Below are 71,350 nucleotides of genomic sequence, written 5' to 3' on the forward strand. Positions count from 1 at the left end.
AGTTTTTTTCTATAACCTCTCTTGGGTGGTGTTGTTCCATTTTCACCAATAGCAAGAACACTGAGGGTCAGTCCCTGCAGACATCACCAACAGCCACCATAGGCAGAAGCTTGGTGCCCCTGGGATCAGCATCAGCAAATGGCCAGATGATCCTCAGGGTTTGGATGGTGTCCTCACCATCGGTCTGACCAGCTGTGGCCCAGGGCTATTTTCTGTAGGCGTATCGAGAACCATGAGCAGCTTTACTAAGGAGAAGATTGATTGCCATATCCTCAATGAAGGCTTTACTGCCAAGGACATTCTACACCAAAAAAAAAAAAAAAAAAAAAAAAGAGGAACAGTCTTCCCCTGATAAGGATGCTTTCTATGTTGCAGACCTGGAAGACATTCAAAAGCAGCTTGTGAGGTGGCTAAAATCTCTTGCCCACTAACTCCCTTCCACAGACAAGTGGAATGACAGCAGAGCTCTAGCTGCAACTGGGAGAGTACTTGACTGTGCAAGCAAGAGTGACATTCTGTTGCTGGAGAGGCTTGGGGTGCCTCCAGAGAGCATTACCTATGCAAATCCCTGTAAACCAGTGTCTCAAATCAACTATACCGCCACTAATGGAGTCCACATTAGATTTTTAACAATGAAATCGAAGAAAGTCACCAGAGCACATCCAAAGGAAAATTTGGTTTTGCAGTTAGATGTTGACACTTCCAAAGCATTTTGTCACCTAAATGTTAAGTTTGGTGCCACACTCAAACCCTGCCAGCTTCTCATGGAACAAGCGAAAGCTCCAAAGATTGACATCATTGACCTCAGCTTCCATATTTTACCAATAATTTGTCAATTCCTATAAATTGCATCAAAACCTGAAGTGGCCAATCTGGATTCCAAGAATGTTGGGAAAGTATACTAGCATCAGCTCCTGTATCAACCAGCCTTTCTATGTCAACACACATATTTGGACAATCTGGGGTCTCTGATCAGAGACCTTTGTTTGCCAGAGCACACGTTTCCTAGTGCTCCCAAAAGCCCCTTTTCATTCCACAGGAGCACCCTTGCTCCTGATGTAGGGAAATAACTCAGCCATTCGATCTCCTTTCTCACCTTTAGCAGGTTTTATTTATTTCTTGCCATCCCCATCTACTAAACCGGGATAGACCATAAGTCATTGAGGAGTGAATCCACTTCTTCCCAAGATTATTCCCACTGTCCCTGAAGGTAAGGGACCATACATACCAGTGGTTAACTTACAATCTTCCTCTTTGGGGATAATGAAAGAGGGATCTGTGCCCAGATCCAAAGCTAACCTTTCTTCTGCAGCCATGTATAAGATCAGAAACACCTTATGCTTCATACGTACAGACTGAGCACAAGGAAAACTTCAACTGTTTGTTCTGGGACTCAGGCTGACAGGCCCTCAGCGTTCCCTATAGTTTTAAAATCACTACCACCTTAGCAGCCCAGGCCTAAGGCCAATGCTACCAGCCCCTCCTGCCTTTCCTTCTCTTCCATGATGCTTAGTTATGGGATTGTCCTCTGCCAACCCTAACCTGGCCTCTTTCTCTACACATCACTGCTCTGGGGGTTCCTGCCACCAGCTTGCCTCTGAGCCCTTTGAATCTGGGGACAAAAAACACAGGGCTGGAGGTATTGCACAGAGGTTAAGAGCACTGACTGCTCTTCCAGAGTTTGACTTTAAATCCCAGAAAACACATGGTGGCTCACAACCAGTTGTAATGGGATCTGAGGCCCTCTTCTGGTGTTGTCTGAAGACAGGGACAGTATACTCACATGAAAAAAATCTCAAAAAAAAAAAAAAAGACCTCATAATTTGCCTACTAAGCACAGTTGCTATGCAAAGATAAGGCAGGCCTTCCTGGTGGGAGTTACCAGTTCATTAACATTGGTGCTGTTCACTCGGATGTCCTGCGTGAGGATTTTGATTTTCCCCTTGCTCAGATGTCCTGATGCTCCCACCACCCTGCCACCAACTCAGGGGTAGAGGACAGGCCTTTCCCACTCCATGCCTCTGCTCCCCAAGGCAGTCCACAGCCTGCCCTGGGATGCCTAAGGCCAGGAACTCGGAGCATCAGTCGAGATGGATGGAACCATGCACTCCTGCCACATCGCCCCACTGCCCGCAGTCTACTCTGGGCCCAGGGCCCAGTCACACTTGCTTGCCATGGACTACTCACTCACACTGGCTGTGGCAGGAAAAATGGAGGTGTATGCTATTTCTGTGCACATAACCGGAGATTTCGAACGAGCATCCTGCGGATGGACACTGTCATTAAAACTTCTGTGGCTTCTGCAAGTATCAGAGGGATTCGATAAGAGCTGCTGCCACACCATCTATGCCAGCGGACCACCACCAGCACCTGCTGGCTGCTGTGGGCCTTCAGGATTTACACCACTCCTCAGGCTTCCCCATCGCCATGATGCCCTGTTCTTAGCAGTCCACACACGAGCGCGCCCTCTTCAAGCATGTGCTGGTGAGCAATCCTTACTCAACCTCTGTGCACTTTCTTTACCTCAGGGCTTGACTTTCCGTGATGAACACATGGTTTCAAGAGAGAGTGCTTGAGCTTGGAGAGGTACCTGTGCTGCTTCTGGGGATAGATCCTTTCATGGAGCCTCCACTTCTAGGACCTTTTCCCTTGGGTGAGAACTTCTTTCTCCTTTTGAGACAGTTTAATGCCAGACCGGGCTTGGATAGACTGCTCTCTGGCTCAGGAGCACTGGCTCTAAATTTAGACCCAGCACAAGTCAGGGCAATTAATCCCTATTCTCACCCATGGGTCTCTAGTTCTTCACTGCCTGTCCCCATGTCCTGGGAAGTAATTTACACTAAACAGAAAACAGTATCTCTGTCAGGCCCATACCCAGGCCTCCCTCTTCTCCCTTCTTTGTTGCTGTAGATCCTGGTTTGTGCCTGTGAAAATCCGGTCTGACCCCTTTCTGCAGGAACCCTGTGTGAGGCCTGTGTTCCCACAGGTGTCTGACCACTAAGACCCTTGTACAAGTAAGGTCTCTCTTGTTTCTGGGACTTTGCTACTTCGTGCTCACTCTGCCACCCAAGCACAGTGCCTCATCTGAGCACATCAGTGTCCTAGCTGTGTGTGCTTGCACACTCTTGCTTCTCCTTTGCTCTGCAGATCTCAAAGAAGGTAAACATAATCTACAGGAAACACTCAGACCTACCTCTTATGGACCAAATAGACTGCACTCGGATAAGTACGTCTCCCTGAAGATCCCACTTACTGCCTATTCCAAAGGGTGGGAGTCCTCTGGGTTTCAAATGTACATTTAAGAAAAAGTTTTCTCCCAAATGCGCTTAATCTTATTCTCTGCCTATAATAAATGTGTGTTTCAGCATCTTGCCAAGTCCAGGCAATTACTACACCCAGGACAGCTCCATAGAAAACACCTCCAGTTTTTCCTATGTCCTCTCACAGACACAGATGCCCCTATTGGACCTGTTCCTTCTGACCTATACTTGGATGGTTCCACAGACTATGGACAACATGGAGACAGAAAACTAGATTGAACAAATAAACCTAAAAAGATGGGGATGGGGTTAAGAGACACATCAGTGCAAAGCAAGCAGGAAGTAAGTCAGAGATCACAACCCAATTCCTGCTACACCATCGAGTCTACTCTTTTTTAATTAGAGCAAAATGGGAGAATGTTGGTGTTCTGTCTAAGCTCAAAGAGCACAGCTGCATGGGAACAGCCAGGTATGCACTACCCACAGTTGCCTGGCAATAGCCAGCTATGCCTGACACTAGAAAAGGGGCTGCTTGCCCTGTCTTACCCTCTCTTACTTCTCTTGTTCTTTGTTCTTTGCTGCTCTTGCCCCCTTCCCCATCCCTCCCCCCATATGCCCATGGCCAGTCGCCTTTCTGATCTTGTACTCTTCTCTCATTTAACCTCTTCACCTGGAACCATAGTGGCTTGGGGTGTTCTGTTAGGGCACAGGCCAAAATTCGAAAACCTAACAATTATTTCCTCCTTTGTCCGAAGAGACAGACAGGAAGAAGACACAGAGAAGATGAAGATGACTCAGATCCATGTGCATCCGGTTCCTTCCTCCATCTCCTATCTCTTCCTGGTCATCTATCTGTCCCCTCTCTCTGAAACTTTCAGCCCTGCCTTCTTTTCCCACTGCCCAATCACAGGCTCATGTAAGTAATTAAGATTTGGCCTTGCCTGCATACAGACAGCAATCCACAGGTCAGTTTGGTTCCCAATAGCAAGAGGTTTCCTTGTTATATAGACTCAGACTGGCAAATCCTTTGACCAATGTCAAAGGCTGCAGTAGCCTAGAAGCCTCTGTAGCTCACAATAACCAGAACCCGCTTGGCCTTAGCTACGATTACCGTATTCTCTAGAATCAATGCACCTGTCATTTGGAACTCTGGACCCTTTGGCCTTACAATTTCTTGGGAAGTGACCAAGTTGTGTACAGTTAAAACATCAAGCATTTTGATTGCTGATATCTCTAGCCACCATTTGCCCTATGATATTTCCATTATACTCCTGAGAAACTATACTAGTGGTCTCCCTTATACATTCATCTACAGGGCTCTACATGCTTTCAATGGTCTAACTGCTCTCTTACATTCTGTGTTTGCATCCCCAAAAGACAATATTTCTATCAGTGACTGTCTACTTTCTGAGTCTGATAGGGTTCTATAAACACCTGAACTTAACCTCTGTTAAGAATTCTCTAAAGGAATTCTCCAGAATCCTATTTTAGTAAAGAGGTAGAATTTTTCCCCTCAGGTTCTGCAACCAGACCCCAAGCTCTTAAAGTTGCAACTCACCATTGTTCATTTACACCTTCAGATCTGCTTTGCTCCTGTTGTCAGCATAATGCCCATCACCAAGCAGCTGCTCTTTAGTAACAGTTATTCCACTTGTTAAAAACAAGGGCTGGTACTGTAGTTTCATGCCTCTACCTGAACAACCACAGTAATTGTTGACCACCTGACACCAACCCCTTCCCATCTTGTGGGATCAACTCATGCTGTGGCCTAGTTCTTTAGCCTTTCATTAACATAGGAAGAGTATAAATGATACAAAAAAACAGACTGTTCAAAATGCTTTAAATCTAGCATTTCTATCAGTCACCAGGTCAACTCAGTGGCAGCAATAGCATCAGTACCAGGCACATGCTGCAGAGACACTGGGAAGGATGCAGGTGCCTCAAGAGGCCCAAGCAAAACCTGTGGTAATGCACTCACTCACACACTAACCCTTTGTACCTGTGCTACCTCCTGCTCTTCCCAGCCCCTTGTCTCCCTGAGGCATTTGTGTACCTGGTAGTGAAAGCTGGGGAGCAGGGCACGGCTGCACTTTCCCTTCCACTCTATTTCTTTCCCCTGTTCATCATGGGGTGCATTACCAGTCTCTTTCACCAAGCCTGAACCTTGTTCTCCCCTTGGCCTGTTTTTCTTTCCAATCATTTCAACTTCTAGTTCCAAACTCTCAGTGTATAGCCAAGACTGTAATCTTTTTTAGCAAAAGAGTATTGAGAGAACCTTTTTGGCCTTCCCTCCAAACTTTCAGTTGGTATGTGAACACTACAGAGCAAAACCACACACCCTCTCCAGGAACACTGTAGCAGACCACTCAGCCAATGTAGCTGCCATTTTACCTACTTCCTTCAGGAACATTGCTCACCCCTCAGAATCTAGTTTCCTCTACCACATTAGGAGCAGAGTTACCCATTATGCCTAAGGCACTTTGGGTGCCACCTGTAGGCATAAATGTTTAGAAACCTCCTCTTAATCTCTCCTCTAGCCCACCACAGAGTAGATGCAGTGGCAGCAAAAGTTATTAGGATGTGGGGAAGTGGACCTGCTCAGCAGTAGTTCTCTGAATTAAGCTCCCTCACCTTGGACAGTTGTTCAGTCCCAGAGCAAACACCAAACACGACTCAGCAGCTGCAGACCAGTCCTCTAGGCAGGCAGAAAAGAGGCAGAAGCCAGCAGCCACAGTCCAGTCCTGTCAGCAAGCAGACACCAGGCAGCTGTAGTTCAATCCTAAAACATCACGAGGCTGGCCACCCACCTAAGGTCAGGCCACAGAGGTGACAAGCTGCTGCAGGACCCTTACAAGCAGTTCTTGGGCGAGCTTCTCTTCATGGCAGCTTTATCACAGGTTGAGCTCAACCACACTATGTAAGGGGAACCAATACATGCAGTGTCCTTACTGAAGAATGGCCAGGTGGAGCAAACCAAAGCTCAGTGCTCATCTCCCACTGTCTGTAAGGTCAGATTTATACTCCTTCATCAGGAGCCTTTTCATGTGTCTGCTATATCCAAACATTCTTTCACCTGTGTCTGTTTCAGGAGAAGTCTATGACGTGTTTGCTTTACTAAGACATCCTTTCACCTCTGTGCCTGAGCAAATCATTTGGCAAAATTAACTTTTTAAAGACCTAGAAGTTTCCTCTTCATATACCCGTTTTTCTTTAAGAATTGTCCTTTTCCCTATCATGAGCAATCTACACACAATGGGAAATATTGTAAAAAACCATCACATTTTCAATAAATGCCACATGCATAGTATACTCAAGTACTTAACAAAACCTTACCTTTCTATCAATATACAATACTTAAAAAAAAACACCTCAGGTTTCTACAATATACAATACTTCAGAACAATTTAAATTTCCATCAAAATACAATGCAAACAAAAACTTCAATTGCTTTCCAAACGTAATGGTAAAACAAAAATTTGAAAATTCTAAAATCGTAATGAAAAAAACCTTCAAATTCTAATGTAACAAAATTCCAACAAAATGACTTTAAATGTCTATCAATCTCTGATTATAACTCATAATAACCTTCCATCCTAGATAACAATTGTATCACATCAAATGACCAAACCTATCCACCCCACCTTAAGGGACTAGGCGACGATCTTCAGAAAACTGCTTCCTGCTGAATTGGGGTGAAGAATTCCTATATGGGCCCCAAAGAGAAAAAGATGGTTAGTTTGAGAAAAGGCAGCTGAAGCATTTGTTGGCCAATCTGTCTTTCTAGTTTCTGTGCTAGCCCTTTTGAAGTTGATTTGCATGCACAGTTAGGAGAAACCAGTAACTGAGGCAGTCTGTGAATCACCTGGGATGTTTGCTGGGTGAAGACACTGTCTGAGCTCACAAGAGGATATGCCTAGTCAGATATAAAATTTATAAGGTTCTATTGGTAGCCATATTTTTCAATCCCTGTAGAAACGTAAGCATAACCACATCCCCTTAATACTATTACCAAGTTCACTTCTCCTGTCAACACACCCTTACATTGGTTGGTCTAGTTCCTCAGTTTCTCTTTTTTGACCTTGTACTCTGTCACCTGTATCAATATCTTCCCAAGGAGCAACTACCATATCATTTTCTCATTTGTTGCCCTGGAATTGCGGAAATATGAATTTGAGTACCCCATTTTTGTAAAAGATGCCTTCCCCATAAATTTATGGGTATGTCAGCCACATAATTTCTCAATTTCTCTGTTTTCCCTTCTGGGTCCACATAGGCACCATCTTATTCATGGTAATTAAGCAATTTCTATAAATTGTATCTAAAGTGGCCAATCTGGATCCCAAGACTTTTGGGAAAGTAAACTAACATCAGCTCCTGTATCTTCCACTCCTCCTATGTTGACACCTGCATTTGGACAATCTGGGTCTCTGATCATAGACCTGTATGCCAGAGCACATGTTTCCCAGTGCTTCCAAAGGCCCCAGTTCATGCCACAGGAGCAGCCTTGCTCCGGATGTAGGGAAATAACTCATCAATTCTATGCCCTTCCTCCCCTTTAGCAGGTTTTATTTCTTCCTTGGGATCCCCATCTACTACACCTGGATAGACCATGAGTCCTTGAACAGTGAATCCACTTCTTCCCAAGATTACTCCCACTGTCCCTGAGGGGAAGGAACCACACCCACCAGTCCTTAACTTAACAACATTCCTCTTTTGGGATAAAGAAAGAGGGATCTGTGGCCAGATCCTAAGCTACACTTTCTTCTGCAGACACGTCTAAGATCAGAAACACATAATGCTTCATATGCCCAGACCGACGAAAAGGAAAACGTTAATTGTTTGCTCTGGGGACTCAGCCTGACAGGCCCCTTGATGTTGCCTGTAGTTTTACAATCATTACCTCCTAAGCCCAGGCCTAAGGCCAATGCTACCAGCCCCTCCTGCCTTTCCTCTTCTTCCACCATTCTTAGTTATGGGATTGTCCTCTGCCAACCCTACCTGGCCTCTTTCTCTACACATCACTGCTCTGGGGGTTCTTGCCACCAGCTTGCCTCTGAGCCCTTTGACTCTGGGGACAAAAGACACCTTGCTGGAGGTATTGCACAGAGGTTAAGAGCACTGACTGCTCTTCCAGAGTTCCTGACTTTTAATTTCCAGCAACCACATGGCTGCTCACAACCAGCTGTAATGGGATGTGAGGCCCCCTCTTCTGGTATGTCTGGTGACAGGGACAGTGCATGCACTTGAAACAAATCTTAAAAAAAAATCTTCATAATTTGCCTACTAGGCACAATTGCTATGCAAAGATAAGTCAGGCTTTCCAGGTGGGATTGACCAGTTCATTACCTCTGTGTCTCCTCCTGCTCTAAACTTGAGGCTTGTTCCACCATTTCCTGCCGAATATCTTTGACGACCCGCCCAAGGCTGCAGACCTTAGCTTTCCCAGAGCCCTTCCATGATTATTGCTATTCGGTCTAAGCTCTACCCCCACAGCTACCTGGTAAAACCAGGTATGCTGTGTACCACAGTTGCCTGGCGATCGCCAGTTGTGCCCGACAGTAAAAATGTGGGCCGCTTGCCCTGTCTTACCCTCTCTTACTTCTCTTACTCTTTATTCTTCACTGCTCTTGCCCCCTTCCCCAGGAAACCATGCGAATGCCCGTGGCTGGCCGCCGTTCTGCTCTTCTACTCTTCTCTCACTAACATTCTGCACGTGGAATCATGGTGGGTGGGTGTGTTCTGTCCAGGAACCGGCCAAGATTCAAAATGCTAACATTAAACCGAATCATGGGAAAAGTTGGCTAGAATATCAGGAATCAAAATGCTTGATATTTTAATTGTGGTCCATTTGGTCATAACTGGAGAAAGTGTAAGGCTAAAGGGTGCAGTTTAAAAAGACTGCTGCATTGATTCTAGAGAATACGGTAATTGTAGCTAGGAAGGGGCAGGTTCTGGTACTGTGAGCTACAGAGGCTTTCAGGCTACTGCAGCCTCTGTGCAAAGGGTAGACATCAGTCACAGGATTGGCAGTCTAAGAGCCACGTGGATCTGCTTCATCTTCATCTTCTCTGAGTTTCTGTCTGTCTGTCTCTTTGGACAAAGGAGGACATAATAATTGTTATGGTTTCAAATCATGGCCTGCGCCCTGTCAGAACACTCCAAGCCACCATGGTTCCACCTGAAGTGGTTAAATGAGAGAAGAAGAGCAGAAAGGCAGTCAGCCATGGACACATGGAGGGGGAGTGATTTGTAAGGGGGGAAGAGCAGTGAAGAACAGAGTAAGATAAGTAAGAGAGGTTAAGACAGTGCAAGCAGCCCTTTTAGAGTGTCAGGCTGTTGCCAGGCATTTGAGGGGTAGAGCATACCTGGCTGTTCCCTTGTAGCTATGCTCTTTGAGCTTAGTGAGAATACAAACATTCCCCAGTTTGGTTTAATTAAAAAAAAAAATTCGTGGTGATGGTGAAGCAGGAATTGTGCTGTCGTAAACTCTTACTACTTCCTGCTTGCTCTGTGGTGACATGTCTCTAGGGAACCTAGAAAAATGGTATGCTGAAGATTGTACAGTCCTAGAGTTGGCTGTCTCCCTGTTGTCCATGGTCTGTGGAACCGTCTGAGGATAGGTCAGAAAGAACAGGTCAATATGAGTGTCTGTGTCTGTAAGAGGAGATTGTAACATCTAGAGGTCCCCTCTCTGGAGCTGTCCTGGGTGTAGTAAGTATCTGGACTTGAAAAGATGCTGTAACACACATATATGTTTATTACAGGCAGAGAATAAGATTAAGTGCGTTTGGGAGAAAAGAAAACTTTTTCTTAGATGTACACTTGAAACCCAGAGGACTCCCACCCTTTGGAATAGGTAGTAAGTGGGATCTTTAGGCAGATGAATTTCTCTGAGTGGAGTCTTTGGTTCATAAGAGGTAGGTCTGAGTATTTCCTGTAGCTTATAAAAGTTTACATTCTTTAAGATCTGCAGAGCAAGGGAGAAGCAAGTGTGTGCATTCACAGGGAGCTGGGAAACTGGTGTGCACAGCTGAGGCACTGTGCTTGGCTGGCAGTGTGAGCATGCTGGATCAAAGTCCTGGACAGAGAGAGGGAGAGCTTGCTTGTACAAGGTTGTTCGGGGCCACACATGCGTGGGAAAGCATTCTTCGCAGACAAGGTTCCTGAAGAATGGGGTTGGACCTGCTTTTCACAAACCAGGAACTACAGCAATAAAGAAGGGAGAAGAGGGAGGCCTGGGAATGGGGCAGAAAGAGATACTGTTTTCTGGTTAGTGTAAATTAGTCCAAAACATCCCAGGAAGTGGGGACAGGCAGCGAAGACCTAGAAACCCATGTGTGAGAATAGGGATTAATTGCCCCGACCAGTGCAGTGCTAGGGGTAGACTTAGAGCCAGTGCTCCTGGGCCAGTGAGCATTCTATAGAGGCCTGGCCTGGCATTAATCCGTCTCAAAAAGAGAAAGTCTCACCCAAGGGAAAATGTCCAGAAAGAGGCTCAGTGAAAGGCTCTATCCCCAGAGGCAGCATGGGTAGCTCCAAGCTCACGAACGCTCCCCTGAAACCCTGTGTACCCCATGGAAAGTCAAGCTCTGAGGTAAAGCTTACAGAGGTGGAGTAGGTACCTCTCACCAGCATGTGCTTGAAGAGGGCGCTCTGCTTGGTGGGCAGCTATACGCAGGGCTTCATGGCGATGCGGAGGCCTGCTGGAGATGTGTAAGTCCTGAGTCCCCCCGCAGTCAGCAGGTGTTAGTGGTCTGATGGCTAACATGGTGTGACAGCTGGTTTGATTTAATCCATGTGATGCCCACAGAAGAGGCAGCAGAAGTAAAGGTAGGACTCAACATTCGGACGCTCAGCAGCAGTCTTGGGGCATGCGCGCCGAAGAGGCTTGCACTGCAATTCTTTGGCAACGGGGCATTGTCTCAGGAGTCCATGGTTTCATCCATCTTCACCAAGGCTCCGTGCCCCGGGCCAGAGGTGGCCCAGGGTGGAATGGGGGCCCCTGCAGAAGCAGAGGCATGGGGTGAGGAAGAACTATACTCTGACTCATGGAAGGCAGCAGTGTGGCGGGGTGCCAGACCATATGGGCTCAGGGAGATGAAAATCCTCACGTGGTGCATCCGAGGCATGGCACCAATGTGAGGGTTCCTGATTCAATCCCGTGATTCGGTTTAATGTTAGCATTTTGAATCTTGGCCGGTTCCTGGACAGAACACACCCACCCACCATGATTCCACGTGCAGAATGTTAATGAGAGAAGAGTAGAAGAGCAGAACAGAGGCCAGCCACGGGCATTCGCATGGTGTCCTGAGGAAGGGGGCAAGAGCAGTGAAGAATAAAGGGTAAGAGAAGTAAGAGAGGCTAAGACAGGGCAAGCGTCCCACATTTTTACTGTCGGGCACAACTGGCTATCGCCAGGCAACTGTGGGACACAGCATACCTGGTTTTACCAGGTAGCTGTGGGGGTAGAGCTTAGACCGAATAGCAATAATCATGGAAGGGCTCTGGGAAAGCTAAGGTCTGCAGCCTTGGGCGGGTCGTCAAAGATATTTGGCAGGAAATGGTGGAACAAGCCTCAAGTTTAGAGCAGGAGGAGACACAGAGGTAATGAACTGGTAAATCCCACCTGGAAAGCCTGACTTATCTTTGCATAGCAATTGTGCCTAGTAGGCAAATTATTTAGTTTTGTTTTTTTCAGATTAGTTTCACGTGCATGCACTGTCCCTGTCACCAGACACACCAGAAATGGGCCTCACATCCCATTACAGCTGGTTGTGAGCAGCCATGTGGTTGCTGGAAATTAAAAGTCAGGAACTCTGGAAGAGCAGTCAGTGCTCTTAACCTCTGTGCAATACCTCCAGCAAGGTGTCTTTTGTCCCCAGAGTCAAAGGGCTCAGAGGCAAGCTGGTGGCAAGATCCCCCAGAGCAGTGATGTGTAGAGAAAGAGGCCAGGTTAGGGTTGGCAGAGGACAATCCCATAACTAAGAATGGTGGAAGAAGAGGAAAGGCAGGAGGGGCTGGTAGCATTGGCCTTAGGCCTGGGCTTAGGAGGTAATGATTGTAAAACTACAGGCAACATCAAGGGACCTGTCAGCCCGAGTCCCCAGAGGAAACAATTAACGTTTTCTTTTTGGTCAGTCTGGATGAATGAAGCATTATGTGTTTCTGATCTTAGATGTGGCTGCAGAAGGAAGTGTAGCTTAGGATCTGGCCACAGATCCCTCTTTCATTATCCCCAAAGAGGAATGTTGTTAAGGACTGGTGGGTGCGGTCATAGCTTATGGTAACAATTGGCTTGAAAGGTTGTTCTTCAAAATACCCTTGCATGAGAAAGACAGGGGAAGGTTTGCATTCTCCCTACCTAGTTCGAATAATAGTCATCCCCTAGAGAGAAAATTGCAAAGTTTGTCTAAAGGGAATGTTAAATAGTCCAACTTTGTCATATTTTTGTGTAACAACCATTCACAATTATTTGTAAGCAATTCCCTCCATCTCTCATTTACCATTTTACGGAAGACATTCTGTTGACTGATTCTGATAAAGATGGGTTAGGGAACATGGTAAAACAAAAGATTCTACTATACTTGGGATTACAGATTGCTCCAGAAAAAATAAAGGGGAGACCCACTAGTTATCTGGGTTATAAAGTCCAACAAACAATTCAACCACCAAAGATACAGATCTGTAGGGACCAGGTGGGTACCCTTCATGATTTTCCCCAGATGCTGGATGAGTAAATCTTCTGCCCTAGGCCTTCCTATGTGCATGATCATAAGGAATGCAGTTACATGATGCATACACTCTCCACCATTCACAGAATACATGAAGCCTTGCTCATTGACTCCTCTTCATCATCAGAAGAGGCTGCTCCTTCCACACTTTCACTGGGCAATGATGTCGACTGCAACTGTGAAAGCAGAGGAGACACAGTATCTGCCCGGCTCTGCTATGGTTCTCACTCCAGAGTTGGATGGCAAGTCCTCGTCCACAGCTGGGTGGATTACACTGTGTTCCCTTCAAATTTAAGCTTTGTATCTTCAGATCCAGGAGAGCCACCACCAATTTCAAGCAGATCCATGCTGAAACCAACTTCTCATTCCATGTCAAAGACACAGCGGGTGTCTGATGCTACCTGCATGAAAGTCTCAGGATCAGTACATCTACTGCCCTCATGGAAGCTGATGGTCTTTTGCCTGTTCCATGAGAAGCCTGTTTGTTTTAAGTGTGGCACCAAACTTGACATTGAGGTGACAAAAGGCTCTGGAAGTGTCAACGTCCATATGTAAAACCAACTTTGCCTTTGGATGTGCTCTGGTGACTTTGATTAATTCAATTTCACTGACAAGGTCCTAATGTGGACTCCATTAGTGGCGGCATACTTGACTTGAGACACTTGGTTACAAGGATTTGCATAGGTAATGCTCTCTGGGGGCACCCAAGCCTCTACACCAACTGAATGCCACTCTTGCTTGCACAGTCAAATCCTCTCCCACTTGCAGCTAGAGCTCTGCTGTCGTTCCACTTGTCTGTGGAAGGGAGTCACAAGGCAAGAGCTTTTATCCACCTCAGATGCTGCTTCAGAATCTCTTCGAGGTCTGATATATAGAAACCTTCCTTATTGTCAGGGAAGAGTTCTTTTTTTTTTTCTTTTTTTTCTTTTTTTCTTTTGCTGTAGAATGTCCTTGGCAGTAAAGCCTTCCTCAATAATATGGCAACCAAAGTTTTCCTTCGTAAAGCTGCTCATGGTTCTTGATATGCCTGCGGAAAACAGCACTGGGTCACTGTTGGACAGACCCAAGGTGAGGACTGCACCAGACCCTGAGGATCATGCAGCCATTTGCTGATGCTGATCCGAGGTGGCGCCGAGCTTCTGGCTAGGGTGGCTGTTGGTGATGTCTGCAGGGTCTGACCCTCAATATTCTTAATGTTGGTGAAAATGGAATAACATCTCGAAGAGGTTATTGAGAAACGTGAATAACTAGGCCAAGCAATGCAAGGATGTGTTGACATGGGAAGGGAACCCAGTAATAGTATCCAGGGGATGTGTTTATGCTTCTGTATATACAGAATTGAAGATATATGGGTACGAACAGAACCTTTTACAGTTTAGATCTGACTAATAGAAACCTCTTGTGAGCTGAGACAGTGTCTTCACCAAGCCCAGGTGATTCCCAGACTGTGTCAGTTAATGATTCTTCTACCTGTGCATGCAAATCAACTTCAAAAGGGCTAGCACAGAAACTAGAAAGACAGATTGGGCAACCAATGCTACAGCTACCTTTTCTCAAACTAACCATTTTTTTCTCCCTTGGGGCCCATACAGGAATTCCTCACCCCAATTTAGCAGGAAGCAGTTTTATGAAGATCGTCGCTCTAGTCACTTAATGTGGGGTGTATAGGTTTGGTCATTTAATGTGATATAATTGTTATCTAGGATGAAAGGTTATTATTGGTTATGACCAGGGATTGATAAACATTTAAAAATCATTTTATTTGAATTATTATATATTAGAAATTTAATGTATTTTTTAATTATGTTCTTAGAAATTTCAGATATTTGTCTTACCATTACATATGCAAAGCTATTTAAGTTTTTGTTTGCATTATATTTTGATGGAAATTTTAAATTGTTCTGAAGTACCGTATATTGATAGGAACCTAAGGTGGTTCTTTAAATACTGTATATTGATACAACCATGAGGTTTTGTTAAGTATTTATCTATTCTATACATGTGGCTTTTACTGAAAATATGATGGTTTTTACATTAATTCCCATTGCGTGTAGATCACTAATGATAGGAAAAAAGGGACAATTCTTAAAGAAACAGGGAGATACGAAGAGGAAACTTCTAGGTCATTTTGCCAAATGATTTGCTCAGGCACACAGGTAAAAGGATATCTTGCTAAGGAAACACGTCATAGACGTCTCCTGAAGCAGACACAGGTGAAAGGATGTTTGGATATAGCAGACAGGTAAAAGGGCTCCTGATGAAGGAGTATAAATCTGACCCCACAGACTGTGGGAGATGAGCACTGAGCTTTGGTTTGCTCCACCTGGCCATTCTTCAGTAAGGACACTTCATGCATTGGTTCCCCTTACATAGCGTGGTTGAGCTCAACCTGTGATAAAGCTGCCATGGAGAGAAGCTCGCCCAAGAACTGCTCCTGAGGGTCCTGCAGCAGCTTGTCACCTCTGTGGCCTGACCTCAGGTTGGTGGCCAGCCTGGTGGTTTCTTCAGGATTTAGGTACAGCTGCCTGGTGTCTGCTTGCTGGCAGGACTGGACTGTGGCTGCTGGTTCGATCCTGTTTTCTGCCTGCCTAGAGGACTGGACTGTGGCTGCTGAGTTGTATTTGGTGTTTGCTCTGGGATTGAACAGCTGCCCAAGGAGATGGAGCTCAATCCAGAGAAAGACTGCTGAGCAGGTCCACTTCCCCACATCCTAATAACTTTTCTCTGCCACTGCATCTGCTCTGTGGTGGGCTAGAGGAGAGCTTAAGAGGAGGTTTCTAAACATTTATGCCTACAGGTGGCACCCAAAGTGCCTTAGGCATAATGGGTAACTCTGCTCCTAATGTGGTAGAGGGAACTGTAGATTCTCAGGGGTGAGCAATGTTACTGAAGGAAGTGGATAAAATGGCAGGTAGTGTTGCTGGGTGCTATCCTACTGTGTAACTGGAGGAGATTTTTGATTTTGCTTTGTATGTTCATAAACTATTCTGGAAGTTTGGAGTCAAAGCTGAAAACTCAAAGTTCACTCAATTCTCTTCTGCTAGCAAAGATGACAGACTTGACTATGCACGTAGAGTTTGTGACTAGAATTTGAAATGCTTGGAAAGAAGAGCCAAGCAGAGAACAATGTTCAGGCTCGGTGAATGAGACTGGGAATGTACCCATGATGAAAAGGGGGAAGGAAATAGACTGGAAGGGAAAGTGCTGCCCTGCCCTGCTCCCCGTGCTTTCACTACCAGGTGCCCAAATGCCTCAGGGAGACAAGGGGCTGGGAAGAGCAGGAGGCAGCACAGGCACAAAAGGATGATGTGTGAGTGAGTGCACTCCCACAAGATTTTCTTGGGCCTGCAGAAACGCAAGCATCCTTCCCAGTGTCTCTATAGCACGTGCCTGCTACTGATGCTATTCCTGACAGTGAGCTGACCTGGTGACTGGTGGAAATGCCAGATTTTGAAGCATTTTAAAAATCAACTATTTTCCATCATTACCATAATTGTTAGGAAGTAGTAACAACTCCAGAGGTATCGACTTTTTTATATGAGACACATTTACTATGGAACATTAAAAAATGATCCAGATGACTGTTTAAAATACATAAACCCCACAATTCTATACATAAAGACCTAAGAGCATGCAGATACTCTGGGCTGGAGAGCCATGTCTGTTCCTGGTCAATCACTTCTGAAAAGTTCTCAAATATTGAAATCCAAAGCAAATGAATTGGCTTGACATGATTCAAAAAGTAAAATATAAACGTAAGGGCATTAAAACCAAGGCAAGAATTAGTCTCCAATCCTGATTCCTGGAGAGTAACTGAGAGCAGGTGTCGGTGTGTGCCCTGTCTGTGTGTATACTCACACAGAATCAGGCCAAAAGTCAAGGGAGCGGCGTGTACCCACATATGTGAAGCCCCGAATGCCGTCAAAAGGATGTAGAACGTCTATCATCCTTCTGTCTCAAGAACAGCACATTTCCAACCCTAGGCATCCCTTAGAAGGGACCAGTACCGAGGACAGGAGGGTGAGTTCAGACCATGCTGTTCTCACAGCATCCACTGCATCAGAGGCGTCCATATTAGTCTTCGGGCTTTAAGAACATCTTAATTTTCATGGCTTTTATATTTCCATTTTCATCTTCTTCATCATTGGCTCAGTCCCTATTCTTGGCAAACATTTTCCCAATTGTTCCCTCCAAAGTCTCATATCTTCTTGCCATTTCTTCCTCCGACACGTCAGCCTCTACAGTCTCCTCCTCTTCTGCCGCCGCCACTCTGTTCTTGGAATTCATCTGAAGCAATAACTTCTCAACTTCAGGATTAAAGCCTCTGAAAGGCATCCTTCCATAGAGAATATCTTCACACAGGGAGAAGCTCTGCTCTTCTATGATGAAGCTCTCCTTCTCCTTCAACTCCGGCAAATCCAGGTACCAGTGCTCATCCCTGATCGTCTTCCGTTCCTCCTCTTCTAGCTGTTTCTGGTTTTCCGAGTCCAGGCCCCTCTGCATGAACTTCATGCGCAGCAGGTTTGTGGATAACTTCGTCTTCTGCTCTGACGCCATGTTGGATACATTTTCAGAGGCTTCCCCCTGTACTGCGCTTGCGCAGGGTCAAGAGGAGAGCAAGATGTTGTGTTCTGTGCTAACTTTTTATTCTGATGTAAACAAGATGGGTATGGCAGGATGTAAGTCAGATAAAATAAGCATGGTGGTCAAAAGTCCACATCAATTCAGAAGTCAGAATTGCATGCTATCCTTATGGTATTGGAATATCCTGAACCTCTTAACGTAATTACTGATTTGTTGAATGCTGGGTTATTTTGCCTATAGGGACTGTTGAATTTGTCCCTGATAACAATGAATTAACTTTATTCAAATGCAACAGGCCATCAGAATTAGAAATTATCCATTACATATTATACATATTTGGTTTTCTTTTTGTTTGTTTTGTAAAAAGTTTATTGGTGATGACTCAGAAAAGGGTGTGGGGTGGGAAGGCTGAAGTCGGGCTACGTGGGCCGCACCTCATCTTCCTGCTGCATCTGCGCCATCAGCTGCCGTCACTCAGTGGCCTGACGCATGCCCATCATGACCAGACTCTTATATTCCCTTTCTGACAACACTGAGCCCTTCGACAGTCCTGGGGGACTGGGGTCCACCGTGCCCTGGGGCTGTCCCTCCAACCAGGAAACCTTCAGAGGGTTGTCAGCCAGGCCCACTTCATTTCTGACGGCCAACTCCGCAGCTCTGACAGTTGCAATCTCCACTATGACATTGCCTGGCTTCCTTCCGGAAACTACCAAGTTGAGAACCTCCCCATACTTATGTAAAAGCCTCAGGAGGACATCTCTGGAGTAGCCCCCTTGGGACTCATCCTCCTTCTTGCACGTCCACTTAAGCTTTAGTTTGGGGTTTCTTTTGCCCTCTCTATTTTCTGTTCTTCCTCTCAGCCTCTGTTCTCGGTCCTGGCGGATCTGCTCCTGGATCAGCCACTGCTGCTCTTCCAACTGTCGGGAACCCTCTTCTCGTAATTGAGCCATCTCCTGCTGTAGTGTGGTGGTGTTCCTGCTCTCCTCCTCTTCCTCAGTACCCTGGGCCTGGGCCTCCCACTCCCTGGCCTCCAGGTGGAGGTTCAGTTTCTTCCTATTCTCGTCAAGTCTCTGGGTCCTCTCTGCAGCCTGCTTCCTGGCTTTACTCTCCTTGTCATAGGCAGCCCTGGCTGCAGCATCAGTCAGTACCTCCAAGGCCTGGGACAGCTGGTGGAAGAGTTCAGCTGCTCTGGGGTTATCTAGATTTTTATCTGGGTGGCAGGAGAGTGCATTTGTCTGTAGGCCTTCTTCACCTCTTTGTCTGTCGCCTTCTCTTCGACGCCCTGCAGCACATAGAGATCCATTTGTACTAGCTCTTTGATCACTGCCATGATTCTGAAAGAATAAAGATTTTAAACTATCCCCCACTGACCCTGCTGTGAGGAGAAGTGCACCTCACACTGAAGCACCTCACATAACATGTTTTGGGGATGTAGCCTGTCTATAGCCATCCCAAATCATCTGGCTTCGATAAGGCCTGACTCAACAGTCCTAAGAAAAAAGAGAATTAGGGTCAACTTGCCCCAGAAGCAGGGTGGCCTAGAGTTGAACTCAGCCCAAGTTACAAACCAATGAAATTGCTTTCTGTGACTGTTGCCAACTACCTATGTAATTTTCCCTATAAATACCTTCCCCTAATAGGGCTTAGGGTTGACTCCTCTGTCTCCTGTGTAAGATATGTGTTGTTCCCAGAGCTCTAGTTCCTCAAATATACCTCTTGTTTATTACATCAAGACTCGGTTCTCATGAGTTCTTGGGGGGTTGCGTCGTCTCGAGATTTGAGTGGGGGTCTTCCCCACCCCATGGTCTTTCATTTAGGGGCTCGTCCGGGATCTCACAACCACCCACAACTTCAAAGACCTTCTTGGAGGTAAGGGGGTCCCCAATTGTGTCTGAGTGTGCGGCCGCTGTCTGTGTCTCTGTTCTGGTTCTGGTTAGTATCTGAAAAGTGCTTTGGTTTCGCAGTCGCTTTCTGGAGCTGTAAAGCTCAGAAGCTGTGGTCAACAGACGTGTCGGGAGGACCACAAGCTGCACCCTGAGGGATGCTTCAGGGCAACAGGAGAGCCAGGGACGCCTGGTGGTCTCCTATTGGGTAGAAGAGGTTCTGTGTTCCTCTTGGAAGAGAAACTTCAAAGACCACTTCATCTGAAACTGCTTTTGGCTGGTGCCTGTGGACTAGGCACAGCAGTTGTTGTCTGGATATTGTGGTTTCTTTGTGTTGTCTGTTGTTTGTTTGTTTAGTGTTTTTTTGTGATGATAGGACAGACAGTAATGACTCCCGTAAGCCTGATGTTAGATTATTGGACAAGTTAGGGACAGAGCACATAATATGTCAGTTGAAGTTAAGAAGGGAAAGTGGCAGACTTTGTGCACCTCTGAGTGGCCAACTTTCAGTGTGCGCTGGCCCCCTGAGGGCTCTTTTGACCTGACTATGATTCTTTGTTAAAGCTATTGTTTTTCAGGAAAAACTGGGAGCACACCTAGACCAGAAACCTTACATCTAGGTCTGGCAAAACCCGGTTCAAAATCCTCAGTACCCTCTGCTCCTCCTAAGATCTATCCTGAGGTGGGGGAGCCTCCTGAATGGCCAGCTCCTCCCCCGTATTTATGCCCCATTTCCTCCCCAGCAGCCTTATGACCTCTGCTCCACAGGAAGAAGAAGCGGGGAGTGGGTTTTCGGCTACAGGTACCCGAAGCTGCAGGGCTAATAGCCCCACAGAGCCTGACTCAACAGTAGCCTCGCCTTTGTGCACTTATGCTGTCCAACCTTCTGAATCCTCTGCCCCTCTGGAGGTCCGGCCCAGGGGATGCAAAGTTGGCTAGCACTCACCCCTGACTCCTCTACTGGCCAGATTCTTGTTTTTCCCTTGCGGGCTTATAGACCTCCCCCTGGTCCAGGCAATGGGATGCAGCCCCTTCAGTATTGGCCTTTCTCCTCCTCTGATCTTTATAACTGGAAACTTAATCACGGAACTATTTACTTTATTCGTCAAAGAGTTTTACTTGGTCCTCTTGGTGCTTAACTTAGAAGTTAAAAATAATTTGCTTGAGAAAAATGGTTTTCTGCCAGGGAGTTTTATCTTTCTCTCTTGAGCCTCCTTCCCAAGGAGAGATTCTCCTCCCTTTGCTCCACTTGTCCAGTCTAGCTGCTGTTAACAGTTGTGTATGAAGGACTCCAGGTTAGCGAGTGACCCTGTCTGAAGCAGGCATTATCAGAACCTAAAAGCTTTATCTTAGATCCTGAAGAAAAATTCTCCTGTTGCTTAAACATTCACAGCTTCTAAGGAAGGGACAGCGCAGAGTAGGGAAGTGTGGGGCTGAGGGTGGCAGGTTCATGGGCAAGCAAGCTGCAGGCTGTGCATGGGCAGGGGCCTGAGCCAGCTGGAAAAGAGTTTCAAGGTAAAGGGTCGGTTGGCCAGTGCTGATGCTTTGACAACAAAAAGAGTGCATTAAGAGAACTTTGAGAGAGCCTGCCTCCCTCCCCTTACCACTGGCCCTATTCTAAGAGAAGAGTCTGTCTACATGGACAGTGTCTTTGATCCTATCCCTTCAGCAGCCAGTTCCTTCCCCTGTGATCCAAATTCCCCAGGTTGGGGTGCAGGGAAGCCCCTAAAATGGTTTCAAAAAGAATCTACAACAAACTTTGAAGAAGTTTGTTTTGCCCATCAAAATTTAGAATTCAGGCTTTGGCTGTGGCCAAGGTCAGGATTAATCTTTTCTTTTCCATGGGCCTTTAACCCAGTGTGACAGTTTGGTAAAGGGTCCTGAGGTCCTGAAAGTCCTAGGTGAAGCGGTTACAATTCTTATGTCAGCCACTTGGCATCTAACACCCAGGTCCTAACCATCTCTCCATCCTTTTGTTATTAGTTCTTACTAGAGAAGAAGGGGAGACTGAGAGAGGTGAGAAGCCATGGCAGGTGATGTTAAGATTCTGCTCTGTGTATTTATAGGTTGTTGTTAATGTTCTCAAGGGATGGATGGTACCGGGCTTTGCATGTTTGAGTGGGCAATTATATCTTACCAATTGGATCTAAGATTATTGTGTTGTGTGTTCTTTTTTTTTTTTTTAATGATTCAATGAACATTTGTTCCTTTTATTCACAAAACATAAGATTTACCCCTTTGTTGAGTCCCTTTTCTTTATGATTTTACACAAAGAACCTTGAGATTTATCAAGTATAAAACATGTCAAAAAAATCTTTACAATTTACAAACAGGTACTTTATACAGAGTTCTCTATAAAATCCATCAATGTAAAAAGGACATTGGACTGAATGTAAGGCGAGTCCAGTTGTCATTAGAGTTATTTGTGTTTTGTTGGAGACTTTTCTCTCCTCCGGTCCTGACTTCTCTTTGATTCTCTAGAATTTTCAGCATATCTGCTAGGTTTTTCCCAGCGTCTCTCAGCACCGTTCTGATACCTGTCGTCATCATCTCCTTTATGACCAGCATGCTTCCTACTCCTCTCTCTTGACTTGGAGGGATCTTTTCTTCTAACATTATCACTGTCCTGATTTCGGGTTCTTTGCTTCTCATTTTCAGAAAAAGAATCTCTTCTCTCTCGCTGCTTCTTCTTTGGCTCGCCATGCCTGTCTCCTGGCTCTCTGTGCGAGCCTTGTTCTCGGCCATTGCCAACTCTGCTGTAACTATTCTCATGACTTCTGTCCTCCATGTGCTTTGCTGGGGGATCTCGCCAGTCTGCATCTCGTGAGTTCTGAGCTCTGTATCTTTCAGACCTTGCTCTCTCAGTCCTCCCTTCCTGATGCCTTTGGTCCTCTCTGCCTCCTTCTCGCTGCCTGTCACGTGCCTGGTGGCTCCTGGCTAACTTATCTACTTCTTCACCTCTGGCCTTTCCTTGTCTTTTCTTTCTTGTACCTTTAGCTGAGGCAGAGCTCTGACTGCTGGAGTAGGAGGAGGAGTTGCTCGCTTCACTGGAGGACTCTTAGCTGCTCTCGCTGCTGTCAGAATCTGAGTCAGAGGAATCAGACCCCGAGGAAGACTCTGAAGATGAAGATGTCAGGACCGGTTTCTTCTGCTCAGCGTCTGGTTTCTGGGCTACAATGACCTTGGGCGTATTTTTCAGATGTTCTCGAAGTTCATCCGTCAATCCTCCGAGACCTATGGAAGTGAAGAAGTTGATGGCAAACCGGGTGTTGCGTGGGTTGTCTCGGGGTAACAGTCCTTCAAAGAACGGTTGAAGAGTTTCATCCTTTAACCTCGCATTCAGTTTAGGAAGACCCATGTATTCACACAGCTCCTGGAAGAAGATCTTGACAAAAATCCTACTGGATGATGTCGTCGTCTCTTCACTCAGCTTTATACACTCGAGAACACTCCACGGAAGTGAGTCTGTGTATAAAAGGTGAGCGAACATCTTAGCAACATTTCTCAATTTGTTTGTCTCTAGGTGGTGGATGGTATCGTACTGTTCCTTGAATATACTTTCAAATGATTCCATGTACTCTTTTTTCAGCATACAAAACCGCCCAGCTAACAGGCCAAAAAATTTTTCATAGGTTCTTTGTTGGGCACAGCAATCAAGTATCATGTTGCAGAGTTCTTTTGTTTGGCTCTCAGCAAACTCCATTTTCAGCAACTTGTGTGCACATTCTTCAAAATCTAAACTTGACTGAATAGCAAGATATATTGTACGGCGAAACGAGACTAGGTTGATTTCTGTTTTATCATGAATAGTTACTTTTTGTCCTCCTTCCTCCTCTTCTCCTTCCTCCTCGTCTTCCTCCTCCTCCTCATCTTCACTACTTCCTGCTTCCTGGTCTGTGTTTGAGTCACTGTCTCCTTCATCAAGGATTTCTTTTTTAATAACCTTGTACTTCTCTTCATTCTCCATAAAATTAGGATCCATCTTAAAAACATTAAGAACATCTTCTGGATTGTAGTCTTCCTCCAAGGGGAGCATGTGTGTAAACAGATCATCCTCTTCCACTAAGTCAAGTCCTTCCAGAATAACAGGGTGGTCCTTGAATCCATCCTTCCGTACAGCAAACATCACTTCAATCATGTACTGGACTCTTTTGTCAATCTTGGACTCATGCAGAATGTTTCGCAGGCGTTCAAAGATTGCATTGATTCCCCTTGGTGACACCTGGGTTAATTTGAGACCACACTCCTTGAGGAAGCCGATAGCTACTTCAACACTGTCATCTGTTGGTCTCTCTAGCAGCAAAGTGAGCATCTCCAGGCACAGAACCTCATGTGCCACATTTTGGTTAATTAGATGTGCCACAAATTTTGAAGCAGTCAGGCAAAGTTGCTTATCGTTCCTTCGGTATCCTTTCCGAAAATTAATAATTAGTCTCTTGAGGATCAGTTCTCCAATCTGTGGGAACTTTGAGTTGATTATCGCCACCAAAGCTGCATAAAGGTGAGTGAAGATGGGAGAAGCGCTCTGTGCTTGCAGAACAGATCTGGACAGCAGTCCTCTCCCTCTGACGATGTTCTCTTGAAGGAGCTCTTGGATAATGATGCTTATATTCGAGATGTTGACCTTGTTGATGAGACCATTGATGGATTTCTTCAGAGCCTCCCAGCTCATCCTCTGGTATGCTAAGCTGTTTTTATCCGTAATCTGCTCCTGCATCATCCTGAGCTTTGCAGGAGGAATATACGCTCCCCCGGTGCGGGTGAGCAGCGGGTCCTGCTCATCCTTCTTCTTCTTCTTCGATGTCGGTTCTTCCTGAGTAGAACTCTGGCTCACTCCTCGGTCTGGGCTCCTCCTTTCTGGAGACGGGGATTTCCGGGACCGTTTGCGATGGTCTGCGTCTCTTTCTCTCTCTCTGCGTTTCTCTCGGTCCCTGCTTCGTAATTCCATGCTGTCATCGTAAGAGTATCCTCTTCTGCATCGCTCATAGTCTGACCGGCTGTAATCAGAATAGTCTCTATCCCGGGGGGACCGGTCTTGTTCTGTATATCTGTCTTCTGGGGAGGAGCTCCTCCGGTGGTATGAATTGTGGCTCTCCCTTCTGTCGTGACCAGAGGATTTCATGTGTGCCACACTACTTTTCATTTTCTGCTGTCGGCTGACCCGATAAACCAGATTCTTCAGGTTTTTTCAAGTGACACGTACTCAATGGTCTGAGTTCCTTGTCAGTTTTCTGTCTCCACACGTCACCGAAAGCTCCACCGCGCCGCCATCACACCGGAAGTGATGTTGTGTGTTCTTTCATGTGAGGGTTTGAGTGTAGGAAAGTGTGTGGCTGGGCCGTATTTCCGCCGAGATATCTAGCAGATATCTTGGGGCACCACAGTGAGGACCTAGCAGGGTAAAAACAAATACTCTTTTCTATTTTATATATTTTTACAGCAACAGACTCTAGCTCTAAATTTCTTAATTTTGGATGCACATGGCCGCTCTGCTGCGGATCGCCATGCTGCTACTACACCTATGACTAATACAGAAGTAAAGTGAAAAGATGTCTTAACTGGTGAATTGTGTGGCCCAGATCCCATGCTTTCGAGATCTAGGGGAGCTGTTGTGTTTTTCCACAGAATCAAGACAATCCAATCTGGGTACCTGAGCGTTTGACTCGCAAACTGCCTCCTGCTCCTCCTGACGATAGAACTATGCACTCTATTATTGCTGGGAATGGTAATCCAGGTTGATTCACTCACGCTGTGGGCTATTGCCAGATCCTGGCCAGTACCTATGCCAGTTCATAGCAATTCTACTGTTTTGCCAACTTTTTTCTCCACCTCCTGTTTGCGTGATGTTCCCTGTATAGTGCAAAATGGAGAATTGCCCCAACGGTATACTGCCACTAATCTTTCCTTGTTGCGTACATTATGTTTTACTCTTAAAAATTCCTCCCAGCCTTCTATATGGCTGCGAAGGACCACATTGGCTAATTGGTTAGATCCTATGAGCAGTAGTGCTATGGGCACTGGGGCCATCCTGGCTGCTTTGAGACAAGTTACCCAAGGAGCCTCTTCAGGCAGCAGAGACACATCAGTCGATAATTCCGCTGATCTGAACATCACAACTTTAATTATGATGCATAATTGTAGTTTTCCATCATGGCCGGGGCAAGGCATTCACACACTAGATAACTCTACCTATCGTAGAGTCTTACCCACTTGGCCTCTGGCTTTCTATTAGCTAATCAATGGATAGATTTAATCCAAGAATAAATTGAAGCATTATATCATATGACACAGCTGTCCTGTGTTTCCTCCCTTAGAGGTTTATGCATTACTCCTTTGCAAGCTAATTTTTCTCAGTATTCTCAACAGGGCAAAGAAATCTCGAATTACCTGAAAGGAAACTGGTCCATGAAAGCAGAGCAACTATCGAGACAAATGCTGATGCAAATTGCTGTCCTTAACAACACTAGATTGGAACCCATCATGTTTGGAGATTTCACCTCATGGATTACTAATGCTTTTTCCTTTTTTTTTTTCCCCGCCCTGCTTTTTCCTTTTTTAAGGAATGGGCTGGCATGTTTGCCTGGGGGGCCATTGTCCTCTTGGGATGTGGAGTATGTCTATGGCTCTTCTGCCGTTTACAACGAGAACATGCTAGACAAAAAGCGATTGTTTACCAGGCTATGGTCGCCATTGAAAATGGTGCGTCTCGGGGCTGGGGATTTAGCTCAGTGGTAGAGCGCTTACCTAGGAAGCGCAAGGCCCTGGGTTCGGTCCCCAGCTCCGAAAAAAAGAACCAAAAAAAAAAAAAAAAGAAAATGGTGCGTCTCCCAACATATGGCTGCCCTCTTTAAAAAATGAAGAGTTCGCCCTAGATCATTTTTGTCATGATCATGTGAAGTCATTGTATCCAGAGACGGGCAACTTTCCTCGGGCTTGGACCAACCTAAGACACGGGGCCTGGTGGAAATAGGGTAACCCAATGACGGGCAAGGCCAAGTCTCCTAGGGGAACGATCTGAGACAGGGGCAATGGCAATATTGATGTGACACCCTGATCTAGACAAGTCATAGACAGAGGTGGCTACACCCCGTTTAAACATACAGGCTGGTCAAATGCTCCTCTGCCCAGTTTCTCCCCCAATAAACACACACGTATAGCCCAGAACTGTGTGTTACAGCATAAGTTCATTTCTCGCCATTGGGGTGCAGTCCTTACTGCAAGAGTGGCTCTCCATGGCCGAGCTGGGCACTCTGCGAGGCATGTCTGATCTCTCTCAGACCACTACTTCTATCTAATGTTTTTTTGATAAAACAAAGAAGGGGGAGTTGTAGGGAGTGGCACATATAGATAAAAAGATGGCGCTGACATCCGGTGGTTGTTTGTGGTAAACAACCGTACAGTGCATGTGTTGGCATACCTCCGGCATCTACAAGGCCAGGGTGATATTCCTGCTAATAAGGTATTTCATGCTCCACCAATCCCTAGAGGACAAATATACAGCCATAGTCTGTTTTGTATATAAGGCGAGTGCCTTTGTTGCTCGGGGTCCCCCGTATCGACAATGAGGTGTTCCTGAAATAAAGGCTGTTGAGAAGAATCCGACAGTGTTGCATCTTCCTTGCTGGCCGAGGTGGGCGTGACACTTAACAAGACAAATAATACAATGTCCTACGTTTTGGGTGATTGGGGCTAAATTGATTCTTTAAATGAATCAATCCTGCTCCTCAAATTGGGAATCTGAGTGTCCAAATGCTAAAGATCCTCAACCCTAAAAGGTTTTTGATTGATCAACAAAGAGCCAACAGGCAATGACTAGGCAGGTAGACTGAGGCAGGCTTGTATGTGTCTGCTCTTCTTCTCTGCCATGGTGATCTCCCCCCTTCTTCTGTCCTAGTGCCTAGCCCCTGCATATCTCAAAGTTCTGCAATTATGGAGATGCCTGCACAAATTAAAAGTGAAAATGCTCTCACATATTGTCTTAGTGAGGTTTTTCTAGAGTCACAGAACTTATTGGTAGTCTCTACATACTAAGAGAATTGGTTAATGACTTACAGTCTGTAGTCTAACTCCCCAACAATGATCAGCAGCAGCAGCTGTGAATCTAGGATCTAGCACTGGCTTCCCCCCAGGAGGCAGGCAGGCAACAAAGGACAGACTCTTTCCTTCCGAAAATGTCCTTATGTAAGTCTCCAGCAGAAGGTATGTCCCAGATTAAAGGTGTGTACCACCACACCTGGCTCTGTGGCTTGCTTTGTCCCAGGTGACCTTGAACTCAGATCTCTTTGCCTTAAGCTCCTGGGATTCATAGTCACTTTGCCTCAAGATCTTCATACCAAAATCCAGGCCAGAAACCTATATCTCCCAGCCTCAAGATCAGGATCTAAGGTGTTGGTGGTCTGATGGCTTAGCTGGTGAGACAGCAGCGGTGATTTAATCTCCGTGATGCACACAGAGGTGGCAGCAGGTGTAAAGGCACTGCTCAACATCAGGACCCTCAGTAGCAATCTCGGGTCATGTGCGCCCAAGAGGCTTGCACTGCAATTCTAGGGCAATGTGACTCTGTCCTGGGAGTGCACAGTTCCATCCATCTTTACAAAGGCTCCCTGCCACAAGCCCAGGGTAGACCAGGATGGTCCCAACTGCAGACAACAGACATGTGGTGAGGAAGGCCTATCCTCTGCTCCAGAGTTCGGTGGCAGTGGGGCAGGGGTGCCAGGCCACATGGGCTCGGGAATATCAAAATCCTCACGAGGTGCATCTCAGTCGTGGCACCAATGTGAGAGTTCCTGGTTCAATCCTGTGATTCGGAACTAATGTTAGCTTTTCAAATCTTGGCCCATGTCTGGACAGAACACACCCAACCACTATGATTTCCTTGAGACAATGAACCAAGTACCCTGTATAAGAAAATCATGTACAGGACTCCTGGGAGTTGTATCAATGCAGGTTTAGGGTAGAATCATGACGGTGACCAAAGAGCTCTTACAGATGGATCTGTACACACTGCTGGGTGTCGACGAGAAGGTGGCAAACACAGAGGTGAAGAAGGCCTATAGACAAAAAGCACTCTCCTGCCACCCAGACAAAAATCCAGATAACCCCAGAGCAGCTGAACTCTTCCACCTGCTGTCCCACGCCTTGGAGGTTCTGACTGATGCTGCAGCCAGGGCTGCTTATGACAAGGAAAGGAGAGCCAGGAAGCGGGCCACAGAAAGGACCCAGAGACTCGAGGAGAACAGGAAGAAACTGAAGCTCGACCAGGAGGCCAGGGAGTGGCAGGCCCAGGCCCAGGGTACTGAGGAAGAGGAGGAGAGCAGGAGCACCACCACACTAGAACAGGAGATTGCTCGATTTCGAGAAGAGGGTTCCCGTCAGTTGGAAGAGCAACAAAGGCTGATCCAGGAGCAGACCCGCCAGGACCGAGAACAGAGGCTGAGAGGAAGAACAGAAAATCGAGAAGGCAAAGGAACCCCCAAACTAAAGCTTAAGTGGACATGCAAGAAGGAGGATGAGTCCCAAGGGGGCTTACTCCTGAGATGTCCTCCTGAGGCTTTTACACAAGTATAAGGAGGTTCTTAATTGGTACTTTCCAGAAAGAAGGCAGGCAAGGCATAGTGGGGTATGCAACTGTCAGAGCTGCGGAGCTGGCCTCAGAAGTGAAGTCAGAACCAGCCCTTGTGATTAACAAGTGGAATAACTGTTACTAAAGACCAGCTGCTTGGTAATGGGCTAGGGTGGCTGTTGGTGATGTCTGCAGGTTTTCCGTACTCAGAGAAAATGTTTATAAGGTTCTGTTGGTAGCCTTGTTTTTCCTTCTCTGTAGATACATAAGCATAGCCACATCCCCTTAATATTTTTGCAGGTTTCCATACTAAAGTCGTTTCATTTTCACTAACATTAAGAACACTGAGGGTCAGAACCTGCAGACATCACCAACAGCCACCCTAGCGAGAAGCTTGGTGCCACCTTGAATCAGTTTCTGCAAATGGCCAGATGATCCTCAGAGTTTGGTGATGTCCTCACCACTGGTCTGACCAGCAGTGGCCCAGTGCTTTTTCACTGTAGGCATATCAAGAACCGTGAGCAGCTTTACTAGGGAAAAGCTTGATTGCTATTTCCTCAATGAAGGCTATACTGCCAAGGATATTCTACACCAAGAAGAAGAAAGAAGAAGGAGGTGGAGGAGGAGAAGGAGCAGGAAGAAGAAGAAGAAGAAGAAGAAGAAGAAGAAGAAGAAGAAGAAGAAGAAGAAGAAGAAGAAGAAGAAGAAGAGGAGGAGGAGGAGGAGGAGGAGGAGGAGGAGGAGGAAGAGGGGGAGGGGGAGGAGGAGGAGGGGGAGGGGGAGGGGGAGGAGGAAGAGGGAGAGGAAGAAGAAGAGGGAGAGGAAGAAGAAGAGGAAGAAGAAGAAGAAGAAGAAGAAGAAGAAGAAGAAGAAGAAGAAGAAGAAGAAGAAGAAGAAGAAGAAGAAGAAGAAGAAGAAGGGGGTTGGGGATTTGGCTCAGTGGTAGAGCGCTTGCCTAGGAAGCGCAAGGCCCTGGGTTCGGTCCCCAGCTCCGGAAAAAAAAAAAAGAAGAAGAAGAAGAAGAAGAAGAAGAAGAAGAAGAAGAAGAAGAAGAAGAAGAAGAAGAAGAAGTTGTTTCTTCCCCTGACAATAAAGATGCTTTCTGTATTGCAGATCTCAAAGACATTCTAAAGCCCAGCAGCGTGTAGAGATCCATCTGTAAGAACTCTTTGGAGAATTCTAGCCTAAACTTGAATTGATACTACAACTCCCAGGAGTCCCATACTTGGTTTACTTATACAGGGTGCTTGGTTCATTGGCTCAAGGAAATGATGAAATGGACAAATTACTAATAGGAAACAGGTTTAGAATCCTCTAATTTTCTTGACAGACATGTTTATGGAAAAGGTTTAAAGAACAAAACTTCCATCCCTTAACAAGACAAATAATACAATGTCCTAAGTTTTGGGGGATTGATGCTAATGCTTTAAATGAATCCTGCCTCCAAAAATGGGAATCAGAGTGTCCAAATGCTAAAGATCTTCATCCCCAGATGGTTTTTGATTGATCAACAAAGAGCCAACAACCAATGACTAGGCAAGTAGACTGAGGCAGGCCTGTATGTGTCTGCTCTTCTTCCCTGCCATGGTGATCTCGCCCCCTTCCTCTATCCTAGTTCCTAGCCCCTGCAGATCTCAATGTTTTGCAGTTATGGAGATGCCTGCACAAATTAAAAGTGAAGATGCTCTCACATATTGACTTAATGAGGTTTCTCTAGAGTCACAGACCTTATTGGTAGTCTCTACACAGTAAGAGAATTGTTTGATGACTTACAGTCTGTAGTCCAACTCACCAACAATGATCAGCAACAGCAGCTGTGAATGGAAGTCCAAGGATCTAGCAATGGCTTCCTCCCAGGAGGCAGGCAGGCAACAAGAGACAGACTCTTTGCTCCTTCCAGTATCCTTATGTAGGTCTCCAGCAGGAGGTGTGTCCCAGATTAAAGGTGTGTACCGGATTAAAGGTCTGTCCCAGATTAAAGGTGTGTACCACCTCCCATGGCTCTGGGACTTGCTTTGTCCCAGTTGACCTTTGATTCAGAGATCTCTTTGCCTTAAGTTCCTGGGATTCATAGCCACTTTGCCTGCAGATCTCCATACCAAGATCCAGGCCAGAAACTTGTATCTCCCAGCCTCAAGGTCAGGATCAAAGGTGAGCCTTCCAGTTCTGGATTTTAGTTCATTCCAGATATAATCAAGTTAACAATCAGGAATAGCCACTACAAGATCTTATCCAATAAGGTGCAACAATTCCTAGCATATAAGAATATAAAACCTGTTACAATATACCATATAATCCCATGGGACAAGTTATTCTAGAAAGAGTCAATTGTGGCATTAAAAGAGATGCCCATTAAATAAAAAAAGAAAGTAAAAATGGACAAACAAACACATAAAAAAAAAAAAAACCCAAGGACAGAATAAATAATGCATTGTTAACTCTCAGTTTTTTTCCAAGATTCTTTATTTTCAAAATTATCTCTGTTGTGGTTTGCCCTGGAGTTATCTTTATTTTGATGCTAATTCCACTTCTTCAAGGACAGTCAAGAACTCAGGATTCAGGTGACTTCACCAGAACCTTATCTCCATTGAATTTGTAAAATACAGGTGAGAGTCAGGGACAGGATAGAAGGAGGCCTGTCATTGGGTGAAATGGAAGGAGAGGCGGGAGAAACGTTTGAAGGAAGAGGTGGAGACTGGGATGGAAAGGAGAGAGAAGAGCAAGGAGAGAGAGGGAGAGAAGCCATGGCAGGTGACTTCAAGATTCTGCTCTGTGTGTTTACAGGTTGTTATTAATGTTCTTATGGGATGGATGGTACTGGGCTTTGTATGTTTCGATGGACAATGATAACATACCAATTGGGTCAAAGGTTATTGTGTTGTGTGGTCTTTCAGGTGTAGATTTAAGTGTAATAGAATGTGGGGCGGCTGGTCTGGGCCACCACAGAGTTGGGATGTGTTTCTCCCAGGATATCTAGCAGATTTCTTGGGGCACCACGGTGCCGGATCTAGAAGGATAAAAGACAACCTTATACTTTTTTTTTTAATTTTTTTATATTTTTACAACAACAGGTCACAACATAAGCTTTTGGTGCATTCTGCCAATGTACAAGCTACAAATGCTTGCTCAGCAGCTGGGGGGCACTCAATCGTATCATGTCTGAAAAGTAAATAAAAGTCCATATAAAACACTGTGTTCCTATGGAAACTTTAAACATTTAAGTGTGACCCCATTTCCTAGCTTTCCATACTGCATTGGTGCCAACTCTACTCTTACAAAGATGTTGGGCCCTACCTTGGTGTTTCCCTCCCCCCTCGCTGAGCCTTTTAGCCTGCCATAGCAAGAAATTGTTTACACCCTTGGGAGCTGCTCTGGGAGCTGCTGTTAGCCCAGGATTTGGGGCTGGGATTCTCCATGGCACCCTTCCTCCCCACTGAGCCTTCCTGCTTGTTGTTGTTAAGAAGTTGTTTATGCCCCTGATTGGGCCGGAACTTTCACCACATAGACTTTTCCTGTTTTCCTGGTTTGGGGTTTTCACCTGCCTTGTTTTTTTTCCAAAGCTTTTGCCTTGGGTATATAAGGAGATCTCAGTAAAGCCTTGGAGGCACTGGCTGAAAACGGATGACCTGTGTACTTGATTTCTTTCAATCCCGCAGACTGACGCCCGATATTCACACACTTTCAGTGCAGGCGCCAACACAAAGAGATTCCAAACCAGCAGTAAATCAGTTAAATGATCCCCCAAATGCCTGAATTCAAACTAAACAGGCAGGAAAGAGCTACAAGGATGGCATCTACACATTGAGAGTAGCAGAGGCACAGGCTGTAGGGTGAGGGTACTTCCTGCTCTCCTGGAGGCAAGAAATGGGAAAAGAGCCAACATCCTGCTCATCCACCTCTGGAGGGAAGCCATGGCTCTGTATCTCCTGCATGAGTAACCACATTGGCGGTGAGAATAAAGAATAGATGTTTGTCCTCTGGAGTCCATTGAAAGTAGAAGCAGGAGCAATGGTGGATGCACCCATGTTCTCAAAATTTCGTAGTGCTTAAAATTACATGTTGTATCTTCTGATACAGGAGAGCCACCACCAATATCAAGCAGATACATGCTGACAACAACTTTTGTGCCCATGGCAACGACACAAGTGGCATCTGTCAGTGCCTACAAGAAGGTCTCAGGGGCAGTGCATCCACTGCCCGCATGGAAGCTGAGGCCAAGGATGTCACTCTTTATCTCCTTTGCCTTTTCCATGAGAAGCCTGCTGGTTTTGAATGAGATACCAAATTTAACATTGAGGGGACAAAATGCTTTGGAAGTGTCAATGTCCAACTGCAAAACCAACTTTGCCTTTGTCTGTACTCTGGTGACTTGCATCAATTCAATTTCACTGTCACAAGTCCTAATGTGGACTCCATTACTGGTGGCATACTTGATTTGAGACACTTGTTTACAAGGATTTGCATAGGTAATGCTCTGGAGCCACCCCAATCCTGTACACCAATTGTATTTCAGTCTTGCTTGCACAGTCAAATCCTGTAGAATTTCCAGCTAGAGTTCAGCTGTCATTCTACCTGTCTGTGAGGGAGTAACAGGGTAAGAGCTTTTAGTCATGTCAGATGCTGCTTTAGAATGTCTTTGAGGTCTGCAATATAGAAAGCATCTTTATTGTCAGGGGAAGAAACTTCTTCTTCCTCTTCTTCTTCTTCTTCGTCCTCCTCCTCCTCCCCCTCTTGCTCCTCTTCCTCCTCCTCCTCTTCTTCTTTTTCTACATCGTCTCCTTCTTCTTCATCATCTTCCTCCTTGTCTTCTTCTACGTCTTCTTCTACGTCTTCTTCTTCTACTTCTTCTCTTCTTCTTCTTCTTCTTCTTCTTCTTCTTCTTCTTCTTCTTCTTCTTCTTCTTCTTCTTCTTCTTCTAAGTCTTCTTCTTCTTCTAACTCTTCTAATTCTTCTAACTCTTCTAATTCTTCTTCTTTTCCTCCTGCTCCTCCTGCTCCTGCTCCTGCTCCTCCTGCTCCTCCTGCTCCTCCTGCTCCTCCTGCTGCTGCTGCTGCTGCTCCTCCTCCTCCTCCTCCTCCTCCTCCTCCTCCTCTCAATTGGTGTAGAATGTCCTTGGCAATAAAGCCTTCACTGAGGATATAACAATCGAGCTTTTCCTTAGTAAACATGCTCATGGTCCTTGATATGCCTACAGAAAAAACACTGGGCCTCAGCTGGTCAGACCAGTGGTGAGGACAACACCAAACCCTGAGGATCATCTGGCCATTTGCAGAAGCTGATTCAAGGTGGCACCAAGCTTCTGGCTAGGGTGGCTCTTGGTGATGTCTGCAGGTTCTGACCCTCAGCGGTGTTAATGTTGGCGAAAATGAAACAACATTAGTATGGAAACCTGCAATAATATTAAGGGTATGTGGCTATGCTTATGTATCTACAGAGAAGGAAAAACATGGCTACCAACAGAGCCTTATAAACATTTTCTCTGAGTAGGGAAAACCTGTTTTCACCTGAGACAGGATCTTCACAAAGTAAAAAGCCCAGGTGATTCACAGACTGTCTCAGTTACTGATTTCTCCTAACTGTGCATACAAATAAACCTCAAAAGGGCTAGGACAGAAACCAGAAGAACAGATTGGGCAACAAATGCTACAGCTACCTTTTCTCAAACTAACCCTTGCCCCCTTTGGGACCCATGCAGGAATTGTTCACCCCAATTCAACAGGCAGCAGTTTTATGAGGTTTGTTGCCCTAGTCCCTCAAGGTGGGGTGGACAGGTTGGGTCATTAGATGCGGTATAATTGTTATCTAGGCTGGAAGGCTGTTACTGATTATGATCAGAGATTGACAGACATCTAAATTCTTTTTTTGGAATTACCGTATGCTAGAAATTTCAGGAATTTTTGTTCAGTAATTTTCTACTGAGAGGAATGTAACATTAGTGTTTAATCACTGAATATTGATTTAAATTTCTTTCAATATACAATAATTCTAACATAAACTCAAATTTATATTGTTTTGAATATTGCATATAGAAATGTTTTGAATTGTTTGACTAAAGCCTACCTATGACATTTATTGAAAATGTGATGCTTTTACAATAATTTTCATTTTTTAGATTGCTAATGATTGGAAAAGGACAATTCTTCAAGGGAAAGGGGGATATGAAATGGAAACGTCTAGTTATTTGGGAAGTTAATTTTCCAAATGATTTCTGTGGCACACCTGTGAGGGATGTCTTGCTAAAGCAAACATGTCAAAGTTGTCCTGATGCAGACACTGGTGAAAGAATGTTTGGCTGTAGAAGACAGTGAGAGGACACTTGATGAAGGAGTATAAATCTGACCCCTCAGACTGGGAGATGAGCCCTGAGCATTGGTTTGCTCCAACTCTCCAATCCTCAGTAAAAATACTGCATGTATTTCTCCACATTACATAGCATGGTTGAGCTCAAACTGTGATAAAGCTGCCATGGAGAGAAGCTCTCCCAAGAACTGCTTGTGAGGTTCCCGCAGCAGTTTGTCACCTCTGTGGCCTAACCTCAGGCCGGTGGCCAGCCTGGTGGTTTCTTTAGGATTGAAGTACAGCTGCCTGGTGTCTACTTGCTGACAGTAGTGTACTGTGCCTACTGGTTCGAGCCTGTTTTCTACCTGCCTAGAGGTCTGGTCTGCAGCGGCTGAGTCCTGTTTGGTGTTTGCTCTGGGACTGACCAGCTGCCCAAGGAGATGGAACTCGATCCAGAGAACTACTGCTGAGCAGGTCCACTTCCCCACATCCTAATAACTTTTCTCTTCCACTACCCCTGCTCTGTGGTGGGCTAGAGGAGCGCTTAAGTGTAGGTTTCAAAACATTTATGCCTACAGGTGGCACCCAAAGAACAAGGTTCAGGCTTGGTGAATGAGACTGGGAATGTACCCCATGATGAAAAGTGGAAAGAAACAGACTGGAAGGGAAGGAGCTGCCCTGCCCTGCTCCCCATGCTTTCACTACCAGGTGCCCGATGCCTCAGGGAGACAAGGGGCTGGGAAGAGCAGGAGGCAGCACAGGAACAAAGGGTGATGTGTGAGTGAGTGCACTCCCACAAGATTGTCTCAGGCCTGCAGAAACGCATGCACCCTTCCTAGCGTCTCTGCAGCACATGCCTGCTACTGATGCTATTCCTGACAGTGAGCTGACCTGGCAACTGATAGAAATGCCAGATTTTGAAGCATTTTAAAGAATCCATTGTTTTGTATCATTACCATAATTATATGTTAGGGAGGACTACCAATTCCAGAGGTATCAACTTTTTTATATGATGCACATTTATTACAGAACATTAGAAAAATGATCCTGATGACTGTTTAAAATAAAGAGCATGCGAATACTCTGGGCTGGAGAGCCATGTCTGTTCCTGGTCAATCACTTCTGAAAAGTTCTCAAATATTGAAATCCAAAGCAAATGAATTGGCTTGACATGATTCAAAAAGTAAAATATAAACATAAGGGCAGTAAAACCAAGGCAATAATTAGTTTACAATACTCATTCCTGGGTCAAAATGTAGAAGAATGCAGATCGATCCATGCTTATCACCCTGTACAAAGCTTAAGTCCAAGTGGATCAAGGACCTCCACATCAAACCAGACACACTCAAACTAATAGACGAAAGACTAGGGAAGCATGTGGAACACATGGGCACTGGAAAAAATTTCCTGAACAAAACACCAATGGCTTACGCTCTAAGATCAAGACTCGACAAATGGGATCTCATAAAACTGCAAAGCTTCTGTAAGGCAAAGGACACTGTGGTTAGGACAAAACGCCAACCACCAGATTGGGAAAAGATCTTTACCAATCCTACAACAGATAGAGGCCTTATATCCAAAATATACAAAGAACTCAAGAAGTTAGACCGCAGGGAAACAAATAACCCTATTAAAAAATGGGGTTCAGAGCTAAACAAAGAATTCACAGCTGAGGAATGCTGAATGGCTGAGAAACACCTAAAGAAATGTTCAACATCTTTAGTCATAAGGGAAATACAAATCAAAACAACCCTGAGATTTCACCTCACACCAGTGAGAATGGCTAAGATCAAAAACTCAGGTGACAGCAGATGCTGGCGAGGATGTGGAGAAAGAGGAACACTCCTCCATTGTTGGTGGGATTGCAGACTGGTAAAACCATTCTGGAAATCAGTCTGGAGGTTCCTCAGAAAATTGGACATTGAACTGCCTGAGGATCCAGCTATACCTCTCTTGGGCATATACCCAAAAGATGCCTCAACATATAAGAGAGACACATGCTCCACTATGTTCATCGCAGCCTTATTTATAATAGCCAGAAACTGGAAAGAACCCAGATGCCCTTCAACAGAGGAATGGATACAGAAAATGTGGTACATCTACACAATGGAATATTACTCAGCTATCAAAAACAACGACTTTATGAAATTCGTAGGCAAATGGTTGGAACTGGAAAATATCATCCTGAGTGAGCTAACCCAATCACAGAAAGACATACATGGTATGCACTCATTGATAAGTGGCTATTAGCCCAAATGCTTGAATTACCCTAGATCCCTAGAACAAACGAAACTCAAGATGGAGGATCAAAATGTGAATGCTTCACTCCTTCTTTAAATGAGGAAAAAGAATACCCTTGGCAGGGAAGGGAGAGGCAAAGATTAAAACAGAGACTGAAGGAACACCCATTCAGAGCCTGCCCCACATGTGGCCCATACATATACAGCCACCCAATTAGACAAGATGGATGAAGCAAAGAAGTGCAGACTGACAGGAGCCAGATGTAGATCGCTCCTGAGAGACACAGCCAGAATACAGCAAATACAGAGGCGAATGCCAGCAGCAAACCACTGAACTGAGAATAGGACCCCTGTTGAAGGAATCAGAGAAAGAACTGGAAGAGCTTGAAGGGGCTCGAGACCCCATATGTACAACAATGCCAAGCAACCAGAGCTTCCAGGGACTAAGCCACTACCTAAAGACTATACATGGACTGACCCTGGACTCTGACCTCATAGGTAGCAAGGAATATCCTAGTAAGAGCACCAGTGGAAGGGGAAGCCCTGGGTCCTGCTAAGACTGAACCCCCAGTGAACTAGACTGTGGGGGGGGGAGGGCGGCAATAGGGGGAGGGATGGTAGGGGAACACCCATAAGGAAGGGGAGGGGGGAGGGGGATGTTTCCCCGGAAACCGGGAAAGGTAATAACACTCGAAATGTATATAAGAAATACTCAAGTTAATAAAAAAAAATACTCATTCTTGGAGAGTAACTGAGAGCAGGTGTAGGTGTGTGCCCTGTCTGTGTGTATCTTCACACAGAATCAGGCCAAAAGTCCGGGATCTCGCAACCACCCACAACTCCAAAGACCTTCTTGGAGGTAAGGGGGTCCCCAATTGTGTCTGAATGTGCAGCTGCTGTCTGTGTCTGTCTCTGTTCTGGTTCTGGTTAGTACCTGAAAAGGGCTCTGGTTTTGCAGCCACTTTCCGGAGCTGTAAAGCTCAGAAGCTGTGGTCGACAGACATGTCGGGAGGACCACAAGCTGCACCCTGAGGGATGCTTCAGGGCAACAGGAGAGCCAGGGACGCCTGGTGGTCTCCTATTGGGTAGAAGAGGATAGTGTGTTCCTCTTGGAAGAGAAACTTCAAAGACCTCTTCGTCTGAAACTGCTTTTGGCTGATGCCTGTGGACTAGGCACAGCAGTTGTTGTCTGGATATTGTGGTTTCATTGTGTTGTCTGTTGTTTGTCTGTTTAGTGTTTTTTTTTTGTGATGATAGGACAGACAGTAATGACTCCCGTAAGCCTGATGTTAGATCATTGGACAAGTTAGGGACAGAGCACATAATATGTCAGTTGAAGTTAAGAAGGGAAAGTGGCAGACTTTGTGCACCTCTGAGTGGCCAAGTTTCAGTGTGGGCTGGCCCCCTGAGGGCTCTTTTGACATGACTATGATTCTTTATGTTAAAGCTATTGTTTTTCAGGAAAAACTGGGAGCACACCCGGACCAGCAACCTTACATTTAGGTCTGGCAAAACCTGGTTCAAAATCCTCAGTACCCTCTGCTCCTCCTAAGGTCTATCCTGAGGTTGAGGAGCCTCCTGAATGACCAGCTCCGTCCCCCGTATTAATGCCCCATTTCCTCCCCAGCAGCCTTCTGACCTCTGCTCCACAGGAAGAAGAATCAGGGAGTGGGTGTCCGGCTACAGGTACCTGAAGCTGCAGGGCTCAGAGCCCCACAGAGCATGAATCCACAGTAGCCATACCATTGGGCACTTATGGTGTCCAACCTCCTGAATCCTCTTCCCCTCTGGAGGTCCAGCCCAGGGGACAGGAAGTTGGCGAGCACTCACCCCTGACTCCTCTACTGGCCCAATTCTTGTTTTTCCCTTGCGGGCTTCCAGACCTCCCCCTGGTCCAGGCAATGGGATGCAGCCCCTTCCGTATTGGACTTTCTCCTCCTCTGATCTTTATAACTGGAAACTTAATCACAGAACTATTTACTTTGTTCATCAAAGAGTTTCACTTGGTCCTCTTGGTGCTTAACTTAGAAGTTAAAAATAATTTGCTTGAGAAAAATGGTTTTCTGCCAGGGAGTTTTATCTTTCTCTCTTGAGCCTCCTTCCCAAGGGGAGATGCCCCTCCCTTTGCTCCCCTTGTCCAGTCTAGCTGCTGTTAACAGTTGTGTATGAAGGACTCCAGGTTATCGAGTGACCCTGTCTAAAGCAGGAATTATCAGAACCTGAAAGTTTTACCTTAGGTCCTGAAGAAAAATTCTCCCTGTTGCTTAAACATTCACAGCTTCTAAGGAAGGGACAGCGCAGTGTAGGGAAGTGTGGGGCTGAGGGTGGCAGGTGCATGGGCAAGCAAGCTTCAGGCTGTGCATGGGCAGGGGCCTGAGTCAGCGGGCCCGAGGGGGGGGAAGAGTTTCAAGGTTAAGGGTCAGTTGGCCAGGGCTGATGCTTTGACAGCAAAAAGAGTGCATTAAGAGAACTTTCTTTGAGAGAGCCTGCCTGCCTTCCCTTATCCACTGGCCCTATTCTAAGAGAATGGTCTGTCTACATGGACAGTGTCTTTGTTCCTAACCCCTCATCAGCAAGTTCCTGCCCCTGTGGTCAAAATACCCCAGGTTGGGTGGCAGGGAAGCCCCTAAAATAGTTTCAGAAAGAATCTACAACTAACTGTGAAGAACTTTGTTTTGCCCGTCAAAATTTAGAATTCAGGCTTTGGCTGTGGTCAAGGTCAGGATTAATCTTTTCTTTTCCATGGGCCTTTAACCCAGTGCGACAGTTTGGTAAAGGGCTGCTACTGAGGTCCTGAAAGTCCCAGGTGAACCGGTTACAATTCTTATGTCAGCCACTTGGCATCTAACACCCAGGTCCTAACCATCTCTCCATCCTTTTGTTATTAGTTCTTACTAGAAGCCTAGTGTCATTTGGAGGCTGGTTCTCTTGAGAGGTAAAGCCATGAAGCTGACACTGAAGAGAGACTCCTTGAGGAAAACTCTAAGTCCAGAGAGTTATCGGTAACATATCAGTTGCCTCTCTGCTCGCCTTTCTGCTTCACAGACACGAAGCTTGTGCTTATTTTTACAACGGCCTGTTTGTCCCCAAAAGGCCTCCTGGTTTAGCTCTGTGACTAAATGCTATTTGTCTTCTTCAGTGAACCTCTATTCTCTAGATTCTCCTCTTGTTTTCTCACCATCCCACATGAGATGCTTATTAGTAACTGTTATAGATCTTCTTTACTACCGAGGAAAGACAGAATCCTACTAGAAGCCAGAAAATAAATGTTCCAGACATGGATGGAAGACCCTCACTCCTGACTGACTTCAATACCCCTGAAGGTAGGGAGTGCTCCAGGTCTACCGCCAGGCTCCAAGGGTGGGTCTCCGAGGGGCTGGAAAGCGCCCCACCAATCTGGCTAAGCTGAGAAAAAGATATAAAGAAAAAGTTACAGAAATTTGAAGAGTTAAGCTAAGTTGCTGAGAGTTAGTGTAAGTGCAGAGAAAGGAAAGTTAAAGTGTGGTTCAGGGTATGTGCACATAAGTGGTCAGCAGAGAGACTGAGGAAGAGAAAGAGGAAGAAAGGTAAAAAGAGCAGGAAGCTAGGGAAAAAAGAGACAAAAAGAAGAGGAAGTTAGAGAGCTAAAGAGAGATAAAAGACAAGAGAGGAACATATACTGGCCACAGTAGTTAGGGAACCTAGGAAGACAGTACCTGGCAACAGAAGAGAATTCCTGGCTAAAAGTCAGTGTGCCAATGCAAAGAAAAAGGACACTGGGTCAGGGACTGCCCCAGGAAAAACCAGAGGGGCCTTTCCAGCAGCCCGGAAGGCGAGCCTCTTGGTCCTAGAGTGCTGGCTATGCACAAGGACAGAAGGGAAGCCCGCCCAGTTGTTTTGTGAATGAATACGGGGGCCCAACATTCTGTGCTCCTATGCCCAAATGGGCTTGTGTCCAGCAAAAGACCTTGAGTACAGGGGACTACGGGGAACAAATAATACTCATGGACTACTCGAAGAACAGTGGACCTTAGCGTGGGCCGTGTATCCCACTTGTTCCTTCTGATCCCAGACTGCTCCTACGAGTCTGAACCCTACAACCCTGCTCTCAGACCTCAACCTAGACACCCGCTTCATGAATGTCAGCAGGTGCTCACTAAAGCACAGCGGTGGCATAAAGATCTGACTGACCAGCCACCAGAGGGGGTAGATGCCATCTGGTTCATAGATGGAAGCAGCTTCTTAGAGAAGGAAAAAGATGGGCTGGGGCAGCAGTGGTAGATGGAAACAGAGTCATCTGGGCTCAGGCCCTACCAAAAGGCACCTCTACTCAGAGGGTAGAGTTCACTCCCCTCACCAAAGCCCTTGACCTGAGAAAGAGACTTAACATCTATGTGGACAGCAGGTATGCCTTTGCTACAGTCTATCAGCAGAGGGGCCTGCTGACATCTGAGGGCAAGAAAAAGAACTTCTGGCTCTGTTAAGGGCCCTCCATGTCCCAGCCAGGCCGAGGAAGAGACTCTGGTACACGTAAACGGGAAAGAAGATCCTGCTACAAAAAACAGGGAGAGGCCATGATAAAACAAATGCATCAATGGACTCATTTAGGGGTAAGCAAACTCATCCAGACATTTTCAAAAACTAAATATTATGTCACAGGTCTCAAGTATCTCTTGGAACAGATAGTACACTGATGTATACCCAGCCAAAAGGTAACTGTTTTCAGGAAAGTTGACTCTGGCAGGAGGCTCCATGGGGAACGGCCTGAATCCTACTGAGAAGTGGACTTCACAGAGATAAAACCAGGAAAATATGGTTACAATGTTTCCTAGTGCTTATCGATACCTTTTTAGGAAAAGGTAGAAGCTTTCCCCACCAAGCAAGAGATGGCCTTGGTAGTCGTCAAGAAAATACTGGAAGAAATCTTCCCCCTGTTTGGAGTGCACAAGGTAATTAGTCAGACCACGGCCCTGCTTTCGTTGTCAAGGTAAGCCAGGGTGTAGCCAGGTATTCAGAGGTCGATTGAAAAATTATATTACATCTACAGACCTCAAAGTTCAGGACAGGTAGAGAGAATAAATAAAATTCTAAAAGAGACCCTGACCAAATTGACCACGGAGACTGGCGCAGACTGGGTGGCACTCCTTTCCTCTTGCTCTCTTCAGAGCAAAAAATGCCCCTTCTGGATTCAGCCTTACCCATGTCCCTGAAGAGACTACAGAGTTCAGGGGAGGTAAAAAAGATAAATAGAACTATAAAGGGGCCTTGACAAAATTGGCCTTAGAGATTGGTGGGGGAGACTGGATTGTCCTCCTTCCTTTTCTTTGTTCCGAGTATGGAACACTCCTGACCCTCTTGGCCTAACACCTTATGAGATTATGTATGGGAGCTCCCCCTCCATCTCACTGAATCGGGCGGGGCCCCCTACCCTGAGGTCTTTCCTAAAACCCTGTTTGCTCATTTAAAGGCTTTAGAAACAGTCCCAAGTGGAATTTGGAGCCAAGTGAAGGACGCCTACAACACAGGAGGTCCAGGATGCCTCACCAGTTCCCAGTGGGAGACGCAGTCCTGGTCCAGCGACACCAGGCTGAGAATTTAGAGCCTCACTGGAAAGGACCCTATCTAGTACTGTTAACCACTCCCACTGCTGTTAAGGTAGATGGGATTGCTGCATGGGTCCACGCCTCCAATTTGAAGATAGCACCAGATGTTCTCAGAAATGAATAGAAGTTAGAAAAGACTGCTAATCCTCTTGAGCTCCATCTCTGTTGTAAGCACTCATAATCCCCATATCCCCCAAAAAACTGACTTGGCAAGTTTCCTCCCAGGCTGGGGAGGTAATATGGTCCATCTCCAAGGTGGCTCCACCATACTCATGGTGGCCCCTGACTTTTGTAAGTTGGTAGCTGCTCTGGACACCTAGGACATTCCTGACACAGATCCTCAGAGTATGCCCTTAGAAGTCCCAAAGAGATTTCACCTGGGGGCAAGTTTGGATGGGCAAGTCCAGAAGGTGCCAATTGGGAAGACTAAGGTTTTACATTTGCCCCTGAGATGGCTGAGACCAGGCTACCATCCGGCCTTGTGGGGGCTTAGAAATTTTGTACTGTTCTGCTTGGCAAGCTGAGGCTAATTTCCATGCTCCTAGGACCCTTAGTTATTCTCTTATTAAAAATACAGGGTCCAAATGTCAAAAGTAATAAGTTAACACCCTTTATTAGAGAAAGAGTTAGTGCAGTGCAGATTTTAATGCTGCACCAACTATATCAAGCCTCAGAAGAACTTAGGGGAAAAATTGTAGAAGGTGGCCCTGAGTTCTAAGGTTAGAACTAATCACAAGCAGAAGTGGGGAATGAAAGAATAAAGATTTTAAACTATCCCCCACTGACCCTGCTGTGAGGACAAGTGCACCTCACAGCAAAAAATAACAAAACATGTTTTGGGGATGTAGCCTGGCTATAGCCATCACAAACCATCTGACCTCGATAAGGCCTGACTCAACAGTCCTGAGAAAAACGAGAGTTAGGGTCAACTTGCCCCAGAAGCAGGGTGGCTAGAGTTGAACTGAGCCCAAGTTACAAACCAATGAAATTGCTTTCTGTGACTGTTGCCAACTACCTATGTAATTTTCCCTATAAATAACCTTCCCCTAATTGGGCTTGGGTTCAACTCCTCTGTCTCCTGTGTGAGATAGGTGTCATCTCCAGAGCTCTGGTTCCTCAAATACACCTCTTGTTTATTACATCAAGACTGGTTTCTCGTGAGTTTTTTGGGGGGTTGCGTCATCTCAAAATTTGAGTGGGAGTCTTCCCCACTCCGGTGGTCTTTCAATTCTTGCCTAAACTTGAATTGATACTAAACTCCCAATAGTCCCATACTTGGTTTACTTAGACAGGGTGCCTGGTTCATCGGCTCAAGGAAATGATGAAATTGACAAATACTAATAGGAAACAGGTTTAGAATCCTCAAATATTCATGAGAAACATGTTAATAGGAAAGGTTCAAAGAACAAAATTTCCATCCCTTAAGACAAATAGTACAATGTCCTCAGTTTTGGGGGATTGATGCTAATGCTTTAAATGAATCCTGCCTCCAAAGCTAGGAGGCGAAGGTGAAGGAGGTGAAGAAGGCCTAGAGACAAAAAGCGCTCTCCTGCCACCCAGACAAAAATCCAGATAACCCCAGAGCAGCTAAACTCTTCCACCAGCTGTCCCAGGACTTGGAAGTACTGACAGATGCTGCAGCCAGGGCTGCATATGACAAGGAGAGGAAAGCCAGGAAGCGGGCCTCAGAGAGGACCCAGAGACTTGACAAGAACAGGGAGAAAGTAAAGCTTGATCTGTAGGCCAGGGAGTGGGAGGCCCAGGCACAGGGTACTGAGGAAGAGGAGGAGAGCAGGAACACCACGACACTAGGGCAGGAGATTTCTCGACTTCGAGAAGAGGGTTCCAGTCAGTTGGAAGAGCAGCAAAGGCTGATCCAGGAACAGATCCCCAGGACCAAGGACAGAGGCTGAGAGAAGAACAGAAAATAGAGAAGGCAAAGGAACCCCCAAAGTAAAACTTAAGTGGACATGCAAGAAGGAGGATGAGTCCCAAGGGGGCTACTCCAGAGATGTCCTCCTGAGGCTTTTACAGAAGTGTGGGGAGGTTCTCAACTTGGTACTTTCCAGAGAGAAGGCAGGCAACACCATAGTGGAGATTGCAACAGTCAGAGGTGTGGAGCTGGCAGTCAGAAATGAAGTGGGCCTAGCTGACAACCCTCTGAATGTTTCCTGGTTGGGGGGGACAGCCCCAGGGCATGGTAGACCCCAGCCCCCCAGGACTGTCGAAGGGCTCAGTGTTGTCACTAGGGACTATGAGGGTCTGGTCATGATGCGCTTGCGCCAGGCTGCTGAGCGACAGCAGCTGTTGGCCCAGTTGCAGCAGGAAGATGAGGTCCGGCCCACATAGCCGGGACTTCATCCTTCCCACTCCACATCCTTTTCTGAGTCATCACCAATAAACTTTTTAAAAAACAAACAAAAAGAAAACCAAATATGCATAATAGGTAATGGATAATTTCTAATCCTGATGGCCTGTTGCATTTGAATAAAGTTAATTCATTATTATCAGGGACAAATTCAGCAGTCTCTATGGGCAAAATGACCCTGCATTCAATGAATCAGTAATTACGTTAAGAGGTTTGAGATATTCCAATACCATAAGGATAGCACACAATTCAGACTTCTGAATTGATGTGGACTTTTGGAGCAGGAGGAGGAGAAGGAGAAGGAGGAGGAGGAGGAGGAGGAGGAGGAGGAGGAGGAGGAGGAGGAGGAGGAGGAGAAGAAGAAGTTTCTTCCCCTGACAATTAAGATGCTTTCTGTATTACAGACCTCAAAGACATTCTAAAGCAGCATCTGACATGGCTAAAAGCTCTTGCCCTGTTACTCCCTCACAGGCAGGTAGAATGACAGCAGAGCTCTAGCTGGAAATGCTACAGGATTTGACTGTGCAAGCAGGACTGAAATACAATTGGTGTACTGGATTGGGTGCCTCCAGAGAACATTAGCTATGCAAATCCTTGTAAACAAGTGTCTCAAATCAAGTATGCCACCAGTAATGGGGTCCACATTAGGATTTTTGACAGTGAAATTGAATTGATGCAAGTCACCAGAGCACAGACAAAGGCAAAGTTGGTTTTGCAGTTGGACATTGACACTTCCAAAGCATTTTGTCCCCTCAATGTTAAATTTGGTATCTCACTCAAAACCAGCAGGCTTCTCATGGAAAAGGCAAAGGAGATAAAGAGTGACATCCTTGGCCTCAGCTTCCATGCGGGCAGTGGATGTACTGCCCCTGAGACCTTCTTGCAGGCACTGACAGATGCCACTTGTGTCGTTGCCATGGGCACAAAAGTTGTTGTCAGCATGTATCTGCTTGATATTGGTGGTGGCTCTCCTGTATCAGAAGATACAACATGTAATTTCATGCTCTACGAAATTTTGAGAACATGGGTGCATCCACCATTGCTCCTGCTTCTACGTTCAATGGACTCCAGAGGACAAACGTCTATTCTTTACTCTCACCACCAATGTGGTTACTCATGCAGGAGATACAGAGCCATGGCTTCCCTCCAGAGGTGGATGAGCAGGATGTTGGCATTCTTCCCATTTCTTGCCTCCAGGAGAGCAGGAAGGACCCTCACCCTACAGCCTGTGCCTCTGCTACTCTCAATGTGTAAATGCCATTCTTGTAGCTCTTTCCTGCCTGTTTAGTTTGAATTCAGGCATTTGGGAATTCAGGCGCCCCACGGAACCAAGGATGGGCTTTTTATAGGATTCTGGGGAGCAGAAGCAAGCATACAGAAGCAGATGCATGGTTACAGGGATATAATTGGTGGATTCTAATGTGGCAATGGTTCAGTCTGGGGGCAAGTTTCCTAGCCACCTTCCTGGAACATAACAACTGACTCGGCCCCCCACCAGGGTGTGGGACCTCTCCCGGGCTTTTTTGATTCTCAGGTGCTCAACCGCAGTCATCCTGTTGCCAGGCCTTCAACCATACACATCCTCCTTGGCAGCCGCTGTGTACTCAGTGTTCTAACCTTTCCCTGAACCAGTCATCTTAAGTACAGCCTTGCAAAATGGCTTTACTGCTGCTAAGCTGGGGTCTTTCACCCATAAACATGTCTGTCAAGAAAATTTGAGGATTCTAAACCTGTTTCCTATTAGTAATTTGTCCATTTCATCATTTCCTTGAGCCAATGAACCAGGCACCCTGTATAAGTAAACCAAGTATGGGACTCCTGGGAGTTGTAGTATCAATTCAAGTTTAGGCTAGAATTCTCCAAAGAGTTCTTACAGATGGATCTCTACATGCTGCTGGGCTTTAGAATGTCTTTGAGATCTGCAATACAGAAAGCATCTTTATTGTCAGGGGAAGAAACAACTTCCTTCTCCTTCCTTCCTTCTCCTTCCTTCCTTCTCCTTCCTTCCTTCTCCTTCCTTCCTTCTCCTTCCTTCCTTCTCCTTCCTTCCTTCTCCTTCCTTCCTTCTCCTTCCTTCCTTCTCCTTCCTTCCTTCTCCTTCCTTCCTTCTCCTTCCTTCCTTCTCCTTCCTTCCTTCTCCTTCCTTCCTTCTCCTTCCTTCCTTCCTTCTCCTTCCTTCCTTCTCCTTCCTTCCTTCTCCTTCCTTCCTTCTCCCCTCTTCCTTCTCCCCTCTTCCTTCTCCCCTCTTCCTTCTCCCCTCTTCCTTCTCCCCTCTTCCTTCTCCCCTCTTCCTTCTCCCCTCTTCCTTCTCCCCTCTTCCTTCTCCCCTCTTCCTTCTCCCCTCTTCCTTCTCCCTCTTCCTTCTCCCCTCTTCCTTCTCCCCCTCTTCCTTCTCCTTCCTTCCTTCTCCTTCCTTTCCTTCTCCCCCTTCCTTCTCCCCTCTTCCTTCTCCCCTCTTCCTTCTCCCCCCTTCCTTCTCCCCTCTTCCTTCTCCCCTCTTCCTTCTCCCCTCTTCCTTCTCCCCTCTTCCTTCTCCCCTCTTCCTTCTCCCCTCTTCCTTCTCCCCTCTTCCTTCTCCTTCCTTCCTTCTCCCCTCTTCCTTCTCCTTCCTTCCTTCTCCTTCCTTCCTTCTCCCCTCTTCCTTCTCCTTCCTTCCTTCTCCCCTCTTCCTTCCTTCTCCCCTCTTCCCTCTTCCTTCTCCTTCCTTCCTTCTCCCCTCTTCCTTCCTTCTCCCCTCTTCCCTCTTCCTTCCTCCCTCCCTCCCTCCCTCCCTCTTCCTTCCTCCCTCCCTCCCTCCCTCCCTCCCTCTTCCTTCCTCCCTCCCTCCCTCCCTCTTCCTTCCTCCCTCCCTCTTCCTCCCTCCCTCTTCCTTCCTCCCTCCCTCTTCCTCCCTCCCTCCCTCTCCCCTCCTCCTCCCTCCCTCTTCCTCCCTCCCTCCCTCTCCCTCCTCCTCCCTCTCTTCCCTCCTCCTCCCCTCTTCCCTCCTCCTCCTCCTCTTCCCTCCTCCTCCTCCTCTTCCCTCCTCCTCCTCCTCTTCCCTCCTCCTCCTCCTCTTCCCTCCTCCTCCTCCTCTTCCCTCCTCCTCCTCCTCTTCCCTCCTCCTCCTCCTCTTCCCTCCTCCTCCTCCTCTTCCTCCTCCTCCTCCTCCTCCTCTTCCTCCTCCTCCTCCTCCTCCTCTTCCTCCTCCTCCTCTTCCTCCTCCTCCTCCTCCTCCTCCTCCTCTTCCTCCTCCTCCTCTTCCTCCTCCTCCTCTTCCTCCTCCTCCTCTTCCTCCTCCTCCTCTTCCTCCTCCTCCTCTTCCTCCTCCTCCTCTTCCTCCTCCTCCTCTTCCTCCTCCTCCTCCTTCTGCTCCTTCTCCTTCTCCTCCTCCTCCTCCTCTTCCTCTTCCTCTTCCTCCTCCTCCTCCTGCTCCTCCTCCTGCTCCTCCTCCTCCTCCTCCTGCTCCTGCTCCTCCTCCTCCTCCTGCTCCTTCTCCTCCTCCTGCTCCTTCTCCTCCTCCACCTCCTTCTTTCTTCTTCTTGGTGTAGAATATCCTTGGCAGTAAAGCCTTCATTGAGGATATAGCAATCAAGCTTTTCCCTAGTAAAGCTGCTCACGGTTCTTGATATGCCTACAGAGAAAAAGCACTGGGCCACAGCTGGTCAGACCAGTGGTGAGGACATCACCAAACCCTGAGGATCATCTGGCCATTTGCAGAAGCTGATTCAAGGTGGCACCAAGCTTCTGGCTAGGGTGGCTGTTGGTGATGTCTGCAGGTTCTGACCCTCAGTGTTCTTAATGTTGGTGAAAATGAAACGACTTTAGTATGGAAACCTGCAAAAATATTAAGGGGATGTGGCTATGCTTATGTATCTACAGAGAAGGAAAAACAAGGCTACCAACAGAACCTTATAAACATTTTCTCTGAGTACGGAAAACCTGCAGACATCACCCACAGCCACCCTAGCCCATTACCAAGCAGCTGGTCTTTAGTAACAGTTATTCCACTTGTTAATCACAAGGGCTGGTTCTGCCTTCACTTCTGACGGCCAGCTGCGCAGCTCTGACAGTTGCATACCCCACTATGCGTTGCCTGCCTTCTTTCTGGAAAGTCCCAATTAAGAACCTCCTTATACTTGTGTAAAAGCCTCAGGAGGACATCTCAGGAGTAAGCCCCCTTGGGACTCATCCTCCTTCTTGCATGTCCACTTAAGCTTTAGTTTGGGGGTTCCTTTGCCTTCTCTATTTTCTGTTCTTCCTCTCAGCCTCTGTTCTCAGTCCTGGAGGGTCTGCTCCTGGATCAGCCTTTGTTGCTCTTCCAACTGACAGGAACCCTCTTCTCGAAATCGAGCAATCTCCTGTTCTAGTGTGGTGGTGCTCCTGCTCTCCTCCTCTTCCTCAATACCCTGGGCCTGGGCCTGCCACTCCCTGGCCTCCTGGTCGAGCTTCAGTTTCTTCCTGTTCTCCTCAAGTGTCTGGGTCCTTTCTGTGGCCCGCTTCCTGGCTTTCCTTTCCTTGTCATAAGCAGCCCTGGCTGCAGCATCAGTCAGAACCTCCAAGGCCTGGGACAGCAGGTGGAAGAGTTCAGCTGCTCTGGGGTTATCTGGATTTTTGTCTGGGTGGCAGGAGAGTGCTTTTTGTCTATAGGCCTTCTTCACCTCTGTGTTTGCCACCTTCTCTTCGACACCCAGCAGTGTGTACAGATCCATCTGTAAGAGCTCTTTGGTCACCGTCATGATTCTACCCTAAACCTGCATTGATACAACTCCCAGGGGTCCTGTACATGATTTTCTTATACAGGGTACTTGGTTCATTGTCTCAAGGAAATCATAGGGGTTGGGTGTGTTCTGTCCAGACATGGGCCAAGATTTGAAAAGCTAACATTAGTTTGAATCACAGGATTGAACCAGGAACTCTCACATTGGTGCCACGACTCAGATGCACCTCGTGAGGATTTTGATATTCCCGAGCCCATGTGGCCTGGCACCCCTGCTCCACTGCCACCGAACTCTGGAGCAGAAGATAGGCCTTCCTCACCACATGTCTGTTGTCTGTAGTTAGGACCATCCTGGGCTACCCTGGGCTTGTGGCAGGGAGCCTTTATAAAGATGGATGGAACTGTGTATTCCCAGGACAAAGTCACATTGCCCTAGAATTGCAGTGCAAGCCTCTTGGGCGCACATGACCCGAGATTGCTACTGAGGGTCCTGATGTTGAGCACTGCCTTTACACCTGCTGCCACTTCTGTGTGCATCACGGAGATTAAATCACCGCTGCTGTCTCACCAGCTAAGCCATCAGACCACGAACACCTTAGATCCTGATCTTGAGGCTGGGAGATATAGGTTTCTGGCCTGGATTTTGGTATGAAGATCTTGAGGCAAAGTGACTATGAATCCCAGGAGCTTAAGGCAAAGAGATCTGAGTTCAAGGTCACCTGGGACAAAGCAAGCCCCAGAGCCAGGTGTGGTGGTACACACCTTTAATCTGGGACCAACTCAGGGGTAGAGGACAGGCCTTTCCCACTCCATGCCTCTGCTCCCCAAGGCAGTCCACAGCCTGCCCTGGGATGCCTAAGGCCAGGAACTCGGAGCATCAGTCGAGATGGATGGAACCATGCACTCCTGCCACATCGCCCCACTGCCCGAAGTCCACTCTGGGCACAGGGCCCAGTCACACTTGCTTGCCATGGACTACTCACTCACACTGGCTGTGGCAGGAAAAATGGAGGTTTATGCCATTCCTATGCACATAACTGGAGATTGTCAACAAGCATGCTGCTGATGGACACTGTCATTAAAACTTCTGTGGCTTCTGCAAGTATCAGAGGGATTCGATCAGAGCTGCTGCCTCACCATCTACATCAGACCACCACCATCTGTTGGCTGCTGTGGGCCCTCAGGATTTACACCACTCCTCAGGCTTCCCCATCGCCATGACACCCTGCTAATAGCTGTCCACCCACGAGAGTGCCCTCTTCAGCATGTGCTGGTGAGTGGTACTTACTCAAACTCTGTGCACTTTCTTTACCTCAGGGCTTGACTTTCCGTGGTGAACACATGGTTTCAGGAGAGCATTCTTGAGCTTGGAGAGCTAGCTGTGCTGCTTCTGGGGATAGATCCTTTCATGGAGCCTCCCCTTCTAGGACTTTTCCCTTGGGTGAGACCTTCTTTCTCCTTTTGAGACAGTTTAATGCCAGGCCGGGCCTGGATAGACTGTTCTCAGGCTCAGGAGCACTGGCTCTAACTTTAGACCCAGCACAAGTCAGGGTAATTAATCACTATTCTCACCCATGGGTCTCTAGATCTTTACTGCCTGTCCCCATGTCCTGGGATGTAATTTACACTAAACAGAAAACAGTATCTCTGTCTGGTCTCATACCTAGGCCTCCCTCTTCACCCTTCTTTGTTGCTTTAGGTCCTGGTTTGTGCCTGAGCAAATCATTTGGCAAAATTAACTCAGCTCACAAGAGGTTTTCCCTAGTCAGATATAAAATTTATAAGGTTCTATTGGTAGCCATATTTTTCAGTCCCTGTAGAAACTTAAGCATAACCACATCCCCTTAATACTATTACCATGTTCACTTCTCCTGTCAACACACCCTTACATTGGTTGGTCTAGTTCCTCAGTTTCTCTTTTTTGACCTTGTACTCTGTCACCTGTATCATTACCTTCCCAAGGAGCAACTACCATATCATTTTCTCATTCGTTGTCCCTGGAATTGCGGGAATATCAATTTGAGTACCCATTTTTGTAAAAGATGCCTTCCCCATAAGTATATGGGTAGCCGTATAAGTTCTCAATTTCTCTGTTTTCCCTTTTGGGTCCACATAGGCACCATCCCATTCATGGCAATTAAGCAGTTTCTACAAATTGTATCTAAAGTGGACAATCTGGATTCCAAGACTTTTGGGAAAGTAAACTAACATCAGCTCCTGTATCTTCCACTCTTCCTATGTGCACACCTGCATTTGGACAACCTGGGTCTCTGATCATAGACCTGTGTGCCAGAGCACACCTTCCCCAGTGCTTCCAAAAGCCCCGTTCATGCCACAGGAGCAGCCTTGCACCTATTGTAGGGAAATAACTCAGCCATTCTGTCTCCTTCTTCCCCTTTAGCAGGTTTTATTTCTTCCTTGTGATCCCCATCTACTACACCTGGATAGACCATGAGTCCTTGAGAAGTGAATTCACTTCTTCCCAAGATTACTCCCACTGTCCCTGAAAGGAAGGAACCGCACCCACCAGTCCTTAACTTAACAACATCCCTCTTTGGGGATAATGAAAGAGGGATCTGTGGCCAGATCCTAAGCTACACTTCCTTCTGCAGCCACATCTAAGATCAGAAACACATAATGCTTCATTCGTCCAGACTGACCAAAAAGAAAACGTTAATTGTTTCCTCTGGGGATTTGGGCTGACAGGTCCCTTGATGTTGCCTGTAGTTTAACAATCATTACCTCCTAAGCCCAGGCCTAAGGCCAATGCTACCAGCCCCTCCTGCCTTTCCTCTTCTTCCACCATTCTTAGTTATGGGATTGTCCTCTGCCAACCCTAACCTGGCCTCTTTCTCTACACATCACTGCTCTGGGGGTTCTTGCCACCAGCTTGCCTCTGAGCCCTTTGACTCTGGGGACAAAAGACACAGGGCTGGAGGTATTGCACAGAGGTTAAGAGCACTGACTGCTCTTCCAGAGTTTCTGACTTTTAATTTCCAGCAACCACATGGCTGCTCACAACCAGCTGTAATGGGATGTGAGGCCCATTTCTGGTGTGTCTGGTGACAGGGACAGTGCATGCACGTGAAACTAATCTTAAAAAAAAAAAAACTAAATAATTTGCCTACTAGGCACAATTGCTATGCAAAGATAAGTCAGGCTTTCCAGGTGGGATTGACCAGTTCATTACCTCTGTGTCTCCTCCTGCTCTAAACTTGAGGCTTGTTCCACCATTTCCTGCCAAATATCTTTGACGACCCGCCCAAGGCTGCAGACCTTAGCTTTCCCAGAGCCCTTCCATGATTATTGCTATTCGGTCTAAGCTCTACCCCCACAGCTACCTGGTAAAACCAGGTATGCTGTGTGCCACAGTTGCCTGGCGATCGCCAGTTGTGCCCGACAGTAAAAATGTGGGCCGCTTGCCCTGTCTTACCCTCTCTTACTTCTCTTACTCTTTATTCTTCACTGCTCTTGCCCCCTTCCCCAGGACACCATGCGAGTGCCGGTGGCTGGCCGCCGTTCTGCTCTTCTACTCTTCTCTCATTAACATTTTGCACGTGGAATCATGGTGGGTGGGTGTGTTCTGTCCAGGAACGGGCCAAGATTCAAAATGCTAACATTAAACCGAATCACGGGATTGAACCAGGAACCCTCACATTGGTGCCATGACTCGGATGCACCACGTGAGGATTTTCATCTCCCTGAGCCCATATGGTCTGGCACCCCTGCCACACTGCTGCCTTCCATGAGACAGAGTATAGTTCTTCCTCACCGCATGCCTCTGCTTCTGCAGGGGCCCCCATTCCACCCTGGGCCACCTCTGGCCTGGGGCACGGAGCCTTGGTGAAGATGGATGAAACCATGGACTCCTGAGACAATGCCCCGTTGCCAAAGAATTGCAGTGCAAGCCTCTTCGGCCCGCATGCCCCAAGACTGCTGCTGAGCGTCCTAATGTTGAGTCCTACCTTTACTTCTGCTGCCTCTTCTGTGGGCATCACACAGATTAAATCAAACCAGCTGCCACACCATGTTAGCCATCAGACCACTAACACCTGCTGACTGCGGGGGGACTCAGGACTTACACATCTCCAGCAGGCCTCCGCATCGCCATGATGCCCTGCGTATAGCTGCCCACCAAGCAGAGCGCCCTCTTCAAGCACATGCTGGTGAGAGGTACCTACTCCACCTCTGTATGCTTTACCTCAGAGCTTGACTTTCCATGGGGTACACATGGTTTCAGGGGAGCGTTCGTGAGCTTGGAGCTACCCATGCTGCCTCTGGGGACAGAGCCTTTCACTGAGCCTCTTTCTGGACATTTTCCCTTGGGTGAGACTTTCTCTTTTTGAGACGGATTAATGCCAGGCCAGGCCTCTATAGAATGCTCACTGGCCCAGGAGCACTGGCTCTAAGTCTACCCCCAGCACTGCACTGGTCGGGGCAATTAATCCCTATTCTCACACATGGGTTTCTAGGTCTTCGCTGCCTGTCCCCACTTCCTGGGATGTTTTGGACTAATTTACACTAACGAGAAAACAGTATCTCTTTCTGCCCCATTCCCAGGCCTCCCTCTTCTCCCTTCTTTATTGCTGTAGTTCCTAGTTTGTGAAAAGCAGGTCCAACCCCATTCTTCAGGAACCTTGTCTGTGAAGAATGCTTTCCCACGCATGTGTGGCCCCGAACAACCTTGTACAAGCAAGCTCTCCCTCTCTCTGTCCAGGACTTTGATCCAGCGTGCTCACACTGCCAGCCAAGCACAGTGCCTCAGCTGTGCACACCAGTTTCCCAGCTCCCTGTGAATGCACACACTTGCTTATCCCTTGCTCTGCAGATCTTAAAGAATGTAAAATTTTATAAGCTATAGGAAATACTCAGACCTACCTCTTATGAACCAAAGACTCCACTCAGAGAAGTTCATCTGCCTAAAGATCCCACTTACTACCTATTCCTAAGGGTGGGAGTCCTCTGGGTTTCAAGCGTACATCTAAGAAAAAGTTTTCTTTTCTCCCAAACGCACTTAATCTTATTCTCTGCCTATAATAAACATATATGTGTGCTATAGCATCTTTTCAAGTCCAGATACTTACTACACCCAGGACAGCTCCAGAGATTGGACGTCTAGATGTTACAATCTCCTCTCACAGACACAGACACTCATATTGGACCTGTTCCTTCTGACCTATCCTCAGACGGTTCCACAGACCATGGACAACAGGGAGACAGCCAACTCTAGGACTGTACAATCTTCAGCATACCATTTTTCTAGGTTCCCTAGAGACATGTCACCACAGAGCAAGCAGGAAGTAGTAAGAGTTTACGACAGCACAATTCCTGCTTCACCATCACCACAAATTTTTTTTTTAATTAAACCAAACTGGGGAATGTTGGTATTCTCTCTAAGCTCAAAGAGCATAGCTATGCAGGAACAGCCAGGTATGCTCTACCCCTCTGACACAAGCCCATTTGGGCATAGGAGCACAGAATGTTGGGCCCCCGTATTCATTCACAAAACAACTGGGCGGGCTTCCCTTCTGTCTTTGTGCATAGTCAGCACTCTAGGACCAAGAGGCTTGCCTTCCGGGCTGCTGGAAAGGCCCCTCTGGTTTTTCCTGGGGCAGTCCCTGACCCAGTGTCCTTTTTCTTTGCATTGGCACACTGACTTTTAGCCAGGAATTCTCTTCTGTTGCCAGAACTGTCTTCCTAGGTTCCCTAACTACTGTGGCCAGTATATGTTCCTCTCTTGTCTTTTATCTCTCTTTAGCTCTCTAACTTCCTCTTCTTTTTGTCTCTTTTCTTCCCTAGCTTCCTGCTCGTTTTACCTTTCTTCCTCTTTCTCTTCCTCAGTCTCTCTGCTGTCCACTTATGTGCACATACCCTGAACCACACTTTAACTTTCCTTTCTCTGCACTTACACTAACTCTCAGCAACTTAGCTTAACTCTTCAAATTTCTGTAACTTTTTCTTTATATCTTTTTCTCAGCTTAGCCAGATTGGTGGGGCGCTTTCCAGCCCCTCGGGGACCCACCCTTGGAGCCTGGCGTTAGACCTGGAGCACTCCCTACCTTCAGGGGTATTGAAGTCAGTCAGGAGTGAGGGTCTTCCATCCATGTCTGGAACATTTATTTTCTGGCCTCTAGTAGAATTCTGTCTTTCCTCGGTGGTAAAGAAGATCTATAACAGTTACTAATAAGCATCTCATGTGGGATGGTGAGAAAACAAGAGGAGAATCTAGAGAATAGAGGTCCACTGAAGAGGACAAATAGCATTTAGTCACACAGCTAAACCAGGAGGCCTTTTGGGGACAAACAGGCCGTTGTAAAAATAAGCACAAGCTTCGTGTCTGTGAAGCAGAAAGGCGAGCAGAGAGGCAACTGATATGTTACCGACTATCTCTCTGGACTTAGAGTTTTCCTCAAGGAGTCTCTCTTCAGTGTCAGCTTCGTGGCTTTACCTCTCAAGAGAACCAGCCTCCAAATGACACTAGGCTTCTAGTAATAACAAAAGGATGGAGAGATGGTTAGGACCTGGGTGTTAGATGCCAAGTGGCTGACATAAGAATTGTAACCGGTTCACCTGGGACTTTCAGGACCTCAGTAGCAGCCCTTTACCAAACTGTCGCACTGGGTTAAAGGCCCATGGAAAAGAAAAGATTAATCCTGACCTTGGCCACAGCCAAAGCCTGAATTCTAAATTTTGACGGGCAAAACAAAGTTCTTCACAGTTAGTTGTAGATTCTTTCTGAAACTATTTTAGGGGCTTCCCTGCCTCCCAGCCTGGGGCATTTTGACCACAGGGGCAGGAACTTGCTGATGAGGGGTTAGGAACAAAGACACTGTCCATGTAGACAGACCATTCTCTTAGAATAGGGCCAGTGGATAAGGGAAGGCAGGCAGGCTCTCTCAAAGAAAGTTCTCTTAATGCACTCTTTTTGTTGTCAAAGCATCAGCCCTGGCCAACTGACCCTTAACCTTGAAACTCTTTCCCCCCACCCCCCGCTGACTCAGGCCCCTGCCCATGCACAGCCTGCAGCTTGCTTGCCCATGCACCTGCCACCCTCAGCCCCACACTTCCCTACTCTGAGCTGTCCCTTCCTTAGAAGCTGTGAATGTTTAAGCAACAGGGAGAATTTTTCTTCAGGACCTAAGGTAAAACTTTCTGGTTCTGATAATTCCTGCTTCAGACAGGGTCACTCCCTAACCTGGAGTCCTTCATACACAACTGTTAACAGCAGCTAGACTGGACAAGGGGAGCAAAGGGAGGGGCATCTCCCCTTGGGAAGGAGGCTCAAGAGAGAAAGATAAAACTCCCTGGCAGAAAACCATTTTTCTCAAGCAAATTATTTTTAACTTCTAAGTTAAGCACCAAGAGGACCAAGTGAAACTCTTTGACGAACAAAGTAAACAGTTCTGTGATTAAGTTTCCAGTTATAAAGATCAGAGGAGGAGAAAGTCCAATACGGAAGGGGCTGCATCCCATTGCCTGGACCAGGGGGAGGTCTGGAAGCCCGCAAGGGAAAAACAAGAATTGGGCCAGTAGAGGAGTCAGGGGTGAGTGCTCACCAACTTCCCGTGCCCTACGCCGGACCTCTAGAGGGGCAGAGGATTCAAGAGGTTGGAAACCATAAGTGCCCAAAGGTATGGCTACTGTGGAGTCATGCTCTGTGGGGCTCTGAGCCCTGCAGCTTCGGGTACCTGTAGCCGGACACCCACTCCCTGATTCTTCTTCCTGTGGAGAAGAAGTCAGAAGGCTGCTGGGGAGGAAATGGGGCATAAATACGGGGGACGGAGCTGGCCATTCAGGAGGCTCCCCCACCTCAGGATAGATCTTAGGAGGAGCAGAGGGTACTGAGGATTTTGAACCAGGTTTTGCCAGACCTAAATGTAAGATTGCTGGTCCGGGTGTGCTCCCAGTTTTTCCTGAAAAACAATAGCTTTAACATAAAGAATCATAGTCATGTCAAAAGAGCCCTCAGGGGGCCAGCCCACACTGAAAGTTGGCCACTCAGAGGTGCACAAAGTCTGCCACTTTCCCTTCTTAACTTCAACTGACATATTATGTGCTCTGTCCCTAACTTGTCCAATGATCTAACATCAGGCTTACGGGAGTCATTACTGTCTGTCCTATCATCACAAAAAAAAAAACACTAAACAGACAAACAACAGACAACACAAAGAAACCACAATATCCAGACAACAACTGCTGTGCCTAGTCCACAGGCATCAGCCAAAAGCAGTTTCAGACGAAGAGGTCTTTGAAGTTTCTCTTCCAAGAGGAACACACTATCCTCTTCTACCCAATAGGAGACCACCAGGCGTCCCTGGCTCTCCTGTTGCCCTGAAGCATCCGTCAGGGTGCAGCTTGTCATCCTCCCGACATGTCTGTCGACCACAGCTTCTGAGCTTTACAGCTCCGGAAAGTGGCTGCAAAACCAGAGCTCTTTTCAGGTACTAACCAGAACCAGAACAGAGACAGACACAGACAGCAGCTGCACATTCAGACACAATTGGGGACCCCCTTACCTCCAAGAAGGTCTTTGGAGTTGTGGGTGGTTGCGAGATCCCGGACGAGCTCCTAAATGAAAGACTACCAGGGTGGGGAAGACCCCCACTCAAATCTCAAGATGACGCAACCCCCCAAGAACTCATGAGAAACGAGTCTTGATGTAATAAACAAGAGGTGTATTTGAGGAACCAGAGCTCTGGAGATGACACGTATCTCACACAGGAGACAGAGGAGTCGACCTCTAGCCCAAGTAGAGGAAGGTATTTACAGGGAAAATTACATAGGTAGTTGGCAACAGTCACAGAAAGCAATTTCATTGGTTTGTAAGTTGGGCTCAGTTCAACTCTAGGCCACCCTGCTTCTGAGGCAAGTTGACCCTAATTCTCTTTTTTGTCAGGAATGTTGAGTCAGGCCTTATTGAGGCCAGATAATTTTGTGTAGCCGGGCTACATCCCCAAAACATGTTTTTTGCTGTGAGGTAAACTTGTCCTCATAGCAGGGTCAGTGGGGGATACTTTAAAATCTTTATTCTTTCAGAATCATGGCAGTGACCAAAGAGGTCTTACAGATGTTTCTCTACCTGCTGCTGGGAGTCGAAGAGAAGGCAAGAGACAAAGAGAAGAAGGCCTATAGACAAAAAGCACTCCCCTGCCACCCAGACAAAAATCCAGATAACCCCAGAGCAGCTGAACTCTTCCACCAGCTGTCCCAGGCCTTGGAGGTACTGACTGATGATGCAGCCAGGGCTGCATATGACAAGGAGAGGACAGTCAGGAAGCGGGCCGCAGAGACGACCCAGAGACTTGAGGAGAACAGGAAGAAACTGAAGCTTGACCTGGAGGCCAGGGAGCAGCAGGCCCAAGCCCAGAGTACTGAGGAAGAGGAGGAGAGCAGGAGCATCACCACACTAGAGCAGGAGATTGCTCGATTACAAGAAGAGGGTTCCCGTCAGTTGGAAGAGCAGCAATGGCTGATCCAGAAGCAGACCCGCCAGGACCGAGAACAGAGGCTGAGAGGAAGAACAGAAAATAGAGAAGGCAAAGGAACCCCCAAAGTAAAGCTTAAGTGGACATGCAAGAAGGAGGATGAGTCCCAAGGGGGCTACTCCAGAGATGTCCTCATGAGGCTTTTACATAAGTATGGGGAGGTTCTCAACTTGGTAGTTTCCGGAAGGAAGCCAGGCAATGTCATAGTGGAGATTGCAACTGTCAGAGCTGCGGAGTTGACCGACAGAAATGAAGTGGGCCTGGCTGACAACCCTCTGAAGGTTTCCTGGTTGGAGGGACAGCCCCAGGGCATGGTGATCCCAGTCCCCCAGGACTGTGGAAGGGCTCAGTGTCCTCAGAAAGGGACTATGAGAGTCTGGTCATGGTGCGCATGCGCCAGGCCACTGAGCGACAGCAGCTGATGGCCCAGATGCAGCAGGAAGATGAGGGGGTACCACGTAGCCCGCACTTCAGCCTTCCCAACCCACACCCTTTTCTGAGTCATCACCAATAAACTTTTAAAAAAAAACAAACAAACAAAAAAAACCAAACATGTATAATATGTAATGGATAATTTCTAATCTTGATGGCCTGTTGCATTTGAATAAACAATGTTAATTCAGAGTTATCAGGGACAAATTCAGCAGTCTCTATAGGCATTCAATGAATCAATAATTACGTTAAGAGCTTCAGGATATTCCAATATCATAAGGATAGCATACAATTCTGACTTCTGAATTGATGTGGACGTTTGACCACCATGCTTATTTTATCTGACTTACAACCTGCCATCCCCATCTTGTTTACATCAGTATAAAAAGTTAGCACCGAACACAACATCTCGCTCTGCTCTTGACCCTGTGCAAGTGCGGTGCAGTGGGAAGCCTCTGAAAATGTTTCCAATATGGCATCGGAGCGGAAGACTAAGTTATCCAAAACCTGCTGCGCATGAAGTTCATGCAGAGGGGCCTGGACTCGAAAAACCAAACAGCTGGAAGAGGAGGAACGGAAGATGATCAGGGATGAGCACTGGTACCTGGATTTGCCAGAGTTGAAGGAGAAGGAGAGCTTCATCATAGAAGAGCAGAGCTTCTCCCTGTGTGAAGATATTCTCTACGGAAGGATGCCATTCAGAGGCTTTAATCCTGAAGTTGAGAAAGTAATGCTTCTGATGAATTCCAGGAACAGAGTGGCAGGGTCAGAAGAGGAGGAAATACTAGACATTGGAATGTCGAAAGAAGAAATGGCAAGAAGACATGAGAGTTTGGAGGGAACGATTGGGTAAATGTTTGCCAAGAATAGGAAGCCAATGATGAAGAAGATGAAAATGGAAATATAAAAGCCATTAAAATTAAGAAGATGTTCTTAAAGCCCGAAGACTAATATGGACGGCTGTAATCCAGTGGATGCTGTGAGAGCAGCATGGTCTGAACTCACCCTCCTGTCCTCGGTACTGGTCCCTTCTAAGGGATGCCTAGGGTTGGAAATGTGCTGTTCTTGAGACAGAAGGATGATGGACGTTCTACATCCTTTTGGCGGCAATCGGGGGCTTCACATATGTGGGTATACGCTGCTCCCTAGACTTTTGGCCTGATTCTGTGTGAATATACACACAGACAGGGCACAAACCTACACATGCTCTCAGTTACTCTCCAGGAATGAGTATTGTAAACTAATTCTTGCCTTGGTTTTACTGCCCTTACATTTATATTTTACTTTTTGAATCATGTCAAGGCAAATCATTCACTTTGAATTTCAATATTTGAGAACTTTTCAGAAGTGATTGACCAGGAACAGACATGGCTCTCAGCCCAGAGTATTCGCATGCTCATAGGCCTTCTTCATGAGTAGAAGTGTGGGGTTTGTGTATTTTAAACAGTCACCTGGATCTTTTTCTAATGTTCTATAATAAACGTGCTTTATATTAAAAAGTTGATACCTCTGGAGTTGTTACTCATTCCTAACAATTATGGTAATGATATTAAATAGTGGATTTTTTAAATTCTTCAAAATCTAGCATTTCTATCAGTCGCCAGGTCAGCTCACTGTCAGGAATAGCGTCAGTAGCAGGCACATGGTGCAGAGACGCTGGGAAGGATGCATGCATTTCTGCAGGCCTAAGACAATCTTGTGGGAGTGCACTCACACATCACCCTTTTGTGCCTGTGCTACCTCCCGCTCTTCCCAGCCCCTTGTCTCCCTGAGGCATTTGGGCACCTGGTAGTGAAAGCACGGGGAGCAGGGCAGGGCAGCAGTTTCCCTTCCAGTCTATTTCTTTCCCCTTTTCATCATGGGTACATTACCAGTCTCATTCACCAAGCCTGAACCTTGTTCTCCTCCTGGCTCTTTCTTTCCAAGCATTTCAAATTCTAGTCACAAACTCTACGTGCATAGTGTCAAGTCTGTCATCTTTTCTAGCAGAAGAGAATTGAGTGAACTTTGAGTTTTCAGCTTTCACTCCAAACTTCCAGAATAGTATATGAACATACAAAGCAAAATCAAAAATCCCCTCCAGTTACACAGTATGATAGCACCCAGCAACTGTAGCTGCCATTTTATCATTTCCTTCAGGAACATTGCTCACCCCTCAGAATCTACAGTTTCCTCTACCACATTAGAAGCAGAGTTACCCGTTATGTCTAAGTCACGGTGGATGCCACCTGTAGGCATAAAGGTTTTGAAACCTCCTCTTAAGTTATGCTCTAGCCCACAATAGAGCCCACAGGAGCAGCCTTGCCCCGGATGTAGGGAAACAGCTGAGCAATTCTATCTGCTTCTCCCCTTTAGCAGGTATTATTTCTTCCTGGGATCCCCATCTACTATACCTGGATACACCATGAGTCCATGAGAAGTGAATCCACTTCTTCCCAATATTATTCCCACTGTCCCTGAAGGTAAGGGACCATCCACACCAGTGGTCCACTTATATCATGTGACTTTTGGGGATAATGTAAGAGGAATCAATGGCCAGATCAAATCTACACTTTCTCTGCAGCCATGTATAAGATCAGAAATACCTACTTTTCTTGCCTGCTTGGTACCTCCTGACTGACCAAAAGGAAAATGTCTCCAATGTCCCGAGGGGCCTCTAGCTTACAGGGCTGCCTGTAGTTTTACAATCACCACCACCTCATGCCCAGACTACAGCCAATGCCACCAGCCCTTCCTGCCTTTCTTCTTCCACCACAATGCTGAGTTCTGGGATTGGCCACTGCCAACCCTAACCCGGCCTCTTTCTCTCTCCGCAACGGCTTTGTGGGTTCTTGCCACTGGCTTGCCTCTGAGACCTTTGATACTGTGGACAAGAGATACAGGGCTGGAGAGATGGCTCAGGGGTTAAGAGCACTGACTACTCTTCAAAACCCTAACACTGGTTCTGAAAGCATGGATGGAACCAGGAACCTTAACATTGGCGCCGTGACTCGGATGCCCCAGGGGAGGATTTTGATTTCCCACTGCCCACATGGCGTTTTACTTCCGCCATTCCTCTGCTGACCCCGAGGCACAGGATAGGCCTTTCCCAACACATTCCTCTACTGCCCACAGCAACCACCAGCTTCTCCTGGCAGAACCTTGGTGGAGGTGGAGGAAACCTGTGCACTCCAGCCTTATCACTGCATTGTCCACAGTTCACCCAGGTCTGTGGGTAAAGCTGCAGTTGCTCACAACTGGCTGTGTGCTCTCCCTGGCGTGGCAAGGAAGAACGGAGAGGAATGCCACTTCTGTGAACATGACTCGAGATTGCTACCAAGCGTCCTGCTGTTGGGCCCTGCCATTACATCTGCTCCCACTTTTGTGAGCATCACAGGGATTTGATTACAGCTACTGCCACAACATCGACACCATCAAACCACCAACGACTGCTGGCTGCTGGGGATCTCAGGACTTACACCACTCCAGCAGGCCTCCCGTTCCATAGGATGCCCTGCTTATAGCTGCCAACCAAGGAGAGCCCCCTCCTCAAGCACATGCAGGTGAGCAGTACCTATTCAGCCTCTGTGCGCTTTACCTCAGAGCTTGACTTTCCATGGGGTACACAGGGTTTCAGGGGAGCGTTCTTGAGCTTGGAGCTACTGGAGCTACCTCTGGAGATAGAGCCTTTCACAGAGCCTCCTTCTAGGAACTTTTCCCTTTGGTGAGACTTTCTCTTTTTGAGATGGTTTAATGCCAGCCCAAGCCTGGATAGACTGCTCTCTGGCCCAGGAGCACCGGCTCTAAATCTAGCCCGAGCACAAGTTGGGGCAGCTAATCCCTATTCTCACCCATGGGTCTATAGGTCTTCAATGCCTGTCCCCATTTCCTGGGATGTTTTGGTCTAATTTACACTAACCAGAAACCATTCTCTCTGTCTGCCCCCATTCCCAGGCCTCCCCCTCTTCTCCCATGCTTGTTGCTGTAGCTCCTGGTTCCTGCCCTGTGAAAAGCAGGTCTGGCCCCTTTTCGGAGGAACCCTGTCTATCAGGCCCGTTTCCTACTATCTGGGACCCTAAGACCCTTGCATAAGCCAGTTCTCTTTCTGTCTGGGACTTTGCTCCAGCGTGCTAACAACACTGCCTGCACACATTGCCCCAGCTGTCCACACCACTGTCCCAACTGCGGGTACTTGAGTGCTCCCTCTTTTACCTTGCTCTGCCGATCTTAAAGAATGGAAACTTATAAACTACAGGAATCCCACTCAGACCTATGTCTTATGGAATAAATAGATTCTACTCAGATAAGTTCATCTGCCTCAACATCCACATACAACCTATTCCAAAGGGTGGGAGTCCTCTGGTTTTCAAATTTCCATCTAAGAAAAAGTTTACTTATCTCCTGCAACATGCTTAATTTTATTCTCTGCCTATAATAAGTATGTATGTTCCAGCACCTCATCAAGTCCAGGTGCTTACTACACCCAGGACAGCCCCAGAGAAGAGACCTCCAGATGTTCCAATCTCCTCTCAGACACAGATGCTTCTATTGGATCGGTTACTTCTGAACTATACTCAGTTGGTTCCACACACCATAGACAACAGGGAGTCAGCATCTCTAGATTGAGCAAATAACCCTATCCCCATCTTTTTAGGTTCTGGAGACACATCGCCGCAAAGCAAACAGGAAGTAAGTCAGAGATCACAACCCAATTCCTGCTTCACCATCGAGTCTACTATTTTTTTTTTTAATTAAACCAAAATGGGAGAATGTTGGTGTTCTACGTTCAAAGAGCACAGGTGCATGGGAACAGCCAGGTATGCACTACCCACAGTTGCCTGGCAATAGCCAGGTATGCCTGACACTAGAAAAGGGGCTGCTTGCCCTGTCTTACCCTCTCTTACTTCCCTTAGTCTTTGTTCATTGCTGCTCTTGTCCCCTTCCCCATCCCTCCCCCCATATGTCCATGGCCAGCCACCAATCTGCTCTTCTACTCTTCTCTCATTTAACCTCTTCACCTGAACCATGATGGCTTGGCATGTTCTGTGAGGGCACAGGCCAAAATTGGAACCCCTAACAATTATGTCCTCCTTCATCTGAAGAGACAGACAGGAAGAAGACACAGAGAAGATGAAGATGACTCAGATCCATGTGCATCCGGTTCATCTTCCTCCATCTCCTATCTCTTCCTGGTCATCTTTCTGTCCCCTCTCTAAAACTTTCAGCCCTGCCTTCTTTTCCCACTGCCCAATCACAGGCTCATGTAACTAATTAAGATTTGTACCTGGCCTCACCTGCATACAGACAGCAATCCACAGGTCAGTTTGGTTCCCAATGGCAGGAGGTTACCTCATTCAGACTCAGACTGGCAAATCCTTTGACCAATGTCAAAGGCTGCAGTGGCCTAGAAGGCTCTGTAGCTCACAGTAACCAGAACCTGCAAGGTCTTAGGTACGGTTACCGTATTCTCTAGAATCAATGCACCTGTCATTGTGAACTCTGGAATCTTTGGCCTTACAATTTCTTGGGAAATCACCAAATTGTCTACAGTTAAAACATCAAGCATTTTGATTGCTGATATCTGTAGCCACCATTTGCCCTGTGATATTTGCATTATACTCCTGAGAACCTATACCAGTGGTCTCCCTTATGCATTCATCTATAGGGCTCGACATGATTTCAATGGTCTAATTACTCTCTTACATTCTGTGTTTACATCCCCAAAAGCCAATATTTCTATCAATGGCTGTCTAGTTTCTGAGTATGATAGGGTTCTATAAACAGCTGAACTTAACCTCTGTAAGAATTCTCTAAAGGAATTCTCCAGAATCCTATTTTAGTAAAGAGGTAGATTTTCCTCCTCAGGTTCTGCAACCAGACCCCAGGCTCTTAAAGTTGTAACACAACATTGTTCAATTACACCCTCAGATCTGATTTGGTTCTGTAAGTCAGCATAACATCCTTCACCAAGTAGTTGTTCTTTAATAAGTTATTCCACTTGAGAAATTACAAGGGCGGGTTCTGTAGTTTCATGCCTTTACCACCACAACCACAGTAATTGTTGAACAGCTGACACCAACCCCTTCCATCCAATCTTGTGGGATCACCTCATGCTGTGGTCTAGTTATTTAGTGTTTCATTAATATAGGAAGAATGTAAATGATACAGAACAACAGATTCTTCAAAATGCTTTAAATCTAGCATTTCTATCAGTCACCAGGTCAGCTCAGTGGCAGGAATAGCACCAGTAGCAGGCACATGCTGCAGAGACACTGGGAAGGATGAAGGTGCCTCTGGAGGCCCAAGCAAAACCTGTGGTAATGCACTCACTTATACATTACCAGTTTGTACCTGTGCTGCCTCCTGGTCTTCCCAGCCCCTTGTCTCCCTGAGGCATTTGGGCACCTGGTAGTGAAAGCATGGGGAGCAGGGCAGGGCAGCCCTGTCCCTTCCAGTCTATTTCTTTCCCCTTTTCATCATGGGGTACATTCATTACCAGTCTCATTCACCAAGCCTGAACCTTGTTCTCGCCCTGACTTTTTGCATTCCAAGCATTTCAACTTCTAGTTGAAATCTCTATGTGCATTACAAAGTCTGCAGTCCTTTCTAGCAGAAGAGAATTGAGTGAAACTTCTGAGTTTTCGACCTTCTCTCCAAATTTTAGAATAGCATGTGAACATACAAAGGAAAACCAAAAATCCCCCTCCAGGAACATAGAGTAAGATACTACCCGCAACTGCAGCTGCCATTTTACCAATTTCCTTCAGTAACATTGCTCACCCCTCAGAATCTACAGTTCCCTCAACCACATTAGGAGCAGAGTTACTCATTATGCCTAAGGCACTTTGGGTGTCACTGGTAGGCGTAAGTGTTTTGAAACCTCCTCTTAAGCTCTCCTCTAGCACGCCACAGAGCAGATGCAGTGGAAGGGAAAAGTTATTAGGATGTGGGGAAGTGGACCTGCTCAGCAGTCTTTCTCTGGATTGAGTTCCATCTCCTTGGGCAGCTGTTCAGTCCCAGAGCAAACACCAAACAGGACTCAGCAGCTGCAGACCAGTCCTCTAGGCAGGCAGAAAACAGGCTCGACCAGCAGCCATAATCCAGTCCTTTCAGGAAGCAGACACCAGGCAGCTGTACTTCAATCCTGAAGAAACCACCAGGCTGGCTACTGACCTGAGGTCAGGCCACAGAAGTGACAAGCTGCTGCAGGAACTATACAAGCAGTTCTTGGGTGAGCTTCTCTCCATGGCAGCTTTATCACAGGTTGAGCTCAACCATGCTATGTAAGGGGAACCAATACATGCGGTGTCCTTACTGAAGAATGGCCAGGTGGAGCAAACCAAAGCACAGTGCTCATGTCCCACAGACTGTGGGGTCAGATTGATACTCCTTCATCAAGAGTCCTTTCACTGTCTGCTATATCCAAGCAGCCTTTTCCCTGTGTCTGCTTCAGGAGAAGTCTTTCACATGTTTGCGTTAGGAAGACGTCCTTTCATCTCTGTGCCTGAGCAAATCATTTGGCAAAATATATGTTTTAAAGAACTAGAAGTTTCCACTTCATATCCCCTTTTTCTTTAAAAATTGTCCTTTTCCCTATCATTAGCAATCTACACACAATGGCAATTATTGTAAGAACCATCACATTTTCAAAAAATGCCATTATGTAGACTATACTCAAATAATTAACAAAACCTTACCTTTCTATCAATACACAACACTTCAAAACAATTTAAATTTTCTATTGAAGTACAATTCAAACAAAAACTTAAGTTGCTATCAATATGTAATGATAAAACAAAAATCTGAAAATTCCAAAAACATAATGAAACAAAATACCTTAAAGTTCTAATACACAACTATTCCAACAAAATGACTTTAAATGTCTATCAAGCTCTGATCATAACCAATAATAACCTTCCATCCTAGATAACAATTAGAACACATCAAATGACCAAACCTATCCACCACACTTTAAGGGACTAGGGCGACGATCCTCAGAAAACTGCTTCCTGCTGAAACAGGGTGAAGAATTCCTGTATGGGCCCCAGGGAGAAAAAAAATGGTTAGTTTGAGGAAAAGGTAGCTGTAGCCTTTGTTGCCCAATCTGTCTTTCTAGTTTCTGTGCTAGCCCTTTTGAAGTTGATTTGCATGCACAGTTAGGAGAATCAGAAACTGACACAGTCTGTGAGTCACCTGGGATGTTTGCTTTGTGGAGACACTGTCTCAGCTCACAAGAGGTTTTCCCTAATCAGATCTAAACATTAAAAGCTTCTGTTGGTAGCCGTATTTTTCAATCTCTGTAGATGCATAAGCATAACCACATCCCCGTAATACAATTACCAGGTTCCCTTCTCATGTCTACACATCCTTACATTGGTTGGCCTTGTTCCTCAGTTTTTTCAATAACCTCTCTCGGGTGCTGTTGTTCCATTTTCACCAACATTAAGAATATTGAGGGCAGTTCCCGCAGATGTCACCAACAGGCAGCCTAGACATAAGCTTAGTGCCACCTTGGATCAGCTTCCACTAATGGCTGTGTGGTCCTCGGGGTTTGTTGTTTTCCTCACCACAGGTCTGGCTAGCTGTGGCCCAGTGCTGTTTTCTGTAAGCGTATCAAGAACCATGAGCAGCTTTAGGAATGAAAACTTTGGTTGCCACATCCTCAATTTAGGCTTTAATGCCAAAGACATTCTAGAGGAAAAAAAGGGAAAGAAATAGAAAGAAATCGTCCCCTGACGATAGGGATTCTTTCTAAGTTACAGACCTCGAACACATTCTAAAACAGCGTCTGAGGTGCCTGAAAGCTCTTGCCCTGTGACTCCCTTTCACACAGACAAATGAAAGGACAGCAGAGCCCTAGCTGTAACTGCTACATGACTTGACTGTGCCAGCAAGGCTGAAATAACGTTGGTCTAGAGACTTGGGGTGCGTCCAGAGAGCATTACCTATGCAAATCCTTGTAAACCAGTGTCTCCAGTCAAGTATGCCACCAGTAATGGAGTCCACATTAGGACCTTGTCAGTGAAATTGAATTGATGGAAGTCACCAGAGCACATCCAAAGGCAAAGTTGGTTTTGCAGATCGACGTTGACACTTCCAAAGCATTTTGTCACCTCAATGTCAAGTTTGGTGCCAACTCAACAGCAGCAGGCTTCTCATGAACAGGAGAAGGACCATCAGCTTCCATGAGGGCAGTAGATGTACTGACCCTGAGACCTTCATGCAGGCAGCATCACACACCCGCTGTGTCTTTGACATGGAAACTGAAGATGGTTTCAGCGTTCATCTGCTTGAAATTGGTGGGTCTCCTGGATCTGAAGATACAAAGCTTAAATTTGAAGGGAACACAGTGTCATCCACCCAGCTGTGAACGAGCACTTGCCATCAGACTCTGGAGTGAGAACCATAGCTGAGCCGGGCAGATACTGTGTCTCCTCTGCTTTCACAGTTGCAGTCGACATCATTGCCCAGTGAAAGTGTGGAAGGAGCAGCCTGGCTCCGATGATGAGGAGGAGTCAATGAGCAAACCTTCATGGTATCTTCCTGATATCTCTAGCCACCATTATGTGAATGGTGGAGTGTATGCATCATTTAACTGCATTTCTTATGATCATGCACATAGGAAGGCCCTGATGCAGAAAATTATTCATCCAGCATCTGAGGAAAATCAGGAGCATCTGGGTAAAATCACGAGGTGTACCCAACTGGTCCCTACAGATCTGTATCTTTTGTGGTTAAATTGTTTGTTGGACTTTATAACCCAGATAACTAGTGAATCTCCCCTTTATTTTTTTTTCTGGAGCACTCTGTAATCCCCAGCATGGTAGAATTTTTTGTGTTACCATAATCTCTAACCCATGATCATCAGAATCAGCCAACAGAATGCTATCCATATAACGGTAAATGAGAGATCGAGGAAATTACTTACGAATAATTGCAAATGGTTGTTACACAAAAATATGACAAAGTTGGACTATTTAACATTCCTTTTGGAAGTCCTTTCCAGTTGTATCTCTTTATTGGAAGACATGACTGTCTTTTTTCTCCTCAAAGAGACAGACAGAGACAGAGAGATGCCAAGAAGATGAAGATGAACCAGATCCATGTAGATCTTTCTCCATCTCCTATCTCTCTCTATTCATGTTCTCTCTCTCTCTCTCTCTCTCTCTCTCTCTCTCTCTCTCTCTCTCTCTCTTTCAGCTCTATATTCTCTAGAATCAACACACCTCTTATTTTGAACGCTGAATCTTTTAACCTTACACTTTCTCTGGACATGTCCAAATTGATCACAATTAAAATATCAAGAACTTTGATTCATGATTATCTCTAGCCAAAATTTGTCCTTTGATATTTGCAATTATACTCCTGAGAACCAACACCAGTGGTTTCCCTTTTCCATTCATCTATAGAGGCTCTACATGATTTCAATGGTCTAATTGCTCTCTTACATTGAGCGTTTGCATTCCCAAAGGCCAATATTTGTATCAACAACTGTCTGGTTTCAGACTCTGATATGGTTCTATTCACAGCTCAACTCAACCTCTGTAAGAACTCTGTAAAGGATTATCCAGAATCCTATTTTGGTAGAAGAGGTAGATTTTCCCCCAGGTTCTGCATCCTAAGCTCTAAAAGATGTACCACAACATTGCTCATTTTCCCCGCCATATCTGATTTGCTCCTGTAAGACAGCATAATGCCCATCACCCAGCATCTCGTCTTTAGTGACAGTTATTCCACTTGTTAATCACAAGGGCTGGTTCTGTAGCTTCATGCCTCCACCTCGACAACCACTGTAATTGTTGACCAGCTGAAACCAACCCCTTCCAATCTTGTGGGATCACCTCATGCTGTGGTCTAGTTATTTAGCATTTCTTTGACAGAGGAAGAGTATAAATGATACAAAATAATAGATTCTTTAAACTACTTTAAAATCTAGCATTTCCATCAGTCGTCAGGTGAGGTCACTGTCAGGAATAGCATCAGTAGCAGGCACATGCTGCAGAGACACTGGGAAGGATGCATGCGTTTCTGCAGGCCTAAGAAAATCTTGTGGGACTGCACTCACTCACACATCACCCTTTTGTGCCTGCGCTACCTCCTGCTCTTCCCAGCCCCTTGTCTCCCTGAGGCATTTGGGCACCTGGTAGTGAAAGCACGGGGAGCAGGGCAGGGCGGCACTTTCCCTTCCACTCTATTTCCTCTTTTCATCACGGGATACATTACCAGTCTCATTCACCAAGCCTGAACCTTCTTCTCCCTCTGCCGTTTT

General features: G+C 46.4%; 1 protein-coding gene and 10 pseudogenes across 1 annotated transcript; 6 read left to right on the forward strand and 5 right to left on the reverse strand.

The window, feature by feature from the left end:
* The first annotated feature begins 232 nt into the window (after nt 1-232).
* On the forward strand, nt 233-46,743 carry LOC134479143 (ornithine decarboxylase-like; annotated as a pseudogene).
* LOC148005351 (ornithine decarboxylase pseudogene) lies at nt 13,008-14,004 on the reverse strand (annotated as a pseudogene).
* LOC134479440 (M-phase phosphoprotein 6-like) lies at nt 17,066-17,548 on the reverse strand (annotated as a pseudogene).
* On the reverse strand, nt 17,995-18,905 carry LOC134479138 (dnaJ homolog subfamily C member 17-like; annotated as a pseudogene).
* LOC134479418 (pre-mRNA-splicing factor CWC22 homolog) lies at nt 21,835-24,444 on the reverse strand. The gene is given in 2 exon segments (XM_087554958.1): nt 21,835-24,394; nt 24,397-24,444. Coding segments are annotated over 2 exon segments (2,565 nt in total). The 3' UTR covers nt 21,835-21,877.
* On the forward strand, nt 28,420-29,165 carry LOC134479132 (dnaJ homolog subfamily C member 17-like; annotated as a pseudogene).
* LOC148005352 (dnaJ homolog subfamily C member 17 pseudogene) lies at nt 40,817-45,470 on the forward strand (annotated as a pseudogene).
* Nucleotides 46,262-50,204, reverse strand: LOC148005353 (dnaJ homolog subfamily C member 17 pseudogene; annotated as a pseudogene).
* Nucleotides 50,205-59,215: 9,011 nt separating this feature from the next.
* LOC134479412 (dnaJ homolog subfamily C member 17-like) lies at nt 59,216-60,229 on the forward strand (annotated as a pseudogene).
* Nucleotides 60,230-60,574: 345 nt separating this feature from the next.
* LOC134479413 (M-phase phosphoprotein 6-like) lies at nt 60,575-61,053 on the forward strand (annotated as a pseudogene).
* Nucleotides 61,054-68,566: 7,513 nt separating this feature from the next.
* LOC148005354 (ornithine decarboxylase pseudogene) overlaps nt 68,567-71,350 on the forward strand; it is an 11,203-nt pseudogene continuing 8,419 nt past the window's right edge.

Source organism: Rattus norvegicus, chromosome 6 (assembly GCF_021556685.1).
Source record: "Rattus norvegicus strain SHRSP/BbbUtx chromosome 6, alternate assembly SHRSP_T2T, whole genome shotgun sequence".
NCBI classification, from domain to species: domain Eukaryota; kingdom Metazoa; phylum Chordata; class Mammalia; order Rodentia; family Muridae; genus Rattus; species Rattus norvegicus.